The sequence below is a fragment of the Rhododendron vialii genome, chromosome 11a (assembly GCF_030253575.1).
Source record: "Rhododendron vialii isolate Sample 1 chromosome 11a, ASM3025357v1".
NCBI lineage: Eukaryota > Viridiplantae > Streptophyta > Magnoliopsida > Ericales > Ericaceae > Rhododendron > Rhododendron vialii.
Genome location: NC_080567.1, coordinates 28,698,747 through 28,751,878, shown reverse-complemented (window position 1 = coordinate 28,751,878; position 53,132 = coordinate 28,698,747). Strand labels below are relative to the sequence as shown.

The 53,132-nt window shown below is 36.6% G+C and overlaps 4 protein-coding genes across 16 annotated transcripts; all 4 read right to left on the bottom strand.

Annotated features, from left to right (window-relative positions):
• Positions 1 to 2,606: 2,606 nt before the first annotated feature.
• Positions 2,607 to 49,479, bottom strand: LOC131306321 (glutathione S-transferase 2-like). 10 transcript variants are annotated; one of them, XR_009193831.1, is made up of 12 exons: positions 49,413 to 49,479; positions 9,145 to 9,185; positions 8,888 to 8,981; positions 8,706 to 8,762; positions 7,738 to 7,823; positions 7,563 to 7,634; positions 6,753 to 6,806; positions 6,544 to 6,619; positions 5,187 to 5,248; positions 4,586 to 4,645; positions 3,196 to 3,362; positions 2,607 to 2,803 (listed from the first exon to the last, which is right to left on the bottom strand). XR_009193831.1 is itself a non-coding variant. In XM_058332481.1 (12 exons), exons 2-11 carry the CDS (start codon positions 9,145 to 9,147, stop codon positions 3,264 to 3,266), a joined length of 663 nt encoding a protein of 220 aa, XP_058188464.1. In that variant the 5' UTR covers positions 9,148 to 9,185; positions 49,413 to 49,479; the 3' UTR covers positions 2,607 to 2,825; positions 3,251 to 3,263. The 10 variants fall into 10 exon arrangements, 6 of the variants coding, with proteins under 6 accessions (XP_058188464.1, XP_058188465.1, XP_058188467.1 ...); XM_058332481.1 differs by having other exon boundaries at positions 2,607 to 2,825; positions 3,251 to 3,362; XM_058332482.1 differs by having other exon boundaries at positions 3,251 to 3,362.
• On the bottom strand, positions 14,137 to 17,419 carry LOC131306322 (uncharacterized). Its single transcript, XM_058332487.1, has 3 exons — positions 17,315 to 17,419; positions 15,359 to 15,660; positions 14,137 to 14,922 (listed from the first exon to the last, which is right to left on the bottom strand). Exons 1-3 carry the CDS (start codon positions 17,368 to 17,370, stop codon positions 14,744 to 14,746), a joined length of 537 nt encoding a protein of 178 aa, XP_058188470.1. The 5' UTR covers positions 17,371 to 17,419; the 3' UTR covers positions 14,137 to 14,743.
• LOC131306318 (leucine-rich repeat receptor protein kinase HPCA1-like) lies at positions 26,285 to 37,798 on the bottom strand. Its single transcript, XM_058332471.1, has 19 exons — positions 37,307 to 37,798; positions 35,493 to 35,613; positions 35,326 to 35,397; positions 34,474 to 34,548; positions 34,323 to 34,394; positions 33,820 to 33,981; positions 33,662 to 33,736; positions 32,826 to 32,897; positions 32,653 to 32,724; positions 32,485 to 32,553; positions 32,256 to 32,330; positions 30,533 to 30,604; positions 30,273 to 30,407; positions 29,674 to 30,149; positions 29,363 to 29,515; positions 29,136 to 29,272; positions 28,540 to 28,759; positions 27,570 to 27,805; positions 26,285 to 26,838 (listed from the first exon to the last, which is right to left on the bottom strand). Exons 1-19 carry the CDS (start codon positions 37,386 to 37,388, stop codon positions 26,392 to 26,394), a joined length of 2,823 nt encoding a protein of 940 aa, XP_058188454.1. The 5' UTR covers positions 37,389 to 37,798; the 3' UTR covers positions 26,285 to 26,391.
• On the bottom strand, positions 43,177 to 49,496 carry LOC131306320 (glutathione S-transferase zeta class-like). 4 transcript variants are annotated; one of them, XR_009193830.1, is made up of 11 exons: positions 49,373 to 49,496; positions 49,104 to 49,197; positions 48,921 to 48,977; positions 48,067 to 48,152; positions 47,892 to 47,963; positions 47,083 to 47,136; positions 46,874 to 46,949; positions 45,269 to 45,330; positions 44,677 to 44,736; positions 43,830 to 43,996; positions 43,177 to 43,431 (listed from the first exon to the last, which is right to left on the bottom strand). XR_009193830.1 is itself a non-coding variant. In XM_058332477.1 (11 exons), the coding sequence occupies exons 1-10, from the start codon at positions 49,373 to 49,375 to the stop codon at positions 43,898 to 43,900; spliced, it is 663 nt and encodes a 220-aa protein (XP_058188460.1). In that variant the 5' UTR covers positions 49,376 to 49,496; the 3' UTR covers positions 43,177 to 43,453; positions 43,885 to 43,897. The 4 variants fall into 4 exon arrangements, 3 of the variants coding, with proteins under 3 accessions (XP_058188460.1, XP_058188461.1, XP_058188462.1); XM_058332477.1 differs by having other exon boundaries at positions 43,177 to 43,453; positions 43,885 to 43,996; XM_058332478.1 differs by having other exon boundaries at positions 43,885 to 43,996.
• Positions 49,497 to 53,132: the final 3,636 nt, after the last annotated feature.

Here is a 53,132-nt window from a genome sequence, read left to right as displayed (position 1 = left end):
GGGGGAAGTATATCTCAGGTTCCTAACTACATTGTCTCCCACTGTAGCTTAGTTTTGGGAAAGAATGAGTGCACATTCCTCAACAAGAGAGAATTCCTCAACGAGAGGGAGAGAGAGCGCGCCCCTGGGAAGAGTCCCACAAGTATGTATGAAAAGTTAATTCCATATATCATGAAACGCGGCTAACTACTATGTTAACGTGAGATTAATTTTTTAAGCCACGTGGTTAAGTTAAGAATTAAGCAGGTCATCAGCTGGCGTGGATCGTGACAGGTGGTATTAGAGCTTTCACCAACCGGAAGTGTGGGATGGGTGCTTGACGATTTCCTAGTCCTAAATTAATGGGTTGCCCCAAGCGAAGGGCGGAGACCGACGTAGCACAATATCCGGTAAGACCAGAGTCGAATCCACAAAGGCGGTGATGTGTGCTGACTAAAAATTCGGATTGTTATAATTTAAATGGGCTCTTAGGTAGCCACCCCTTGTAGTTTGATGCTGAGATTAACTAAAATCTAGAAATTGATTGTATTTTTCAAATAATTAAAAGAGGTACGGTCGTATGGTTCATAGCACTTGTAACTAGTCCGGATTAACCTGCTCTGTTTGGAGTTCCTAAAAACGTTTAATTTTAGATTGAAATAGATACCCCGCAAGATGCGAGACCCTATGGTCGCCGTATACCCATGCGCAGCGAAGAATGAGTTTTGGACCCCCATTCTCCCGTTCACATGGGCTTCGACGATGCACATGTTCGTCCGCGAGAAGTATTTTCCAACATAAAATCGTTTTTCTATTGTTTGATAAAAGAAGCAGTGCCCGAACTAGTCACGGTGTGCTAATCACCCCGCGATCCTACTTGTACGACTACTCACTCATAATTAAGAAAGAAAGAAAAGAAACCCTAGATTGCATCATGCTTCTATTGCTTGGAATGAAAAATAAACAAGAAATATTAACTAATCAAAAACTAGTGAATAACTTTTATAAAGGACAAGAATTAAAAACGAGTTACCGGAGTACGAATAATTGAACAAAGCTTCAAATAAAAGTTGAAAGGAAAAAGGAAATCGGAACAGAAGTCACGGCTGTGACAGCCCCGTTCTTCGTTTCTGAGCAGTCTTCGTCTGTAACTTCCTTCTTTTCTGTGGGAATTAATTCCCTTTTTTCCAAGCTGCCGCAGTCAAAAGCTTTTTCAAAAGCTGCTCTCCCAGGCAAAAAGTCATGCCTCTGTTTCTATCAAACCTATTGAAAAATAAAACTCCCCTGCAGCCCCCGTTCTCCGTCCTTTTATATGTCTTTCGGGAGCCAGAAAGATACTAACCCTCGGGCCGTGGCTTAGGCCTAATCCCTTTTTCTATTGTCCCATATTTCAGTCAAAACAAGTGATAATAAAAGGTAGCCTTCTGAGGCCCACCGAGATATGCAACGGTAGGAGCAAAATATGGACCGATCTATGCTTTAATCGGCTTTAACTTAATAGGCTTTCAAATACCTACAATACAAAAATTAAATATTAAAACACCAAAATAATAAAATAAATAGACTTAACAATGATAAATTAAAGGGCGCGTATGTGAATATTTACGCGCCTATCAGTGGGTCCTGCGAGGAGATGTGCTCGAGTGGACCCGACAAGTGAGGAGCTTGAGGTACTTGTCGTGTTTAGGTGGGACTTGTCACACATCGCTTGGTGGGTGGAAGTGATGGACCTTGGGGCACAACAGGGACGTTGCGGTCCAAGTGGGGAAGATTGTGAGAATCCACTCTAATGCTTAGTCCCACATCGGCTATTGAGTGGAGGTGGGAGTGGTTTATAAGGGACCACGAGCAGCTAATGTATAACTTGAAATTAATCTTTTGAGCCACGTAATTAAACGAATGGTTAGCTGACATGGGTTGAGGGAGAGAGAGGGAGAAAGCCAGGTTTGGACATAGAACGCAAAGTGTACCGACCTAGTGAGTACATATGGTGAACACATGCACGGGTGAGGCTCACTCCAGGATCCCACACAAATGATTCGATCCCTTAGTGAATTTTAAATTATTTTTTAAATGGTCCCATAAAAAACCAGCTCAATTGCATGTGTATAAGCACTTGATCCAAATTTTCAACTTTTCTCAATTGCATGTGTATAAGCACTTGATCCAAATTTTCAACTTTTCATTCAGAAATATCATTTGTGTAGAACCACGAAGTGGGCCCCACACGACGTATGTACACGGTATGTACTCACCAGGTCAGTACCAATAGTTGAGTTATGTACTTTGTAATTTTATGCCCGGTCTATTACAAGTTCACAAACAGAACCATTTTAAGTAGTTTACAATATGATGACATAATCTCAACCAATATTCTAAAGATTGATAGACGCTAGTCCAGCAGAAAAAAGGGTGCCTAGGAACTGACTAGTCGGTGCCTAATCTAGGAGTTGGATCACCTGGCCTAACACCTAGGCAGCCAGCTTTTAGAACCCTAATCTCTAGTCTTACATTTTTTTTTTCCCTGACAAAAATCAGCAAACATAATCGCTCAACCCCGAAGAGGAGAATACAGAAGGGCAAGACTTGATTATAGCAGCACATAAAGATTTAAACATCTTAACTTCTAACCAGAATACTAAACGTCTTTATTTCACTGAAACAACGAGCAAGCTGAACTTCAGGGAACAATATAAGATGTTCTAATACAATAAACACAACTTTAGTTTATTCTGTCATAATTCTCAAATAGACGAAGCTTGGTGGAAGAAAGTCTGCTAGCATCGTAACAGCTCTGCCCGAAATCTTGCTTCACGGGCTTCACCTTGAAAATTCTATCCATTTTGCTGGCAAAAAAAGAAACAAGAGAAAGTAGGAAGATTCAGTACAAAAACTCAACAAAGCCATCTAAATATTGACGGACATCAAAGCCTCAAAACCACCACTGGACTTACAGGCCAAGTGGTACCTGCTCCTATGCCAACATTGGTGTTAGGGCCTTGTTACCAAGTCCCCTTGTGTCTTGCAAAATGCGAACACCAAGCATAGCAAAACACTAGAACCCCAATGCTTAGGCTGTGTTTGGATCGTGTGCGGGGATCTAATGAGGGAAAGCAAAATGATAGGGGCCAAAACAATCGTGGTTAGCTTTTTCACTACATTAGCCCCTTCATAATTTCCTCTACCTCTCCATCCCCACAAAATCCATGATCCTACCACAGGCTTAGTGGTCAAGCATACAATGACAAGTACTTTCATATTCCTCAGTTACCTCAACTCAACACCTAAACTGGTGTATCCGGCTGGTTTTCTGGCGCAGAATCTACAAAGGCAGGTAGCTGATTGTATGCCTCATTCAACCTAGACAGAAGTGGATACGGAGTCTGCAAAAAGACCAACAAGAAATTTGAAACAGTAGCATATGAAGATAAAGAATGATAAGAAAGCATCAATGTTATGTAACAAGCAGCTAGGGAACAAGCAGTAATTTCATGCACAGTGAGGTGCACATATGAATGAGAGAGAGAGAGAGAGAGAGAGAGAGAGAGAGAGAGAGAGAGAGAGAGAGAGAGTCATTGAACAAAGATCAAATCCTAAGGAGATAAAGCACCATTTGAAATCAACGGTGTTCCAAGTTCATCAGAGGAAAAACTTAGAAGCTGAAATTTAGAATAAGCTTTGCACATGAATGTATAGATCTTAGTTACATGAAGCGGGAGCGGGGACGGGAGCGGGAGCGGGAGCGGGAGCGGGGGAGCGGATGATCACAGAAGTGTGGGAACGCCATTGGGAGCGGTCAGGAAAAATTATTAAAATTATAAATATATTTTGGAATTTTATATTGTTAAATGTCAATATAAAAATATTATTCTACCACATAAAATATTACTATTAAAATTATAAGTTTCTAGTTATATTTCAACATTTTTATTGTAGCACATGATTACACAATAGAGTTCTTGCGCATATTAAGTAGGCGTAAAAGTTAAGGGCATTAATATGACTCTAGAAAGTTAATATCAGATGTGCTCACTAACAATGTCAAAACAACTTTAAAGGTACCAATTGCAACTTGAATCGTAAGTCTCTCAACCGTTTTTTGGGTGTAAGTTCCCGTCTAGGTAAGGAACGAGTTCCCGTCGTCATTGGGACGGGTTTCTTGGAGTTTCCTTCGACGGGAACGTGGAAACGCGTTTCCGTCGAAGAAACATGGGCATGGTTGAAGGTTCCTGCAACTAAGGTATAGATGTGATCCTTTCTATAATACTGTCACAATCAGGAATGTCAACCATATATTAGACATTTAAGTGTTTGCAGTGTCTTATTAAACATTTGATGGGGAAGATAAAAATAGCTTTAAACAATCCATTGTACAGAACGGGGATCACCATAAACTACAATTCCTATACACCAGCGTCAAGCATCAGATCCACAAAAGAAAAGAAGAGAGCAGGGATAGTTCACAGCCCACCAATATGGACTGCTCCCTTTCTTCCCCACCTTTCTTGGGGAAATAAGGACGCTAGAACTTCTACATGCACATTATAACGTTGAAACATAAGTCACAACAAATTAACTTGATCATGAGATAAAGGATTGGTGTTACCATATCAAGACTGAACCAATTGATTGCTATATAAAGCTGAGGTGCTATAAAGCAATCTGCCTGCAAGCAATAGCCAAATTATATTACGTAGCATGTGAAACAACAAAATTTCACTGTGGGTTAATAAATCATTAAAAACTTCAAAGACATAGGCAATGCCCCCTTGAGCATTAATAATCTAATAAGTACTCGCTCTAAAGCAATGCAACTAAAGTTTTTGAATCAGGTGTCGTTCCACGCAAAAAATTGCTACAGTATGAAAAGTAACATTGTCATGTTAAATCCTAGTATCTGGACCGATATTTGGTACAATTCCTGCTTAGGGACTACTGACCCATGGGTCTAGTTCATAATTGTGTTTAGACTGGGTTTAGACTGTGGTTCAAATAACATTCTGAGTTCATATTTAGAAATCTAGTTTGCCACTAGAAAGGGTTTTGATTGGTTTAAAGAGTCGATCCATTTCCAGAGCCGTTGTACTGAGAAACAATCTGGATCCTAACAGAAAAGAATTGAGAAAGAGTTATATGTGCCCATGTACACTTTGCGGTTATGAACATCCTTTCCTGTGTTGAACACAGATAGCAGGGAAGAAACAAACCAGATAGACTTCATCTCCAGTGGCATATTTCCCAGCATAGTCATGTAATAACTTCTCAAGTGCTGCAACATGTGTACATTGAAATAAGTTGAAATTCAACAAAATCTTCTAAGTAACCCTATTCATATCACAGCAACTCAAAACTTATAAGCAGTCAGTGTTTGCCCAGAAATTCAAACAGGCAAATGATTTGCCCCCAACTCAAAAGTCAAAATGGCGTTGTATTTGGTCAAGGATTAACAAGAAGATAAAAGTATTATTGACGATGCAGAATACAAATTGATACTTACAAAAACATAATAAGCCTAAATAACACAAATAGACAGCGTATTTTTTACAGGGCCTAACAGTAGATCAATCTCTCACATACCAATCTATGGGGAGGAGAAGACATGCAAATGGTGCACTTCCAACACTCCACTCCTCCCATCCAGAGATAATACTTAATGAATTAACTAATACTAGCTTTGACAGTTCAGTAAGATTGATTGATGCAGTCTCGCTGAGTGTGTTGATACAATCATTTTAAAACACCAGAACTTATTTGTCCGTGTCAAAAAAGCCGTTTGTACATCCTCACGGCATAAATAAAGCTGCTTACATTAACTAGGGCATACGTTGTAGGGCCAAAAAACATAAAGTGCAGGACATGATATCCATAGTACTGGAGCTGCAGGAACATGTGTGAGATCAACCGAGATCAATTGCAGTCAACTTTCACCTTTTCATCCTGAGATGCCACTTAAAGTAGGTTTACAAACAGTGTGTGAACAGTAAGGGCTTCTGGTCAAGGAGAACATGGACATTTAAGGAGATAACAAGGTAACATCTACCATTTCAAGTTCTCTGTATTACTGACAGGTGATGATGCTAATGACTAGTTTCAGCACTGAAAATTTTCACATGTCAAGAGACACTATTTTGCAGCTTACACTAAATGTGTTCATAACTTCATCTCAGTACCAAAACGGTAGATGCAATCATTTCGTAGCTTCTAAATCTGTTTATAAATAGGCCAGACTGTAGAAAGGCAGTTCTGGACTTAGACTAAATTTTAAACCATTACCAGATTTATCCAATAGAGATCCAAGCATATTTTCGTAATAGTGGTTTAATAAAATGTCCTGACACTGAAGGGAGTTAAAGAAGAACAGTATGCACAAAGAAATGCACTTGTAGAATCGAAGCAAATGGTAACACCTAACAATGAAACATATATCGCATGAAGCTAATACCAATGGAAAAACATTCATTGGCATAAGAAAACATTAAAAAATAAAAACTTCATCCAAAAAGGTATGACAGATTTATCTAATTGGGAAAAACTCCCCAAATTTCATCTACAGGAAATGCTTACCTGCAAAACCTTTCCCAATATGATTCCTAGCCCAAACATACTGCTCATCTGGATTAACTTTCTCCGCAATATACTTCTGCAGATTGAAAGGCAGGAGGGAAAGAAAGGCACTTATTGTACTACCCTTAAAAACAATGTGATGAAAGCATTATACAGATTTCAGCAATGAAACACTAATCTCAGAACACTGACCCAGCTCCATTACTCACCAGCACACATATGTTCTGAAAAGGCTGTATACTTGAAGAAACAATATTTGCAGCCTATAGCTCAAATTAATAATTCACTGAGGGTTAGTCCAAGGAAGTAAAAATAGGATGAAATGATGACGTAGTAAAAACAACTGATATAGTTCAGAAACCAAAAATGGTACTTCAACTTGAACAGTAGTTCAAAAGAAGAGGGAAAATTTACAGGGGATGTGTGGTAGAAATCAGTCAACTCATAACAGTGGAGAAATGCAATAAATTTACAATACAATTTGGGATTTGAATACGTGGTTTTAAAAAAAGAGAACAATCACATAATCCCTGGCCCCTGGCCTCCAAAATGGAAAGGAGTTACACTTTCTCGTACTATTTTTTTTTTTAATCCATTTTGTGTTTCATTTTGTCTTGCTTGGTCTAGGCAAAACAAAAGTGGATCACGTCTGAGTGAGAAACCAAGAACGGAAGTACCAGTAGGACCAGAACATCTGTTTTCTGTTGAATGGAGTTCAAAAGATTTCTATGTTCTTACTTCGTGTTTTGTGATTGGATTGAAAAAGTCAATGGACTTCATTGTACTCCTCAGTCCTCACAAGAACAAAATCAGGTGGTCTGACATTTCATTTGACAGTACCACTGTTCAAAAGAACACAGGGAACTTCCGAGAAATATCCTTGTGGAAACTAACTCCATCACTGGTAACTAATTTGGCCAGTATCGTCTCAATTTGTCTCTGGAGGTATCCATACCCCACTTGTGACGGGCTGGTGAATACAGCTCAAAAAAACTGATAATAAGCTAAATGACCTGTACCTGGTAGTTGATTGCTCTTCTCTGAAGATCACGAGGCAACAGCGGATGTTGAGGATATTTCTCTTCCAGATACTGCAAATCATAAAGAACGTGTTGAAAAGTTCGAAGATGGTATTACAACCATTTGCAATGCCACTGACATGAGGTGAAGAGGATAAATGCCCAAGCCACTCACCAACAAGATTGCAAAAGAGTCGGAAACTACAATGTCCTCATCCACCAACACCGGCACATAACCAATTGGATTGAGCTTTGTAAACTCTACAACCAGTAACAGACAAAAATCAATCAATAAAGCATACAAGAATAGTCAAAGCAATATTGGGCACCGATAACATTTGGGTCACAGGCCTGCAGTTGCAAAATATGAATCCATGCGGCGGGATTTGAATTATGTAAACCCAACCTTAACATTATGAAAGTAACTGTTTTCCTTTTCAAACCCAACCTTAACATTATGAAAGTAACTGTTTTGCTTTTCAAACCCAACCTTAACATTATGAAAGTAACTGTTTTCCTTTTCAAACCCAACCTTAACATATGAGAGAGAACACTTGGTTCTAACAGTAAAGACAGAGAAATCCAGTAGAGAGTGCGAAAACCAAAAATTGAAACTAAAGGGTTTCTCATAGACATTTTGAAGTAGAGAGAGAGAGAGAGAGAGAGAGAGAGAGAGAGAGAGGCTTTTTTTATTTTTACCAGACATGTTTGACAAGACAAGACCTACATAGTTTTGGCAGATATTTATAGAAAGATTATAAAATTTCAACCATAATGAAAAAGTAAATACAATCTTCATTTTGAGCACGCCAAATCATGATGAATTATGTGTACTAATGATATAGAAAGCCATCGGACGATATGATAGAAACAATATTTCAGTATTTGTTTTTGGTAATTAAACCATTTTATTAGAAAACATTTCAAGATCAATTCTTTAACTCATCAAAATTGTTCCATACAAACTTGAATGAGTGGATTTCATCTTTGCAAAATCATCCAACCAAAATTTCTCTCATAGTTCGGCCCCTTTGATTCCTCGCTCCGCCACTGCCCAAAGCACACTTCTTCTTTTTTTCCCGGTAAACAACCCAAAGCACACTTTAAATGTAGTTAAGAACCCAGTAAGTAAGAACTACTCACCAGGACTGAAGTGCTCCCCTTTCAGCAAATTAACTGCTTTGTATTCATACTCCAGGCCTGTACCAAACCGCAACAGTAAAAATAATTCAATCATCAGCAGAACAATGGTCAGGGTTTTGAGAAGAAATCGAAAATTCGCAAAAACAACAGATTGATCAAACCAGAAATTGATAAGAGAGAACCTTTCAATTTGAGAACAATCCGAACTCGGTGAGAGCAAGTACTCCGGAAGTAAGAATATAGCTTGAGCTTCTTTTGCTCCTCCACGCTACCCGCCTGATTGTGAATCGCAATTGTTAGACGATTGGTGACTCATTTCAGTTGGTTCCAACAGAAAGAGCAAGAAATACGGTGACGAAGATTGTATTATCCATGAATATACATATTGCGTATACGGAGAGAGAGAGAGAGAGAGAGAGAGAGAGAGAGAGAGATTCACCATTGTTTCAGCGAACTTCGATTTGGGACTGCAAATTGGCTTTGGAACTCGTGGGGGGAAAAAACAAAAGAAGATTTTCTTACCCAAAAAATGAAGAGGATAACGTAAGGGTCCGTTTGGTTTTTTCTTTCTAAACCAAAAAAGGGAAGAGAAAAAACAATAATAATTGGAACTTGTAAAAAGAAAGAGAAAAAGAAGAGAAAACGATTAAGAAGGAAAATGTGGTGAAAGTTGATAGCAATTTTTTACTATTCTGTTCTTCTTTACTTTTTTCATGTTTCTTCTCTTTTTCCACAATCAACCAAGCAAGGGAGGGGAGATTTTTAAATTTTCTATTTTTTCTTCTTCTTCCAAAAGTTCCAAACACAGAAAGAAAAGGGAAAGAAAAAAGAAGTTTTTTTTTGTTTCTTAAATTAAGATGACAAATGAAATTTTAAATAATAAAAGTTAAAATTGTTCTTCTCTTTTTTTACATTTTCTATAAAACCAAACAAATGAAACAAATTTACCTTTTTGATAGTAATTTGGTGATGACCCATATTTATTTAGTGCCATAAAAATAATCAATTTCAAAAATTCAACCATTTGGGGATGTAAATTGCTTTTCCCACCCCCCCTGACACCACACCCCTCCCGGTCCTACATCTTTTTTCCGTTTTTACCCTCCCTCAGCCCTTTTAATTACCTCTCTCCGCCATTTTAATTTTAATTGGTCCTGGGCTCTGCTAGCCCCTAAAACGGTAACGTTTGGGTTGAAAAAAATTCTCACCATCAATTTGCAATCCTATGGAGCAGAAACGTAATTATGAGAGCCTTAGAGACAAAATTTGATTATGTCTCTTTAGAATAATATGATCAAAATAAAAAGATCTTCACACCCGTTCAAACGCATTAAATATTGAAGTACTTAATTTTTTAACCATATTTTTTAATATATAAACGGTATAAAAAAACATTAAGTGCTCAAATTTTCGCTTCGTTTGAATCGGTGCAAAGATCTTGTTATTCTGATTATATTGACAAGATCTTTGCACCGATTCAAACGGAGTGAAAATTTAAGCACTTAATTTTTTTAGACCGTTTATATATATTAAAAAATATGGTTAAAAGATTAAGTGCTTCAATTTTTAATGCGTTTGAACGGGTGTGAAATTTTTTTTATTCTGATCATATTATTTTAATTTATTTCTTTATTTAATTACTCATATCTTTTTAAGGTCTTTCAACAAAACACCTTAAGACTTATTTTTTAGTTCTAAGACTCTCTTAGGCCATCCACAGTGGCATAATCAAAAATGAATAATTAAAAGTTGACACATCAGCTTTTGATTATCCATTTAAGAGGTTGCTAAGCTTAACAATATTGAGGTCCACAATGGTCACTTCTAGTCCATAACTAAAATAAGGGATATACTACAATTCCACTCTCTCCTCTTGTGTTTTCCACTATTGATCACTTCTCTCCATTACACTTTTTTTTTGGCAAAAATATATCGATTTTCTCCTTTAATTTTGGAAAAAAAATTGGTGACTTCCTTCCCTAATATTATGAATTTGGAAAAAAAATGTACTCAAAAAAAAAAAACAACAGATGTGTTCTTGAATTTATAAAAAAATGTAAGGTTTTTTATGTATTCAACCACAGGGGAGAAGAACGAAAAAAGAATAAAAAAAAACGTGAAATACCTTAATGCGGCGACAATGAGTTGAATTGTAAATAATTGAAAAATATGAACTTCACTTTTGGAGGAAAAGAAAAAGAAAGAGTTTGTGGCGGAAGAAAATGAGATATAAAGAAGGCGAAGAAAATAAGAAGAAAATACCATTTGAAACACGCGTGTACATAAATTTTAGAACCAGTTAACTTATGTGGTGCGAGATCCACAAATTTTGATTATTGAAAAATGTTGCTAGTTTTGGTTATCCAAAACCCAAAATTTGATTATTTCTAAAAATGTTGTTAAGTTTGATTATACCATTGTGAGCCATCTTTTATCTCAATATTGTTAACTTTAAAAATAATTTGCTTTTGATTATGACCATTTAAGATGTCCTTAGGATGTCCATTGAAAGGCCTTGGAACCAAAAATTTATTACGACCATTTAAGATGAAATGATCAGAAAAATAACAACTTTGCACCGATTCAAACGGATTGAAAATTGGAACACTTATTTTTGTAACTATATTTTTTAATCTATAAAGGAGAAAAAAATAGTCGGATAAACATGATCAATTGAAACACTTTTTTTCTCTCTCTCAATTACTTTAAAAAATCTAGAATTAGACTTGAACCTATTGTGTAAGAAAGAAAGAACAAATTTTTTAAATGTAAGAAATAATAGTTTGATTAGTAACATGGATTGAAAATTGAAATACTTATTTTTTACACCGTTTATATATTAAAACATAGTTAAAAAATATGTGTATTAAAAAATTTACTACGACCATTTAGGATGAAATATTTGGAAATTGAAACACTTATTTTCGTAACTATATTTTTTAATCTATAAAGGACAAAAAAAGAAAAATAAAACAGTCGTATAAACATGATCAATTGAAACACTTTTTTTTTTCATAATTATTTTACAAAACCTAGAATTAGACTTGAACCTATTATTAAAGAGAAAAAAAATTCAAACTAAAAAGAAAGAAAATGAAAAAAAATGAAAAAAAAAAATCAAACCGGAATGGAAAGAAAAGGAAAAAAAAGAAAGAAGGAAAGAAACTGTAAAGAAAGAAAAAAAGAAAAGGAAGAGAGAGAGAGAGAGGCGGGGGTAATTTCGGAAAAAGGGAGGTGGGGCCGGGGGGTGTGTGTGTCAGGGGAGGGGGGAATAGCAGCTCTCTTTGGGGATAATAACGGAAGTTACCCCGCGGGATCAGCTCACCCCATAACTTATCCATCAAACCCCTCCAAAGTCAATATTTGGGCCCCTTTATGGACTCACAAAACTCTGATCCTGCCAAGAACAACATATATGTAAAAAAATACTCCTCAGTCATCATTAATAAATATTACTTTTTTTTTTTTGCTCGGTACCATTAATAAATATTACTTATGTCCCAAAATGTTTATCCGGTCCGCAAAATGAGAACGTAAAAATAATTCAAGTTTTGCAAGAAAAATTTAAATTTTTTTCAACAATTTACTAGATCTTGACGAGTTCTTTTAATTTATGAAAAATAAATGAATTTTTTTTAAAAGAAATGCATTAGTTTTTAGTCCTTGTTTTGCGGACCGGACAAATATTTTGGGACATATGTAGTATTATCCAACCAGAAAGGGGTAAGTGTCACAAACTTAATTAATACTGTACATGTGAACTGTGATAGGAGTATGTGAACTGTGTATTTCAGTGTGTATTAGAGCTATGTGAATTGTGTGGTGGGTTATGTAGGAGGGAGGGGGGCTGCTGTCCCCAAAGGGCAGCGTGCTGCTGCACCCCATTTTGGGGCCCACCCCGGTCTCGCTCCGATGATCTAAATCGTTCACTTTGTAGAGCTCATTGAGTAGAACAACTATGCAAAAAATTAGCTTAATTGGATATCATTAAGTACCTGATCGGAACCTTTTTATCTTAAAAAGAATGGATCAGAAACATTGGATCAAATCCACTGTAACCCATGGACTGAGAGTTATATGGGCTCCGATCAGGTACTTAATGATATCCAATTAAGCTGATTTTTCGCATAGTTGTTCTACTTGACGAGCTCTACAAAGTGAACGATTCAGATCATCAGAGCGAGACCGGGGTGGGGCCCAAAATTGGGACAGCAGCCCCCCGCGTCCGGTTATGTAAAGTGTGTGCGGTAAGACTATGTGAATTGTATTTTAGTATGTGTTGAGGTTATGTGACTTGCATATGTGAATTGTACGTGTCATGAGCTATGTGAAGTATGTGTGGTGAGACTATGTGAACTGTGTATTTTCGATTATGTGAATTGTGTGATGGGCTATGTGAACTGTGTGTATTAGTGTGTGGTGAGGTTATGTGAACTCTGTATTTTTCAGTTCTCATAGCCAGTTCACGTAGACAATTCTAATAGACAGTTCTTATAGATACAGTTCTCATAGACACAGTTTTGACAAAGGCAGTTCTCATAGTCAATGGTATTTTTATTCGAATTAATATGGATCAGGTCTATTTTAAAAAGATTTGGTAGAAATAATATGTAAAGGACTATTTTAAAACCAAAGCTAAAAAAAGGGTTGGGATCTAAAAAACCCCAAACTTAAAACACAAAGGCTCCCAATTCTTAAACACCCTAAAATTTGTAGGTGACCTGATCCTCTCTCTCTCTCTCTCTCTCTCTCTCTCTCTCTCTCTCTCTCTGTTTATGATTTCTTCATCTTATGCGGTTACGATCGGATTACTTGAACCTGCCCTGCCCAATTCACTGAGAAGAAATCCGCCTCAGAAGCCATGAGTTAGCATAATCATGGCTAACCTAACCATTTCGCTAACTGTCTTTGATTCCTCTTTCGTTGTCTTGTTTGGTTTAATTTTGGTGTAGTACTAGATGAAAAGGTCAACATGTTACATTGATGTCTTCTTTATGTTTGTTGCCTTCACATATATAGTATACTGTGTAGTACACAAATCGTATTGAAAATCTGAAGTTATGGATTATGGGAGACCATATCCAGACCATAAATACAAATTTTAATCTTCAATTTGAGGGTGAAAGCTCAAGCGCAATAATAAAGAAGGCAATTTTGGTTTGAATTGCAGGTCGACAGAATCGAAACTATAGTGTTCCGTGAACTCAAAGAAATAAGTCCTTCCTTGACTTAACTCATCAACGCATGCAGAGAATTCCAAGGAGTTCTTTCTCTTCATGGACTGCTTATTAGAAGCAGAACCTGAGTTTTGAAAGTACAACTCCTTCTCCTTGGTGCAGGATAGTAGATTGAATTGCATTTGGGTCTCCCTTATTTTCTCAGGTAGATTACATTGGAGGAGACACATGTGGTGACTGGCTTGGCACATTATTGTTCATAATGCAAGAAACGGTACTTAAAATTGTAAAAGGTTGCAATTAACGCATATATAAGGCCAATGAGTTTACAATAAGCCTCTATTCTCATCGCTTTCGATTACATTAATTTGGAGAAGACACGCATGGTGAGTGTGATAGTGTTCGTAATGCAAGATACGGTATTTAAAATTGTAAAAGGTTGCAATTAGCATATATATAAGGCCAATGAATTTACAACAAGCCTCTATTCTCATCACTTCAAATTTCATTTGGAGGAGACATACATGGTGACTGGTGTGACAGTGTTTGTAATGCAAGAAACAGTATTTAAAATGGTAAAAAGTTGCAATTAGCATATAAGGCCAACATAAGTTTACAACAAGACCTCTATTCTCATCACTTTTAAGGGTTCTACATTATGATGCTTCACACATGATATGATTAAAAAGGGAATTCATAAATTTATTTAAGCTATAGACCTAGTATTCGACCATAATACAGCTTTTACTAATATTTTATCTTGGTTCATCCCATATATAGCACGGATATTTTTGCTACTACATATGTATGTATAAGGATTAGAGACAGTGGAAATGGGACAAATGTGATAAAGATGGAGAACTACACCATGCTGGGCCTCGATTCACCATGGCCGGATTTGGTTCTTTTGAAAATGGGTAGAAAAAGGAAATGCCAACCCACGACTAGAGCAGAGATGGAACTAGCACATGAGACAAACACAATCCAACCAAGCCCATCTGGGATGAAGACGGACACAAGGCAGGACATGGTAACAACACCTGAAATCAGGGATGAAAAAGAAAACCATCAAACCAAACAGATAGCATCAATCAAACCCAAGCAAACAATTTTGAAGATCAGTTTTTAAATTAGTTTTGGCGCATTTGGTTTTTGAAATACTAAACATGTCAAATTTCGGTTCAATTTTGGGTTTAAAATTAAGATTTGCACACCAATTAATTAAAACCGAACCATTGCTTCTTAATTTTTTCAACCATGTAAAATATTGTATTTGTACAATTTGAAAACTACTGCATTTTGAGGCCTAAACCGATAGCTTCAAACTACTTCAACGCACAACGGATTGATTCGGTTATTGCAATTGATGGTCAGTTCTGATTCACAGAATTGCAAAACCGATATAATTGATATGATGTGAAAATTATATCTTAAAAACCGACAAAACCGAAGGGGTTTAATTACATGCATGGATACCTGAGATCAGGACAAGCATGTTGAGGATTCGATGGCAGTAGAGAAAATGCCCAGTGGTTTGTTCCTCCTCCTCCTCCTCCACTCTCACTGCTTTGGATTTGAGTAGAGCTGCTGCTGCGAAGCCAGAAATGCATACTGCTGCGACGGAAATGGCCTTGGTGGCGGGGCGAGTTTGAAATGGAGATTCTTTTCGATTCTGATACATTATCTGGATGAGGTCAACAAGCAACCCGAGTTTGGCGAAGACCATAGCATGCCATTCTGCTAATGAAATCCTTTCCGTTGCCTTTCCAGTTACAGCGCTATTACAATTACCCGCAATGGCAAAAGGGTGAGCTGAAAGAAAGAAATGGAGGACAATAGACTTTAACCATTTTAAAAATATATTAAGTCCCGTTCCAGAACACTTTTTTAAAAAATAAGTACTTATTTCACATTTTTAAACTTAAAAATAATATAAATGAAAAATAATTTTTCAATTTTTTTTGCACCGTATTAAAGATCTTAATGAGATTTATCAAACAAGATCCATATTGATACGAAAATAATTTGCATAAACACATTATTTTTGAGCTTGAAATTGCCTTCTTAAAAAATAAGGACTTATTTTCCTTTCGGGGAGCACTATTGCACTTAATTTTACTTTTTTTTAACGGCACTATTGCACTTATCTTAACGTAGTACATTCTGTACTTGAATTGATCGAATTATTAAAGGCAAATTTTCGTAGTCATCCCTGTAGTTTTACGGTTGTCTCACTTTCGTCCTTCTAGTTTCAAAGTGCTCTAATTTCGTCCATGTAGTTTGTTTTACGTTCTAAATTGGTAAAATCGTTAACACTGTTAACGAAACTAACGGAAAAAAAATAAATAAATAAGTATTCCAATTTTCAATCCGTTTGAACCGGTGTAAATATCTTATTTTTCTGATCATTTTATCTTAAATGGTCATAATAAATTTTTGGTTCTAAGGCCTTTCAATGAGCACCCTAAGAGAGCTCTGAAACTAAATAAGGAGTCTTCGGGTGCTCGTTGAAAGGCCTTAGAGCCAAAAATTCATTACGATCATCTAAGATAAAATGATCAAAAAAATAAGATTTTGGCACCAGTTCAAACAGATTGAAAATTGGAACACTTTTTTTTTCCCGTTAGTTTCATTAACGGTGTTAACGATTTTACCAATTTGAAATGTAAAACAAACTACAGGGACGAAATTAGAGCACTTTGAAACTAGATGGACGAAAGTGAGACAACCATAAAACTACAAGGACAAGTACGAAAATTTGCCCAATTATTAATGGACATCCCTTCCTGAGTAGTTTAACGGGAGAAAATGTCAAGCACGTATTTATGAGTAAATTCTATGGGGCTAGTTCAAGAGACAAAATATTTGAGACAAAATTAATCGGAGCCCCACGCGAATAATCGTAGTCGTTTAATTCGTTTAAAACATGTTTTTAAGAGGTTCCGTAAAAAATCAACTCATTCGGATATTGATAAGAACTTAATCGGCTCATTCAATTTTATCTTGTCAAATTTGACAGAAATCAGCTGAATGATCCGATCAAGCCCTTATCTTTATTTGAAGGTGTTGGATTTTTACAGGAGCTCTTGGAAACATGTTGTAAATAAATTCAACAGCTCTGATCACTTGTGTGAAGGTCCCACGCGCAAGAGAGAGAGAGAGAGAGAGGTCCCGTTTCGGAACGCGAAATAAGTACTTATTTTTTAAGAAGACAATTTCAAGCTAAAATATGATGGGTTTATTGAAATATAAAAATATGCATTATGGATCTTGTTTGAAAGATCTCATTAAGATCTTTAATACGGTGCAAAAAAAATTAAAAAATTATTTTTATTTACATTATTTTTAAATTTGAAAATATAAAATAAGTACTTATTTTTTAAGAAAGTATTCTGAAACGGGCTCTAAAGGGTTTTGGGGTTGCAAAGAGACCTTGATAATGAACTTGGTTGGGTCATTGTCTTCGTTGTCATAGACATCATCGTCATCGTCGTAACCTCTGCTGGGTTGGGTTTTTCTGTGGGTGTGGTGGGAGGCGGGGGGCTGCTGCTCCGGATTTTCAGGCCCATTCCGGTCTCGTTCCAATGATCGAAAACGCTCATTTTGTAGAGCTCGTCGAGTGGAATAACTATGCAAAAAATCAGCTTAATTGGATATCATTAAGTATCTGATCGGAACCTTTTTATCTTAAAAAGAATGGATCCGAAACACTGGATCAAATCCACTATAACCCATGGACCGAGAGTTATATGGGCTCCGATCAGGCATTTAATGATATTCAATTAAGCTGATTTTTGCATAGTTATTCTACTCGACGAGCTCTATAAAGTGAACGCTTCCGATCATCGAAGCGAGACCGGAGTGAGCCTGAAAATCCGGGGCAGCAGCCCCCCGCCTCCGGGTGTGGGGAGAGAGAGAGAGAGAGAGAGAGAGAGAGAGAAAAGGAGGGAAAAGTAGTGCGTTTGTGTGCTGGGTGTTTTTACTTTTTTCCTTGGGTTTTTTCCCCTGTGTGCGTGTGTTGTTGTATGGGATGGGTGGGGGAAGGGGCAAAAATGGAAATTTATATTATAATCCAATCATATCCCATGTGAAACAAACACGATATTAATAATCTCATCCCAAACAAACATACTCATTATCAATCCATTCTCATTAACAATTCCTTCTCATTACCAATCTCAATCATTATCTCATCTCCTTACGAACCATCTACCACCGTTATCAAACGAGGCCTTAAGACCTTGTTCCCGTCGGATCAAGGGGTTTGTGGTGACCCAAGTCACCACAGGGGTGTAGTGACCCAAAACGGTGTAGTTTTGGGGTTGCTAAGGGTTTCAAAAAAGGGGCTGAAAGACCCTCTTTGGTGGAAAGTTGAGAAAAAAATTAAGTGGTCTAATGTTCAATCCGTTTGAACCAGTGCAAAAATCTTATTTCTCTGATCATTTTATCCTAAAGAGTCATAATTAATTTTTTTGCTTTAGGGCTCTCTTTAGTTAGCCCTAAGAGATATTTGGTTCTACTACTTTCTTAGGACTAATTAACAAGAGCTCTAAAGTCAAAAATTAATTATGACCCTTTAAGATAAATTATCATAGAAATAAGATCTTTACACCGATTTAAACGGATTAAAAATTGGAGCACTTAATTTTTCAACTATCTTTAGGTAGTTTATATATTAAAAAATATGATTAAAAAAATTAAGTGCTCCAATTTTCAATCCGTTTGAATCGTTGCCTTCAAGCCCCCAAAATTAATCGTGGTGGGCGCAAACTGACTTGAACATCTGATTATAAAAAAAACAGTGCCCAACATTCTTTAACATCATACATTTTGTGGGATTTAAGCCCCGTTCTGCTTTCTCAACTTTCTCAAAAAAGTACTTACTGTAAAAAATATGGACCTATTTTCAAATTTAAAAATAATAGACTTACAAAATAATTATTTAATTTTGTTTGCAGGGTTTGATAGATCTCATCAAAATCTATCAAATAAGATTTCATATTGCATATTTTTTTATTTCAATAAACCTACTATTTTTAAGTTTAAAAATTACAAATAAATACTTATTTTTTAAGGATCTAATCCAAAACGGGGCCTAGCATTGTTGAAGAGTGTTGTGGCAAAATTTGGCGGTGCCCTCGAACCACCGAATAATTAATTAATTTTCTATTGAAATAGTGACATAATACTTGAGGGGATATTTGTACGTAATACTTACATGCCAGCACCATCCCATCCGTTGAATTATCTATTTTAACGTCGTGTCCACTCCACATTAAAACATCTACAAGTAAGTTGGAGCCAAACGTATTCATAGAACGCTCAAGTCGTGAACGGGTAAAGGCCTCTCTCTCTCTCTCCCTCTATATATATATATCTTCTAACGAGGGATTCCTTATATAGCTAAAATGCGGGCTTTTATTTTTGGGTCATATTTCGATAATTTAAACCGTTCAATTTATTGATAACATGTATTTAAGGATACTAATAGAAATCAGCTCAAAATATGACTGAAAAATGATCGATCCAAATAGTTTTTTATATTATTTGATTGGAACTATATTATGGACCTCATGTTTAGATCAAGCACTTTCTGTTTATATTTTGAAGTTGATTTCAAGCAAATATCTTTAAAAATATATTTTAAACAAGTTGAACAGTTTGGATCATTAAAATATGACCCAAAATGCTCCAAACTATAAGATCCGCATTTAAGGTCCTTATTTTGAGATTATTATTATTAGAAACTCACTGTTTTCTATATATACACATGGGTGCCCAGCCTAAAGGCCTAAGCGGATAAACCAATCGTGATTCCTCAGATCCTGACATTACAATCGAAGAACTGCGTAGAAAAAAGAGAACTAAAGACCACAAAAACGTTCACACAAGCACATACATACATAGAAGCTCATAATCTGCATGCGTGTGTATGTGTGAATGTGTTCGTACTTGTAGCAAAATTGCCGAAAAAAATAATGAACAGTTGAAATAGAATAGAGAGAGAGATGGACAGATCGAGGATCCAAATCACTGCATACAAGTATATGTATACTGGAACATATATAGTATATGCAGTCCAAGTGACCAACAAAAATGTTACCGTTGATCATCGCCACGAGGACGACCACCGCGTATCGTCATGTCCCCCTCCGGTCTTCCTCCTCTAGATTGTTGTAATTCCTCTCTACGTACATGTATTTAAAAAAGCAAGTTACCGAAATAATGTAGAGATCCACAATTGCGTAATATAACCAAAATTAGTCACATCAATTTTTAAATTACAAATACTACAATTTTGGAAACAGAAGAAAAGTTTCAGGAAACAGTTTCAAACTGATAAAAATTGATTATTAGAAATAGAAAACAGTTTTTCCAAAACACTTTCTAAAAAACATTTTTCCGAAGACTGTTATTTCTAAAACAGCTTTCATTTTTGAAGAAAAATAATTTGAAACTGTTTTTTTAAAATAACTTTGTGGAAATATTGTTGAGAAAGGGGAGAAGGTTAAGTAATAGTATTAACCTGATAATGATGATGACGGAGGCATCATGCCGCCCACGACGACGGTTAAACTGTCGACCAGCCTGCGGTGCTCTCATCACCGGTTCTTCGTGGCCTCGGAGATCTACAACTTAGCTAGTAGTTTCCTCTTACTACTTCAGTTAGATACTCTTATCGCATGAGAGCCTGCTGCACGTATATGGATCCTGTGGGTAACGTTGTAAAAGGATGGAGTATTTATAGAAGGGCAAATTTCACTTAGCTCCCCTGATATTTCTAACATATGTATGAACCATTATTGAGATTCTGACAATTGCAATAATCCCTCTTGTTTTTGCAAACTGTTGTCTACATTCTCTCCAACTCCGTTATTAATTAATTGATATACCCTAGAATATTAGAAAACCAAGTCTTTTTGTTCTATTTTTCTTTTGATTGGAGTTTTTAATGTCAAAGTCAGGTTAACTAGTACATGCATAATTACTAGTACATCTTGAATTTCACTAATTTTTAGTATTTTTTACAAACTCGGTACTTTTGTGCTTTATATATAAATACATTGAACGATTCAGATCATCAAAATTCGATCGGAAAAGGGAGGTCTACACTTAAGCGAAGTGCACTTGTGTATTTTTAACTCATCATATTCCGAATAAAAAAAAGTCAACATATCCTATCATTCAATTATTTTTATTCTTTATCTGTAATTATGCTTTGTTTGATTTGCTATTTAATGTTGAAACAAAAACTTGAGTTAAACATACTTTGGTCGAACTTCTATAATCACTTATGCATTTTGTTTGTTTGATAATCGTGGGTTTTTTTTCCTTCTCTCCTGCGTGTATTTTGCAAAATGAAAGGCACCTGGAAATGCCTAATCCACCATACGGGGAATCTAGACAATAATTTATAAATTAAGGAAGACTAATGCAATTGTTAGAACTTAGGGCAGACTACTGCAATTGTTAGAACTTAGGGGAGTTTCATGCATTTGTTAGAAAATAGAAGGTTAATTTCCTCAGCATAGCCACCGCGAGACGGTGAGTTCATACAACTTGGCCCACCACTGCTGTCACATTCGCGGCACTACAAATCCCTTTCATTGGGACATATAAAAAACGGGAATGAGTTTACACCATAATTTAGTAATTTATTCTAATATGATCGAATGAGTCAAAAATATTACACGTATTAGCATGTTTTAGACTAGTTAATGTGAAGCCTATTAAGGAAGATCAAGTGGACTGATCGACGGTTAATATTCAATTTCGGAACACGTTTCAGAGCATGAGCCTCATACATATCGTGGACAAGACAATCAATGCAGGCAGTTGAAGCAATTACAACATTGGGAACGTGTGAGATCATGGAGAAGTAACCGCCTCGTGCAGATAGTGGAGCAAGATAAGGAAGTATGTAAGTAACTACTCAATTCAAATCAAAGGAGGGAATTCCATCATATTTGAATTTCAAGTCGAAGACAGCCTATAAATACAAGAATAGAAGATATTTAGAACCCCCCAATCAATCGCCCAAAGGCTTCTACTTTTATCTGTACTTTACATTTCTTGCTCTAGAAGTAGCTTGCAACGTAACTGTCTGTTCGATTGTATTCTCATCGTCGATCGACTTCTACCTCGAAGAATAATAAAGTTCATTTTGCTATTCTTTTTTCATCTCCATTCACTTCATTAAATTTGCTTCCAGAGAAGTCCTGAAATACGGCAAGGAACCAAACTCCACCACCACAAAACACCCGCATTCCAGCACACGCACACGCAACAACTCTTAGTCGATTCGTCGACTGCAAGTGAAAAATAGACAAACAGAATGACTTCGGTGTCCCCGGTCATTTTGGGGACACCGTAACTTTTAGCATAACAAAACAATTATGAGTATAACCAAAATCCATTACAAGCATAACAGAACCATAGTAAGACATAACTTATTTGTTTTGCCTTGGTTGCGTTTAGTTACGCCTTGGTTGGTTTTTTGGATATTCCTTGGTTATATCTTGTTTGGGTTCTGTTATGCTTGTAATTGATTTTAGTTATGCTTCGAATGGTAAAGTTATGCCAAAAATTACGGTGTCTCCAAAATAACCGGGGACACCATAGCATCATCATCCTCATACAGAACAGAAGAAAAAAATGGAAACTAATCATTTCTTAAGGCCCCGTATTGCTAAAGATTTTTATGTTATGGTAAGTATTTATTTTTTATTTTATAAGATAAGACAAGTCATTCTCGGCATACCTAACGTGAGAGGGAAGAAAAAGTCACCAAAATAAAATATGTCGACTTGCCCTGCCACTGCTGTCATATTCACAGTGTTTAAGGGCCAGTTCTACAACCGAAATTCCAATGTAGAAATAGAAAATTGGGACCAGCCCAGTATTTTCTAGCACTCTTCTTTCATATCGGGAAATTCTATGTACCCCGAAAGAGTACCCAGAAATGACACCGAATTTGAAAATCAATGGTCCTGATTGACTTTAAGTGAATCTGAACCATCGATTTTCAAATTCGAGATTATTTCTGTGTATTCTTTCAGGGTACCTAGCACTCCTCAAATCCCCTTGATTGTGAGACATATAAAGGTCAGATTATTGCAACTCCCATCCTCATACAGAATAGAAGAAAAAAAATGGAAACTAATAAATTTCTTATGGTCCCGTCTAAGATTTTTATGTTACAGTAAAAATGTATTTTTTGTTTTACGAGATAAGTCATTCTCTTATAATTAATCACCTTCAATTCAAAAAATAAACATTTATTATTTTAGTTAATGGAGGTGGGGTCTAAATTTAAAAATAAATAAAGCGAAAATCTTGAATCACAGAGATTTAACCAATGGTTGAGATTTAAAAATGGAGATCCAACAAAAATGGGGATATGAATGCCTCCAAACCGGACCGGCGCATCATAGCCGGATCCAAAGGATTGTGCACCGGCAATCTCTAAAATTGGGATGTCCCACAGACAAGTTCATGTTTTCCAATACAATTCGACTAACTGCACAGCAATTGTGCACAAATTATAGTATGGGGCCTACTCCGAGTCTCATGCAAACGATCCAAGTCATTTGTTAAATGTAAAACTTTTTTTTGAGAGTTCTTACAATAAATCAGCTCAATCTGATATCTATAGGTGCTTATTCCAATCATTTAACTTTCCATTCAGATTTTATGACTCTGAAAAATTAAATAATTGGATCGAGTACTTATATGTATTAGATTGAGCTGAATTTTTGTAGGGGTACTTGAAAAAATATTTTATATTTAATGAATAGCTTGAATCATTTGTGTGAGAGCCAGAATGAGCCTCATATCATAATCTATGCACAATTATTGTGCAGTTAGACTTTTTTTGTGCACAATTGCTGTGCAATTAGACTTCTTTTTTTTCAATATTCTTTTTAGAGGATAATGATTCTTCCAAGTCCACTTCAAGTCTCCGGTTTGCAGAGCTGAAATTATACAATAGTCCGGGAGTACCACCACGATGGTACTCCGGATCACTTTACGATTACACATTTTTGTGGGGTTTGCCACTAAGTATATGGACTCCATAGAAATGTATGGTTGTGAAATGGTTCAAAATACCACGGAGCGGTACTCCTGAACTATTCCCTCCGTCACAATTTGTTTGTCCAATTGTCGAAATACGTGTCTTTCAAAAATATACTTATATCTTACATGTTATAATTTTTTTTATGATTTTGAAGATTTTGTATAATAAAACTAATTGAGATCTATCAAATAAGATCCATATTGCATATTAAAAACATTACAAATTGAAAATTATAGCCAATTCTTTGAGAGGTTAAATACTCTCAAAAAATCAAAAAGAGGACAAACAAACCGGGACGGAGGGAGTATTAAATAATTACTCATTTATGAGAGTGAGATGTCCCACAACTCAGTTGCATGTTTTCAATTTGAGAAAAACTTCTTTACTGAACTTTTCATAAAGAAAATTTACAGAGCTCAATTTCGGCCTTCCAAAAGTGTATTGAATGGTCTATATTGAAAATAATTTATCACCATTAATAAATTATCTATTAGCGGTAATAGATTGTTTTTAATCTGGATCGTCCACGCGTCCGTAAAGAGATGCTCTTTCAATTTTCTTTGTGATTCTTCCTAGTCACCAGCTATATCCGGCTTTCGCAATTTATGAGAGTAACATCTCCAAGAAAGTTCATATTTTAATCTACTTTTGGAGAAATAAATCTACCTTTGTGTTATTCTTGGAACCTACCCCCTAAATTGTTGATCAGTACTAGCTCTGTGTAATTGTTTAGTTGATAACTGATAACTGAGGATTGGTATAGCTAATAAGTCACTTGGCTTATTTTTGTTTTTATTCAAAAAATAATTCGCATTTGTTAGATTCGAGTCAATTATTTTGAATTATTTTTTAGTCTCGATCAAAATTGATCAATTTTTTTAAATAAAGATAAAAACAAGCCAAAAGGATCTGATTTATTAGCCAAAACCAGCCCTTAATTATTGTTGTATTTTTCCTGGATTGGTTTGCTGTTTTCTTCCGAGGGTATGCCTCTATGTAGCTGGTAAGTTGTAGTAAGGTTTTCTCTTTTGTTATAAGTAGTGATCGAATTGACTCCGCGTGAGACGCGCAATCTAGGTACGTTAAATTAACTTTAAAAAAAATACATTTTCGAAGCATGAAGAGAGTTCTATTGCTACTGGTTGAAGTTCTACAATTTTAGTGTGAATTCCACCAGCAAATTAATTGAGAACGGATATGAGAATTTCTAGAAGAACTGTGATCAAACCAAAGGATAAAAAAACTAATCGGGAAAGGCTTAATTTGAGATACATGGATAAAAAAACGTCTAAAAAAACCTCCAAATCTTAATCTCATAGTTTCCGATCAAACTTTGATTATCCAAATTGCTCAATGTGTTCAGAACGTGATTTTAAGAGTGCCTGCAAGAAATTCGCAAAAAATTAACCGGAAAAGGCTTAATTTGAGCAGTTTTTTATTGAACTGTTTAATAAAATTCAATAAAAAAAATTATTCGGATGAAGCTTTTTCCGGTCATTTTTTTTGCTGATTTCTTGCGGATATCCTTAAAATCACGTTCTGATTACATTGAGTGGCTCGGATTATCAAAATCCGATCATGAACTTTGGGAGGTTTTTTTAAGGGTCTCAGAACCGCCCATATATATATATATATATATATATATATATATATATATATATATATATATGTGTGTGTGTGTGTGTGTGTGTGTGTATGTATGTATGCGATCAAGACAATACGAGGATTTTGTCATATGGGGTGTCAAATTTTTTGGAGTTAAGCATGATGGAATGGAAGTATTCAAAGACAAATATTTTACAGGAAGTATAAACAGTTTATCCCGCAATTTTTGCGATGTAGATTTATGTGTGTATATACTCTATTATACATAAACGACGGAATAATTGTGCTTAATGCATATAGCTCGACAATTTATAAAAGCAAAACTGGGTGATTTTTCAAGGAAATTTTATTTTCAATATAGAAAACTTAGGAGTCACAAATCACAAATTTTCACTGATATTTACTATTTGACCTTTGTTTATGCAGAGTATATTTATGGGTGTTTCATAGCGGATTAAATAAATTGAACAGTACATAAGTCTCTGTGATAAGGAAAAAAAAATGCTTGAGACACACGTTCGGAAACAGATCTGAACACACATGTAATCGGAGCCGAGATCTGAACACACAAGTAATCGGAACCGCCCGACGCTTTTGGGTCTCATGTACATATCGTAGACATCACATGTGTTGGACCTCTCTGGATACATTTGCATCTGGATTCCCACGGTACAACTTGTGAGAAAAAAACTTCTTAAAGCCAGATAAAAAAAAATAGCTAAGGGATAAAATGTGTCGAAAATATCTTATTAATCAGGAAGAGCCCCATCTGCCCATGGTTTGATTACATCTAGCACTTGCAATTAGCATAAAACCAAAAAGAAACTCAATGACCATCCACACGAAAAGGAACAAAGCTGACACTAGAATCAAAGCTGTCTGTTTTCTCCTCAAAACTTGAGAGATTAAATGACACAAATTTAGAGTTGAGGTTTGAACCAGCCTCCTGAATGATGTTCTCAATCTCTCTCACCACTTCACCCATTTTAGGCCGGCTGCGACTTGTCTCACTGACACAACTCATTGCCAGGTCCAGAAACTTCTCTAAACATAACAATGACGTCCCCCAACCCATTGCGGGGTCGAGAATCTCAAGAAGCTCGGATGGGTCACTTGCATTGTCCATTGCCTCCTTGACCTCCCACATAATGTTCTTTCCGCGCTCTATTGGTTTTCTTCCGGTTATCAGCTCCAAAAGTACAATGCCAAAGCTATAAACATCGCTCTTCTGGGTTAGTTGTTGGGTCATGTAATATTCAGGATCTACGTACCCCTGGATTAGAATGTTATTAGTTCAATACATTTCATCCTAAGCCAAGAGGGTAACATTTTAAACGAACCAAAAAACTCAAGTTCACAATTGCTCATTAAATAAAAAGGTTTTGCCCTGTGTATCTTAAAGGCATTCAAAGTGCTACACTTTCATAAGGATAAATCCTGGGGCCAAGCGTTTCTAAACCTGCTACGCGAGATTGTGTGCAGGTGAATGAAGCCAGCATATGGGCTAGAACTTGCAAAATGAGTGCATAATGAAAAGGAGCAAAGGCAGTGCTGCTGTGCACTTCGTGCATCACATCTTGACATTAACTTAATTTTGCTTAACTACACTCCAAAGTCAGACTTTGAAAATTTTGCCATTTGTACCAACTCAAAAAAAAAAAAAAAATTACAGGAAATGGTTAAGGAAAAGTTCCCAGAATATCACATGAACCATAATCGCTTTAGAAAAAAATTGTTCTTAATTTTGTTTTCCTTTTCCCTACAGAAAAAGAAAAATTTCCCTCTCCCCTAGACCTTACCACAAGTGGGAGCATTAGGCATTGGATATGCCTTTACCTTCTTGTAGAGACAGAAATTAGTAGAGGCCCCAGAGGGACAAGTATGTAGAACTCTAACAACTACAGTCATTCTACATCCCTCGTCTTCCCAAATACACTTCACCCTGGCCAAGAATAATTAGTGTTATCCTGGATAGCATAAAGGATTTGAAGGTTTTGTACTTACCATTGTTCCCTTGACTTCCGTGGTAATATAAATTTTTCCAGTATCACTGATAGGCTTGGATATACCAAAATCGGCAACTTTTGCACTTAAGTTATCATCTAGGAGGATATTTGAGGGTTTGACATCCCTGTGTATTATGGGAGGGTTTGCAAGCTCGTGCAAATATGCTAGACCTCTGGCTGCATCAAGGGCTACTCTAAGTCTCCTCATCCAATCCATACGGATTCCTGATTTTCCTGCACGGGATGCAGATTACCAATAGAGCAGTTAATTATAGATTTTTATTTCATGTTCAAGGGATATTGGCTTTGTTAAGGAAGTCAATCTGTACGGAAAAAAAGCATATCACTTACACAAAATCCATAGTCTTTATACTGTTCATTGGGTTGAAAATGTACATCAGAGCATTATGGATGAGCAGCTCGCAGGTTGAAGGGCTGGAGGGTATAAAAGTTTCTACAAATATTCCATTTGATGCAGCGGAAACCATTTCTGCCAGATAATTTTATTTATTTTTTGGTGTTGGTGCAACAGAAAGCAGAAGTTAACAGAACATGCCTCTCGTGGTCAATGCAAAACAAGTTGATTTTCGCGGAAAAATGTTTGACCGTTTCTAAGGGTGGAAACGTTTTCGCAACCAGAAGTACAATTACACAAAGTCAACGGAAAAAGATCCATGGAAATGGGAAATGAGTCGACTTTCACAAGTTTCTACTTCTCAAATGTGGAAAACCTTTCCCAGATCAGCACTAACCACCACCGATATTTGATGCTTCTTTATTACTGTCTTCATTACTAGATATCAATTTAATTCACGAAAACCTAAATTGATTCTCCTTTATGTTGTCTTGATTATAACATAACCAGTTAGCTCACTGCTTTCTTTATCCCTTACAAGTCTGCTATAGCAGCACCAATAGATAGGAGCATTAAGGTTCAGCAGAGAAAGAAAAGAGAAGAGTGGAAGTACCTGAAAGGCTGTCAATGAGAGTACCGTTGGGAATATACTCATAGATCAGCATTTGTTCCTCTTTACTGTAACAGAAGCCCACAAGGTCGACAACATTCTTGTGATGAATCCTTGATAGAAGCTCAATCTCAGTTTTGAACTCATTAGCACCTTGCAGAGATCCCGGCTGAGCTCTTTTGATGGCAACTAATTGGCCAGTGTCAAGGGTTCCTCTATAAACCTGTCAAAATGGGACAAATTTTGGAAACTAAACTTCAATGAACAATCTTACAATTTCACAACAAGTATTTGCCCAAAGTAAATTGGAATTGGGCTCAGGGTGATAATAGACAAGAAAAGCTACTTCAACATGTTACATAACAAAATTATGCCATTTCCTGTTACATATTTTTTAACAACTAACTTTTGACATTGCAATTAAGATTACAGGATGATTAAGACACACTTTTATATCTCTATTGTACGTTTTCCATTTTCAAAATCATTGTTTCTGTTTCTTTCCCTTTTGTTTCAAATTTCGTGCATCACATAGGTTTGTTCACTGTTGGTTCAGGCAAGAGTTCTTAAACCCCAGTAAAAATGCTAAATGACGATACCTTCCCATAGCCCCCGGAGCCAATGTGCTTGGATTCTGAAAAATTGTTGGTGCATTTCTTAAGCTCTTCAAATGAGAAGCATCTTGCTCCTTTTAAACGAGGAAAGCTGTCACTCCTCATTTCATGGTTCAAGGATGCTGCATTTGTAACACACAGGTCTAAGAACAGCCAGTCTAGAATTGTTTTGACACTTGTACAAACTGTTTTCAGTTATTTGCTGATCTCACCAGATGTATTGTGCGCAAGTGCCCTTGTTACTCTTCTCCTTTGTTGTAAAGCATAAACGCCCACACAGAGTAGTAATAAAACAAGCACAGAACTACTGACTGCTGCTCCAATGATAATGCCAGTCTTCGATGATGACTTCACTTCTGTAGATACTAGATGTTAGAGAAAGATAGATGAAGTGAATCCTAAAACATAAGAAGGGGTCACTGCATAATTTAAGATCCCCCTCCCCAGGCTGCAGCCTCTGATGTACAAAAAACGCATTAAAATATGCAAAGTTGTACCCATTTTAGCAGGAAACTATTATTACCTCCAAAGAGAGGATAACTTTCATCGGTAAAATAGAAGGGCCCAAAATAACTGATGACCTGTGGAGGTTGGCGGTTGAGAAGGGTCCCAATTGCAGAAATCCCTGTTCTATTGAAATAATCTTGGCCAGAAGGAAAGACGTTCATAGTGAATTGACGGAAAAAGTAAGTATCAAAGGTTGGATTACTAAGCAAAATTGAATCAACTGGAAGTAGATTCTCCTGAAAAGCAGCCATCAGAAACCCTGACAGATACGAAAAGTAACTTGAGTTGTAGTTTGAGAAGGAAAAATATATGAAGTGTAGGGCTCCTGTGTACGGAATTGCACATTTACACAGCGGGCTTAATATTTCATCCGATTGGCAGACCGTAGGTGTACAGTTGTTTGCTGAAGTTATGTATGAAGGGTTTGTCTTCTGTACTCCACAGTAGCTTTCTGTTCCTTGAATTCCATCACAAATTGGGTTACCCGCAAGTCTGCACAAGAGAAAACAAAATAACTTCCATATTTCATCAGTCTTCCACACAGGATAGAGATAGAATAAAAATGGCCAAAAGAGTTTAAACAAAAGCAGATGAAAATAAAACTATAATGCTTACTTCAACTCCGTATCATTTCCTGTGCCTAGTTCAAGGTTGGTGATGGAATTGTTTTGCAGATCAAGGAGTCCCAGTTGGTTGCTATTGCTGGCGCTCAAATTCAGGCTTCCATTAAGTTGGTTGTTACTCAGTAAACTGATACCATTTGTCAAAACATATACCCCATAACCTTCAGTTCTCTATAGCAGAACAGATACTGAGACACAACCGTTTTGAAATCTAAGAAAAATGGATATGGTGTTACTCAAGACTATACTCACACAGTCACCAAATTAGGAGAGTTGAACACATCGACTGGAATTCCTCCTTCGAGTTGTGTGCGTTCCATCAATCTGTCAGCACATGGTTGGAGAAACAATTACCTCAACAAACAAGTGTATTAAACCTCTTCTTATAAACAGGAATGAACTAAGTGCAGAAAGACAAGAAAAGACACCAATCCACCCTCACATAGCAACCCCTGCATGCATGCAAGGGAGAGGAGGGTGGTATGCAAGGTACAAGTCTAGGAAACTGTCTTTGAAATAGCCAGTTCCAAGCCAAAAGAAATATCAAGGCTTGGATGCAGACAATGACGCAACTACCATATCTTCTATTTATAGTATTAGTTTATGAGACCTATAAAAGAACAGTTTCCCGGTGTGTAGTGGGGTGGAGACTGGAGAAAAAGTAATAAAAAGAACTACCAAGACAATATATTGAAGCAAAGAAGTATTCACTGAAGTCTGTTTCCTAATACACAAGACCGAGGACTACAAGGAATGTAAGGTATTTAGTCGAGTCAGAGGTACAGTCACTGGGTTGGTACTATTCACTTATATTGCTTCAATCATCTCAGAGAGAATGCTATCTATAGATTGATCTTGTCACTGGCATCACCTACGAATAAGAGAGAAATAGCTCAAAAGTCTCCGATGCATGACGAACAAAAACCAATGGTAAATGGTGTGTCTCTAAGGCACCACAAGGACAAGATGAACCTAGTCATGGTATGAAAGAACAACAGAAACCATAATAGGAAGAAATCCTAGTAGGAGCTAAGAAACAGATATGCAACTCAGACACGGAGAGACCGCTCCCTTTATTTATGGCCCAGCCTCTCCCTTTACAAGATCGTTCAGATCTTAGTTTGGAAGCCATATCTTGACCCCGTGAAATTGCAGCGACATGGAGACAAATACAATATTTGGTTAATAAACACATACGATCATGAGTTGTTTATCTTTTCCCCCAATGTACAAATATCTCATCCAAACAACATGATAAGAAACCAAAATTTCACATTTTAGATATCAAGGGAAGTGTTAATACAAGCCATTCAGTACACAGAAATTCCAGAATCTCTCCCCTCTATAATTCCTTGCTTTCTTGTTCTGTTTTTCCCATTATTCTGCAGAAATGGAATTAACACTCCCTTGGTTCGATTGTTCTTCTTTTAGGCTCGGTATTCTATCTGTCCTTCGTTTGTGCGGACGCAGGAAGGAAATCATTTGATTGGGCTTTGTTTTATCCTCGGGTTAGATTCGCTGCAACCTGGTGCACACCAATTGGTGGGGGTGAATATTGTTTTCGGAAAGCAACAATGTAATCACTCAAAGCTGATTCCATCAAGGTGTTCAAGTTCAAGGAGGCTCCAGACTTTGCACCAACAATTTCAAGACTCAAGACCCACATATGATTCATGTTTCTTAAGTTTTAGCTGCACATGTCCCCCTAGTTTCTGAGAAGTGCTCAATTCTTAAAAGAGGAAAGGAAATAATATAGGTGCTTCAATGTGTCCACGATATGTCCAGCCTATTCAACGAGTCTATGACCAACACAGAAAAGGAACCTTCTTAGAAGTCCCTGTGCTTCTTATAGAGTTGGAGAGTTCCCATTGCTTTGGGTAAGCGTTTTAATTAAATTTTTCCTATTAGCAACTTAGCATGTTTTGAGAGAGAGAGAGAGAGAGAGAGAGAGAGAGAGAGAGAGAGAGAGAGGTACATTGTCATCAAAGCCGATATGGTTGTAAACCACGAAGGAATAACTGATGGGGCGAAACTGTTGTTGCTTAAATCCCTGCACATTGCCTTTTGGTCAGAGATAATAGACGATTAAACTACAAAACTAGAGAGTATATCCGCAAAAAGAAGTTATAGAAACAATGGAGAAGAGGCAAAAGAAATTGTTTATGAAAGAGAATAGAACAACTTTCGGAAGATAATGCTCTTACACATAGAAGAGGGAGTTCATGCCAGTTAGGTTAGGAACAGATCCAATCAGATTGTTGTTGGACAAGTACCTGAAAATGCATAAGAACATACCCTTTTCTTAATAAGATTAAAAAGCTGAGTACAGTTGCAAGAATTATAAAGGAAAATTTTCTCTTTTGTCGTCTTACAGCTGTTTGAGACTCGTTAGGTTGTTGAGGTTTGCAGGGACAGATCCATTCAAGAAATTTGAATCCAGACGTCTGTGTCAAAACAAGACATTCAACACTATAATTTCAAAAATATTCCTGGTCGGCAAGAAGTCCCAGTATTAATCTTCTGGAAAAGTGATATCGATACTCACACCACTAGTAAGGTCTGCACATATCCTAGCGTAGAAGGGATGCCGCCAGTAAGTTGGTTGTTGTCCAGAACACTGCCCAAGAATTATAATATTTCCATACTTGAGAACAGTCAATAATGTATCCAAGCTTCAGTTATTATTAGGACAACAAGGATCTTTCAAGATTTGGGATCAACTCTGGTTCCCTAGCCAAGACAACTAAATCTAATGTTTGTAGATAAAAAATAAAAATAAAAATTGATATCCTGCGTACTTCAGTTCTTAAAGAAAAGTAACGATTACGAACTTCTAGCTAATCATGATCAACTTAGATCTAGAAGCAGTAGAGTGACCTGAGCAAAGAGAAAATATCACCCGCAGAAATTGCCGAGAAGCTGAAGAAATTATCCAGCTATATTGGGAACTATTTCCAACATATCAGCAGTAAGAAATATAAGAAGAGGACTAGCCTCCCATTATCTCCCCTCTTCAAGATGCCAAAAAAGCTTCCTTGCAGGATTTCCTTCTATAGGAAGGTTAAGTGAGAGTTTTAGTTTCTCAAAGGAAATCCAATGCAAGCTACATTAGAATGCAGCCTCTTCTCATGAAAGCATTCCCTTTGACATGGACTATCCATAAGAAAAGAAGAAATGGATGCCCATACTGAAATAAAAAGTTAAATGTCCTGGTAGATACACATACTCAAACTCACTACGGAAGCCTGTAATCTCTTTTTACTCACACTTTACAGCAAGCAAAAAATGTCCACTAAAACAGATATCATCATGTGGAGACAACAAATGGCCATTCAGTAATAAACCACTGATTCTATTGAATAACCAGATCAACAGACTTACAGGTGTTTCATAGTCATACTTGAGCTGAAAAATTGAGGTGGAATGGGACCAGAGAGCTGATTTTTTCCCAAATGGCTGTGACAGAACTTTCCATGAATTCCATCAAATAATAGTCATTTGAAGTAAAGAATTTGGCATTTCAGAAAGAAAATACATACAAGTGCTGGGTATTAACTAGCATATCGAGACCAGATAAGCTCGCATTAGAAACAGGAATGGATCCACTAAGCTTGTTGTCATTTAGATCCAGCCGGTAGAGCTTAGATAGATTACCAATGGAATTGGGAATTGGCCCGTTGAATCTGTTGTCGTTTAAAGCTCTGCAAAGAGTGGCAACAGCAAAACTTTCAAAGATATAGAATGCACTAAAACATAAGACCAAATATTTGAGCTGGAACTTTCCAAGGTCAAGGATGAAGGAGGAAAAAATAAATGAGTTAGAGGGGAAGTTTCTAACGGAGATTTGAGAAATATGGAAAATATCATCATCTAATGCTTCATATCCAGCATGGGGAAGATTTTATTTTATCAGCACCATGGGTAAGATATCTTGTGGCATTACAAATCGTAATCCCAATTTTTGGGCTTCTAGAAGAAAATAATCTGTAATGAACAACCCTTCATTATATCAAGAGAGTTTCTCCAAAGTTGAAATCCTTACAGATAAACCAGGTTCTGTAGAGATCCTATAGATTCTGGAATTGGACCAAAGAAACTGCAACCGACCAGGATTCTGCAAGCAACAGAAAATGGTTATCAAACATTATCAAATTTTGGAAGGCTAATTTCCCAGAAACAAACATCTTCCTTACAATGTTGATAAATTTGTCAAACTCCCAATTGAAGATGGAAGAGTCCCGTTGAAACCCTTGTTGTTTGAGAGATCTCTGTATGAAGAAGCATGTAGAAATTACTGAAGTAAGGATGTGTTTATTGGCTGTAGAAGTAAGGAAACATTCTCCTGGACATTCATGCGGGATTGGTGAAAGAGAGGGAGTTGGAAAAGTGTGAATTGGGTGGTAGAAGATTCAGAATACCTCAGACAATATTGTCTAGTCCAACTAACAGTTCCATGCAAATACATAACGTTCCTATGAATCAAATCTCTAAGTTCTATTAATCAAATCTCTACTTCTTCTACAAAAAACAAAAACCATTCTGCGCTGAATATAGAGTTGCAAATTAAAATACTCTTTGGGCTTGTAACTTGTTCACTTGAAAATCTTGAGAATCGTTGCATCCAATGAATTAAAGCCTTTGAAGGTTTTAACGATGCAATTTTTGTTAAATAGCAATCGAAATAGCAGTTAAAAAACACATTGAAAACTACAGGATTGTTATATTTTCACGGAATTAGAGATTGAATTATGGACATTTTGTTTCTTTTTTTTCTGACCTGAGCATCTATACCCGACCTAAAGTGGATCAAACTATGAAAACATGACTGCAAATTATCACATTCGGAAGCTGTAATGAAAAGTCCAGCAAAGGTTGGTCAACAAGGTACTTGGCTCATTAATAACGAGATCATCCTATATTTGCTCACCATGATTGCTATTGAGAAGTACAATCAAGGCTATAAGCCAAAAGATACTAGATAATGCAGTCCACAAAACTTATATTGACATGATTAATCACAAGACAAAGTACAAGCAGAGAATTACATATACTGTAGCTCGGATAATGAAGGAATGTCTCCAAACTCGGTACCCATTACGTTCATTCCTTGCAAATTCCTGTCAATTGACAATTGCCAGGTTAACTCAGTCACTCAAGAATCAGAGAGCTAAAATAAGAACATTTTGTGGGTACTGATTAAGAACTGAATTACATAGTGGTCACACGTGAATTGGTGCAATTAATCCCATCCCAACCACTGCCGCAAGGATCTAACCCAATCCAGTTACGTGGCAGGTTCTGCCAGCTTGCTTTGATAGAAAAGAGGACTGCGACTGCATCAGAAAGCAAACATGATTTTCAAGTTTAAAAACAACAAAACCTCTTCCCGAAAATTCTACTAGTTCTTCCCAAGTAAACGGAAGATTTTAAAAGGTCAAGTTGAAGCATTTTATGCCAGACACAAGCATTAGAATTCAACAGTAGTATGTTGAATAAGAGAACAGCAACTCTTGCATGATTTCCTTGGGTAATTCGTGCAACAGAAAGAAATGGTGCACCTTCCTACAGTTCAATAGGCATTTTTTGCCGCAAAGAACTACCAAGTACCTTGTATTACAGTCAGAGGTTACTTAAGACTGCCTAATGAGTAATGAGCTGAAATCTTAAACGCTCATTCAAGTAAGCTTAAGCCAAGCGTCCTGTCAGATATTTTCCCAGCAGACTGAATGTATTAGTAACCATTAATTTAGCTCCATATTTTAGAATGTGTACAAATACAGTCAAGGACGTAATTGGGAGTTCACTCAAAAGAGCTAGCTAAGGAGATGTCCTTTGATTTCATTGGTCCTAGTTATATACCCAAGACTCCACTCGTGAACTTCTTATGTACATGCCCACGAGGGCTCAGTGTAGTTAGATAAGGGTCACAGGCATATTTGAAGGCAATGGCCAAAAATATTGAGCAGGACTAAGATTATACAGTTAAAACCGTTCTAGGTGAAGCTAACTGTTTAAGACTTGATTAGTACATGCCCTCTGCACGTATGGATTTGTAGGCATACTGGAGGAAACAAAAGGACCCACTGTCCATCACACGCCATTTGAATCACAAGCCCAACCTCGCATCAGCACTTCTGAGCAGGATAAAAAATTTGGAGCCTTGAATGCTAACCACGATCTTGCCCCGAAATGAATTCAACTATAAAACAACATAATGTCTTTGTCTTAAGACAATCAAAGGTAATTCTCTGTAAAGTTACAACAGATGAAACACAAGTAAAGCGGGTTATTCGTCCTAAGCCATTTGTGTGTCACATGATTGAATGGTTTGGTTCATAAAATCACTGAAATATTTTTCATGTCTACAACCGTATACTAATCAGCCATGTTTTCAAAAAAGACGAATGTAGTTTTATCCCTCATGAGGCAAACGTAGGCCTCAAGTTGTAAGTATTTGGGATTCTAATTTTAAGGTTGAAAAACATAAAATTATTATAAAAATATATTACAAAAAATAGAGAGTTTGACAACAATGCTAAGTTATAAAAGTTCCTCTAAACCTAGACATACAGTGCTATTATAGGTTTAGAAATGTTATACACAAAGGCTACAAAGCACAAACAAATAAGAGGTACTCTTTCACTTTAAGCAAAGACTGGTGAGAGTATGAAGATCTATTGGTCATCTTGTTCTGAGAAGAGTATGCCTCAAATGAAATGCTTAAAAATTACCAAAAGGCGCACTTTCTGCGAACATCCTTCAGGCAAGGCCTAGGATTGGAGTGTAAGGCACAAATTTGAACGACTCAGAGGCGTTTTTTCAATAGCCTAGCCTTGATGCGAAACTCAAGGCAAGCCTCAACTTGGCCTTTAAAAACATCAATAATCAATATGTATGTGACTACGACGAACTACAAACTGATCATGAATTCATCAAGAAACATTCATTATTACATCAAGAAAGATGTAGTTCTGATTGATAATATCAAAAAAAACTAGCGTACAGTCAATGACTAAAGCAACTTACCATCACCAGGATCTGTTTCTCCAGCTATAAACAAAATTTGAGCGATGATAACAAAGAGGAAGGCCTGAAATTGTTTACCCATTTCTCCACAAACAACAATATCTTCAAGTTCAAGTTATTCAACCCAATTAGTATTCCAACAGAAGGGTATCAAAACCCCCAGCTAAGCAGGAGTTTTGATCAATTAACATCAATTCTCAGCGAAAACCAATCAAATGTATACCAAGCTTTAACACCAAGTTGTTGGTGGTTTAAGACTGGGAGTTAAAAGGGTTTGCTCCTCCCTAAAGTCCCAGCCTCCAAACTTCTCTCTTGCAGACCAGTGTGTAGGAAGTCCCAGCCTCCAAACTTCTCTCTTGCAAGCCAGTGTGAATTCACACAGGACTCTACTTCAAATGGGGCTCAACAAGACCGAGGTGTGCGTAAGCTCAGCCAGACATTATAGGATATCGGGAGAAAAAAGGTTGAACACGATCACACTCCATCGACAAACCCTCCCAAGGCAAAGATATATATATATATATATATATATATATATATATATATATATATATATATGACATATGAAGAGTGATGATGGTATATGACAACATGAAATTATCTTGGTCAACTCTCCCCAGGCAAAGATATTTATTTCTATGACATGTGAAGAGTGATATGGTATATGACAACATGAAACTATCTTGGTCAACCCTCCCAGGCAAAGATATACATCTCTATGACATGTGAAGAGTGATGATGGTATATAACAACATGAAATTATCTTGGTCAACCCTCCCCAGGCAAAGATATATATCTTTATGACATGTGAAGAGTGATGATGGTATATGACAACATGAAATTATCTTGGTCAACTCTCCCCAAGCAAAGATATTTATCTCTATGACATGTGAAGAGTGATGATGGTATATGACAACATGAAATTATCTTGGTCAACCCTCCCCAGGCAAAGATATATATCTCTACGACATGTGAAGAGTGATGATGGTATCTAACAACATAAAATTATCTTGGTCAACCCTCCCCAGGCAAAGATATATATCTCTATGACATGTGAAGAGTGATGATGCATGGTATATGACAACATGAAATTATCTTGGTCAACCCAATGCTTAAGATTTCAATATAGCAATAATACCTTGTAATCTCCACAATCATATTCTTTATTCTTATCTGATAAGGACCCAGAAGCCGAATCTTTAGGCTGTTTTCGTAGATGTTAACAATTGTAAATCTTAGGTATATGAGTGAAAGTTATTGGGGGGGGGGGGGGGGGGGGTGGTGTGTGTGGGGTGGTTTGGGTGGTAAGTGAGCCGTCAATGATAGTGATAGAGATGATATCCTAGAGGGTAACTAGTGGTTTCATGATCTGCTTTTTTAGTTTGTTTTTCAAAATGTGAAGGTCAGCAGGGTCGAGGTTTGCTCTCAGATTCCCTTTCTTTCCGGGAAGCAAGTAATTCCATAACTAAGCAACCATAAACCATTCGTTTGCCCAAGAGGAGGAAACTTTCAAGACATAGCTTGTGCAAGCAGCATCCGCTTCAAATCCAACATTCTGTGTTCGGAAAAACTTGGTAACCTATTGGGGTCAAGTCGAAAGACAGAAACCTCTCGAGAATCCCCTTGTTCTATTGTTAATGGCCTCTCTTTAATCAGATTGGAAAGAAAAATAGTCAAAATACACGTAAGTTGGAAAAAAAATATGAAGACACTGCCAGAGCTTTGTAGTTTTAGAAATCCTCTCCTCACCTCTAAATTTTTTTAATAGTGGCATCGATTTTATAAGTTTCGAAGTGTTTTTTTATTTTCATAGATAGGAGACATCATACATAAAGTACTCAAGCATAAAGTACAAATTCGGAAGAAAAATCCATTTTAAGTAAAGAACACCTATACGCAAGTAAGAAGAATATACAAAAATCCTAGCCAACTGAACTAACCCGGTAATAAATAAAATAGAAAGCGGCAATCGGCCTAGCGGCCCGCTTGAGTGTGATCACATTTTTTTACCCATCATGAAATCATGGAATGTTCATGCACTAAAATTTTAAAACATATTTTTTACGTACTACGGAGTATGATTTTTATTTTTTCAAAATCAGTGTAAATAAAATATTACTCTTAAATTTGGGAGTAAGTAAATCATGTAAATTAACAAAATAAATAAAATTAGGCCCAATACATTTTTAATCGTACTACATTTCTTTATTTTACATAGTATTTTGTATACAAAATTTGTTCACATACTTTTGTCACCGGGGAGTTAAATTCTGCATCACCCTGTCCATATATAGCCCAACTAAGATGCGAGCTGCACAAGTGCCTTCTCGCACGGTTGCACCAAATCAGGTTCACGAGAACTACTATCGTAATCAAATTCGAACTCACAATTGCGTGGAGAGAGAGGGAGTTTTTACTCAGCCTCCTTGCCAACTCAGTTCCCACTCTTGGCGGTACATACTAAGGAGTATTTATCTACTGGAGTTTTCTCGATTTGTGTCTCAATTTGTTTCCTTTTTTTTTTTTCTGGCAATCGTACTACTTAGGTCAACTTAAAAAAAAAACTCTCAGCACGTAAAAGTTGATTTGATTCGGGCACTAATGCGTTTGAAAACGCCCGATGAATGTGAGTGTTGCATGAAAAATATGAAATTCTTATAAATCTCGAATGGTTTCGAACGCGTTTCATATAGGCTTCGTTTGTTTCGATGTAAAATATTTTTCCCGTAAAATGATTTTGCGTAAAGTGTTTGTTTTTATGTGTTTTTTCCATTGTTTGGTTGCAGTTGAAAATGTTGCGTTTTGGATTTTGACTAATCACAAGTGTAGAGAGAGAATTGTGTATTTGTAGAGACGAGAGATCGAGACACAGAATGTAGAGAGAGAGAGAGAGAGAGAGAGAGAGAGAGAGTTTCCTCCTGTTGGTGAACTATTGGGGGAAACTTGCAAAACTTCAGGTCGTAACAAAAGGTTTTGGGAAAATCCCGTCATTTCCAACGGAAGTTATTTTACGTCAAATGGTGGAAAATGTTCTATATTGAAAAATATTTTTCTCATTTTTAATCTAACCGAACACCGAAAAATAAATAAATTATTTTGAAAAATATTTTACGTTGAAACAAATAGAGCCATAATGTCTTGAATATTTTGATTCTCCCCTCTGTAAATTTTAAAAGTGAGCAGCAGTGCTGTATCCTTCAAATTTTAAAATAGTGCAGTTTTGTTATTTGACTTTTTTACTTTTTTGTTTCTTCTGACCTATTAATACTATTATTCTATTAGTAGTATAATGCCTGAAGGATCCCTTGGAGTGCCAAAAAAAATAGCAAACCACGTGTTCATATTACTTATTAAATTTTGAAGGACCTTCTACAGATGCTTTTATTATAAAGGATCTTCAACTATGCTTCGAATCTTCGGATCCAGAAAAAAGTCCTAGTTTTTACTAAACTTTTTTTTTTCAAAAGTTTTTTTTTTCACTAAATTAAAATATTCAACACGTTTTCTTCCATTAAACTAAAACACCTTACGCATTTTCGACAATTTTTAGTTTGGTGGTGGAAACCACTTGATTACGAATAGCTACGAGAAGTTGTCCAACTTACCAGAAATGCCACCTTAAGTATTCCACACCTACTACGTATTTTATTTTGACATTTCAAAATGAAAACTCCATTTTAAATGTTCTCTAGGTGGCGACTCCTCAAAATTTTAAAAAAAAAATTCACCACATATATTTAAACAATAAAGGATCTACTAATGGCAGCTCACCCGCTATGGAAGCCCTAGGCGAAATTGAGTTCAAGGCCTTTAAAAGTTCATGTTAAACATTTTTAATCCAATAAAACTCTAGGGTATACAATTCTAATATTTTATATTATGAGAGAGATTAATCTTATGGAATGATCAATCCTAATAAAACTCTTTTTTAGGAGGCTTTTTTTTAAAATCAATTTAAATAGTTATTGAAAAATCAAACCTCGTATTACATATATGCACATATATGAAAGTGAGGCCTCTTAAAATTGGAAGCCCTAGGCACTAGCTTTAATAATGGGCTAATGCTTGGGTCGCCCTCGGACTATAATATAGTACTTTTTAGAATGAGACCATAGTTGAATATATTTGGTAAATACTTGAAAAATAACAATTCTAATGTTGGAGGAAAAGTGAGAGATGATTGGACTTTGAAGTGAATTGGGTGCGCGACTTGAAAAATGTAATTGGAGAGAGAGAATTGTGATTGGAGTTCGAAGGAAGAGTCTTGCTAACCAGTAGCTACCCGCAAATAATACGCACATGATGCTTAACAAATTAGAATTTCAGTATACATATCGTGGATATCACTAGATATTTGCGGATATCATTACGTTTTTCTAAGTAATCGATGAACATTTTATACGTTATCCACCGAGTGGTGGGATTTGTTTAGCTTTTCCTTTGAAGGAAAAGGAGTCCTCTTTGAAGTAAAGAATGATATTTTGGTCGTTCAAAACAAAAAAAAAGAAGAGAGGCTATGGATGCTCTTAACATGCCAATTTTGTACCTTTCAGTACAAGCCGGCTGCACAGGTCATGAGGTTGATACGTGTTTTCCTTAAATATGATCTATTGCAACTATACGTGCAATTTTCGTATAAAAAACAAAATTACATGCATAATTTTAAAAATGCATTTGCGCCTGATTAAAGATCTCAATTAGTTCTTTATGTTGGTGCTGAATTTTTTTAAAATCCTTCTCAAAATTACTTTATTATTTTCATTAAAAATTACACATCTATTCCTATTGAACTGTTTTTTCGGGGTAGAGGAAGTATATCTCAGGTCCCTAACTCCATTGTCTCCCACTGTAGGCTGTAGCTGAGTTTTCGGAAAGAATAGTGCACATTCCTCAACAAGAGAGAATTCCTGAGAGAGAGAGAGAGAGAGAGAGTGTGTGTGTGTGTGTGTGAGTGAGAGAGAGTGAGTGAGTGAGGGAGTGAGTGCAGGGTTTCAAGGACAAAGTTTTGGACATAGTAAGCAAAAGCAGTGGCTATAAGACATCAACTGGATGTTTCCAAATCGGGTCCTTTGTAATGCTAAGGGCACCGACCTGGTGAGTGCATAAGGTGTACATACTCAGTGTGGGGTTCGCTTCGGAGTCCCACACAAGAAATCTGATCTATTAATGAATTTTAAGATATGTTTTTGAATGATTCCATAAAAAATCAACTTAATTGAATATTTGTAAGTACTTAATCTAAACTTTTAACTTTTCATTCAGAAGTATCATTTGTGTGAGACCCCGGGGTGGGCCTCACACGACGTATGTACTCACTAGGTTGGTACCAATAGTTGGGTTAGGTCCATTGTAATTTTATGAGACCGAAGTAAAGACTTATTAGACTCTCCTGATCGAAAAAATTCTCGGCATCGGGCGGGTAACACGTGGTGCCTGCTCGGTGCATTCGAGCAATCTATTGCATTTTTAGACTACTCAAATTTGGAGAGAAAAAAGGAGAGAGAAAGTGTTGGGGTGAGAGGAGAGAGGGTTTCAATCCGAGTCATCCAAAAGTGTATTGGACGGCCCAAAAGTGCCGAGCGGGTACCACATGAGATATACCCACCTATTACAAGTCCACTAACAGAACTACTTTTAGTATTTTACAATATGATGACGTAATCTCAACCAATGTTCTAAAGATCGCTAGCCGCTAGTCCGGCAGAAAAGGGGTGCCTAGGCACTGACTAGTCGGATGCCTAATCTAGGAGTAGGACCACCTGGCCTCGCGCCTAGGTGGCCGGCTTTTAAAACACTGATCTCTAGTCTACATTCTTTTTTCCTGACAAAAATCAGCAAACATACTAATCTCTCAACCCCAGAGAGGAGAATACAGAAGGGCAAGAATTGAATATAGCAGCACATAAATATTTAAACATCTTAACTTCGAACCAGAATACTAAAACCTCTTTATTTCACGGTACAACAAGCAAACTGAACTTCAGGGAACAATATAAAGATGTTCTAATACAATAAACACAACTTTAGTTTATTCTGTCATAATTCTCAAATAGACAAAGCCTCGTGGAAGAAAGTATGCTGGCATCTTAACAGCTCTGCCCGAAATCTTGCTTCACGGGCTTCACCTTGAAAATTCAATCCATTTTGCTGGCACAAAAAAAAAAGGGAACAAGAGAAAGTAGGAAGATTCAGTACAAAAACTCAACAAAGCTATCTAAATATTGACGGACATCAAAGCCTCGAAACCACCACTGGACTTACAGGCCAAGTGGTACCTGCTCCTATGCTGACATTGGTGTTAGGGCCTTATTACCAAGTCCCCTTGTGTCTTGCAAAATGAGAACACCAAGCATAGCAAAACACTAGAACCCCAATGCTTAGGCTGTGTTTGGATTGTGTACGGGGATCTAATAAGGGAAAGCAAAATGATAGGGGCCAAAACAATCGTGGTTAGCTTCTTCACTACATTAGCCCCTTCATAATTTCCTCTGCCTCTCCATCCCCACAAAATCCATGATCCTACCACAGGCTATGTGGTCAAGCATACAATGACAAGTACTTTCATATTCCTCAGTTACCTCAACTCAACGCCTAAACTGGTGTATCCGGCTGGTTTTCTGGCGCAGAATCTACAAAGGCAGGTAGTTGATTGTATGCCTCATTCAACCTAGACAGAAGAGGGTACGGAGTCTGCAAAAAGACCAACAAGAAATTTGAAGCGGTAGCATATGAAGATAAAGAATGATAAGAAAGCATCAATGTTACGAAACAAGCAGCTAGGGAACAAGAAGTAATTTCATGCACAGTGAGGTACACATATGAGAGAGAGAGAGAGAGAGAGAGAGAGAGAGAGAGAGAGAGAGAGAGAGAGAGAGAGAGAGAGAGTCATTGTACAAAGATCAAATCCTAAGGAGATAAAGCACCATTTGAAATCAACGGTGTTCCAAGTTCATCAGAGGAAAAACTTAGAAGCTGAAATTTAGAATAAGCGTTGCACAAGTATGTATAGATGTGATCCTTTCTATAATACTGTCATAATCAGGAACGTCGACTATATATTAGACATTTAAGTGTTTGCACTGTCTTATTAAACATTTGATGGGGAAGATAAAACTAGCTTTAAACAATCCATTGTACAGAATCTGGGATCGCCATAAACTAAAATTCCTATACACCAGCATCAAGCATCAGATCCACAAAAGAAAAGAAGAGAGCAGAGAGAGTTCACAGCCCACCAATATGGATTGCTCCCTTTCTTCCCCACCTTTCTCAGGGAAATAAGGACACTAGAACTTCTACATGCACATTATAACGTTGAAACATAAATCACAACAAATTAACTCGGTCATGAGATAAAGGATTGGCGTTACCATATCAAGACTGAACCTTTTGATTGCTCCATAAAGCTGAGGTGCTATAAAGCAATCTGCCTGTAAGTAATAGCCAAATTATATTACGGAGCATGTGAAACAACAAAATTTCACGGTGGGTTAATAAATCATTAAAAACTTCTGAGACATAGGCAATGCCCCCTTGAGCATTGATAATCCAATAAGTACTCACACTAAAGCAATACGCAACTAAAGTTTTTGAATCAGGTGTCGTTCCACGCAAAAAATTGCTACAGTATGAAAAGTAACATTGTCATGTTAAATCCTAGTATCTGGACCGATATTTGGTACAATTCCTGCTTTGGGACTACTGACCCATGGGTCTAGTTCATAATTGTGTTTAGACTGTGGTTCAAATAACATTCTGAGTTCATATTTACAAATCCAGTTTGCCACTAGAAAGGGCTTTGGTTGGTTTAAAGAGTCCATTCATTTCCAGAGCCGTTGTACTGAGACACAATCTGGATCCTAACAGAAAAGAATTGAGAAAGAGTTATATGTGCCCATTTACACAATGCGGTTCTGAACATCCTTTTCTGTGTTGAACACAGATAGCAGGGAAGAAACAAACCAGATAGACTTCATCTCCAGTGGCATACTTCCCAGCATAGTCATGCAACAACTTCTCAAGTGCTGCAACATGTGTACATGGAAATCAGTCGAAATTCAACAAAATTTTCTAAGTAACCCTATTCATATCACAGCAACTCAAGACTTATAGGCAGTCAGTGTTTGCCCAGAAATTCAAACAGGCAAATGATTTGCCCCCAACTCAAAAGTCAAAATGGCATTGTATTTGGTCAAGGATTAACAAGAAGATAAAAGTATTATTGACGATGCAGAATACAAATTGATACTTACAAAAACATAATAAGCCTAAATAACACAAATAGGCAGCTTATTTTTTACAGGGTCTACCAGTAGATCAATCTCTCACACATACCAATCAATGGGGAGTCGAAGATATGCAAATGGTGCACTTCCAACACTCCACTCCTCCCATCCAGAGATAATACATATCTTGTTTGTTTTGGGATTTTGGATTTGTAGGTAATGAGTGTAGAGAGAAATAGAGTAGTGATTAGAAATAGGGTAATGATTGGAGAGAGAAAGAGAGAAAAATGAGAGTAATGATTGGAGATAGGAGTAATGAGTGGAGAGAGAAATAGGATAATGATTAGAATCCAAAATCCAAAACCCTTAACCGAACAAGGTCTTAATGAATTAATGAATACTAGCTTTGACAGTTCAGTAAGATTGATTGATGAGGTCTCGCTGAGTGTGTCGATACAATCATTTTAAAACACCAGATTTGTCCGTGTCAAAAAAGCAGTTTGTACATCCCCACGGCATAAATAAAGTTGCTTACATTAACTAGGGCACACGTTGTAGGGCCAAAAAACATAAGTGCAGGACACAATATCCATAGTACTGGAGGTGCTGGATCATGTGTGAGATCAACCAAGATCAATTGCAGTCAACTTTCACCTTTTCATCCTGAGATGCTGCTTAAAGTAGGTTTACAAACAGTGTGAACAGTAAGGGCTTCTGGTCAAGGAGAACATGGACATTTAAGGCGATAACAAGGTCACATCTACCAGTTCAAGTTCTATTTAATGGGCATTTAAGGAGATAACAAGGTCACATGTACCATTTCAAGTTCTCTGTATTACTGACAGGTGATGATGCTAATGACTAATTTCAGCGCTGAAAATTTTCACGTCAAGAGATACTATTTTGCAGCTTACACTAAATGTGTTCAAGACTTCATCTCAGTACCAAAGCGGTAGAATGCAATCATTTCGTAGCTTCTAAATCTGTTTATAAATAGGCCAGACTGTAGAAAGGCAGTTCTGGACTTAAACTAAATTTTAAACCATTACCAGATTTATCCAAGAGAGATCCCAGCATATGTTCGTAATATTGGTTTAATAAAATGTCTTGACACTGAAGGGAGTTAAAGAAGAACAATATGCACAAAGAAATGCACTTCGTAGAATGGAAGAAAATGGTAACACCTAACACTGTACCATACATCACATGAAGCTAATACCAATGGAAAAACATTCATTGGCATGGGAAAACATTAAAAAAAAAAAAACTTCATCCAAACTGGTATGACAGATTTATCTAATTGGGAAAAACTCCCCAAATTTCATCAACAGGAAATGCTTACCTTCTAAACCTTTCCCAATATGATTCCTAGCCCAAACATACTGCTCATCTGGATTAACTTTCTCCGCAATATACTTCTGCATATTGAAAGGCGGGAAGGAAAGAAAGGCACTTATCGTACTATCCTTAAAAACAATGTGATGAAAGCATTATAAAGATTTCAGCAATGAAACACTAATCTAAGAACACTGACCCTGCTCCATTACTCACCAGCACAGATAGGTTCTGAAGAGGTTGTATACTTGAAGAAACAATATTTGCAGCCTATAGCTCAAATTAATAATTCATTGAGGGTTAGTCCAAGGAAGTAAAAATAGGATGAAATGATGACAAAGTAAAAACAACTGATATAGTTCAGAAACCTAAAATGGTACTTCAACTTGAACAGGAGTTCAAAAGAAGAGGGAAAAGTTACAAGGGATGTGTGGTAGAAATCAGTCAACTCATAACAGTGGAGAAATGCAATAAATTTCCAATACAATTTGGGATTTGAATACGTGGTTTTAAAGAAAGGGAACAATCACAAAACCCCTGGCCCCTGGCCTCCAAAATGGAAAGGAGTTACACTTTCTTGTTTTTTTTTTATCCATTTTGTGTTTCATTTTGTCTTGATTGGTCTAGGCAAAACAAAAGTGGATCACGTCTGAGTGAGAAACCAAGTACGGAAGTACTAGTAGGACCAGAACATCTGTTTTCTGGTGAATGGAGTTCAAAAGATTTCAATGTTCTTTACTTCGTGTTTCATGATTGAAAAGTCAATGGACTTCGTTTTACTCCTCAGTCCTTTCAAGAACAAAATCAAGTGGTCTGACATTTCATTTGACAGTACCATTGTTCAAAAGAACACAGGGAACTTCCGAGGAATATCCTTGTGGAAACTAACTCCACCACTGGTAACTAATTTGGCCAGTATCGTCTCAATTTGTCTCTGGAGGTATCCATACCCCACTTGTGACGGGCTAGTGAATACAACAATCTACGAGGTGCCCTCAAGAAAACAGCTCAGAAAAACTGAGTACCTGGTAGTTGATTGCTCTTCTCTGCAGATCACGAGGCAACAGCGGATGTTGAGGATATTTCTCTTCCAGATACTGCAAATCATAAAGAACGTGTTGAAAAGTTCGAAGATGGTATTACAACCGTTTGCAATACCACTGACATGAGGTGAAGAGGATAAATGCCCAAGCCACTCACCAACATGATTGCAAAAGAGTCAGAAACTACAAGGTCCTCATCCACCAACACCGGCACATAACCAATTGGATTGAGCTTTGTAAACTCTACAATCAAGAGGTAAAAATCGATCAATAAAGCATACAAGAATAGTCAAAGCAATATCGGGCACCGATAACATTTGTGTCACAGGCCTGCAGTTGCAAAATATGAATCCATGTGGTGGGATTTGAATATGGAAACCCAACCTTAACATTATGAAAGAAACTGTTTTCCTTTTCAAACCCAACCTTAACATTATGAGAGAGAACAATTGGTTCTAACAGTAAAGACAGAGAAATCCAGTAGAGAGTGCAAAAACCAAAAATTGAAACAAATGGGTTTCTAATAGACAATTTGAAGTAGACAGAGGCTTTTTTTTTTTTTTTACCAGACATGTTTGACAAGACAAGACCTACATACTTTTGGCAGATATAAAATTTCAACCATAATGAAAAAGTAAATACAATCTTCATTTTGAGCACGCCAAATCATGATGAATTATGTGTGCAATAATGATATAGAATGCCATCAGAACGATATGATAGAAAAAATATTTCAGTATTTGTTTCTGGTAATTAAACCATTTTATTAGAAAACATTTCAAGATCAATTCTTTAACTCATCAAAATTGTTCCATAAAAACTCAAATGAGTGGATTTCATCTGGCAAAATCATCCAACCAAAATTTCTCTCATAGTTCGGCCCCTTTGATTCCTGGCTCCGCCACTGCCCAAAGCACACTTTAAATGTAGTTAAGAACCCAGTAAGTAAGAACTACTCACCAGGACACACTTTAAATGTAGTTAAGAACCCAGTAAGTAAGAACTACTCACCAGGACTGAAGTGCTCCCCTTTCAGCAAATTAACTGCTTTGTATTCATACTCCAGGCCTGTACCAAACCGCAACAGTAAAAATAATTCAATCATCAGTAGAACAAGGGTTAGGGTTTTGAGAAGAAATCGAAAATTCGCAAAAACAAACGGATTGATCAGACCAGAAATTGATAAGAGAGAACCTTTCAATTTGAGAGCAATCCGAACTCGGTGAGAGCAAGAACTCCGGAAGTAAGAATATAGCTTCAGCTTCTTTTGCTGCTCCACGCTGCTCGCCTGATTGTGAATTGCAATTGTTAGACGATTGGTGAGTTATTTCAGTTGGTTCCAACAGAAAGAGCAAGAAATACGGTGACGAAGATTGTACTCCATGAATATACATATTGCTTATACGGAGAGAGAGAGAGAGAGAGAGAGAGAGAGAGAGAGAGAGAGAGAGAGAGAGATTCACCATTGTTTCAGCGAACTTCGATTGGGACTGCAAATTGGCTCGTTTTCAGTGACTGGAAATGCCGTAATGGCTTTTGGAACTCGTAGGGAAAAAAACAAAAGAAGATTTTCTTACCCAAAAAAATACTGCCACCATCTCATTTTGGTTGTTCATTCTAGTTTTTTGTGTTGTTTCTTTTGATATGAATTTTAAAAAATATGCAATATAAATCTTATTTGATAGCTCTCGATTAGATCGATAATATAAAGTTTTTAAAATTATGAAAAATATTTTAGATTGGGAAATATAAACGTTGAAATAACGGCATGAAAAATAAAAATGGACAACCAAAATGGGACGGAGGGAGTAAATGAAGAGGATAAAGTAAGGGTCCGTTTGGTTTTCTTATTTTGCTCTTGTTTTTTTCTTTCTAAACCAAAAAAGGGGAGAGAAAAAAATTTAATTGGAACTTGTAAAAAGAAAGAGAAAATGATTACGAAGGAAAATGTGGTGAAAGTTGATAGAAAATTTTGACCATTTGTTCTTCTTTACTTTTTCATGTTTCTTCACTTTTTCCACAATCAACCAAGCAAGAGAAGGGAGATTTTTAAATTTTATCTTTTTTCTTCTTCTTCCAAAAGTTCCAAACACAGAAAGAAAAGGGAAAGAAAAAAGAACTTTTTTTTGTTTCTTAAATTAAGTTGACAAATGAAATTTTAAATAATAGAAGTTAAAATTGTTCTTCCTTTTTTTACCTTTGCTATATAAAACCGAACAAATGAAACAAATTTACCTTTTTGATAATTTGGTGACGACCCATATTTTTTTATGTTAGAATTTAGAAAACAAAAGGTAAAAGTAAGAAAAGATGAGCTTTTGACTTCTCATTTTGGCTTTTTCATTTTAATTAAAATAAGAGACCCTAAAAATGTATTATGCACCTATTTTCTAAACGTTATGCCTGTTGCATAATGGATTCCACAATTATCCCAAAAAACATAAAACACAGAGGCTCCCAATTCCAAAGCGCCCTTGAAGTCTAAAGATAAGCCGATCCCCTCTCTCTCTCTCTCTCTCTCTCTCTCTCTCTCTTAGGTTTCTTCATCTTATGCAGTTGTGATCGGATTACTTGAACCTGCCTTGCCCGATTCTCGAAGAAAAAATCCGCCGCAAAGCCATGAGTTAGCATCACTTGGCTAACCATTTTGCTTACTGTCTTTGATTCCTCTTTCGTTGTCTTGTTTGGTTTTAATTTTGGTGTAATACTACTTGGGATGAAAATGTCTTCTTAATTTTTGTTTGTTTGTTGCCTTCACATATACAGTATGTCATAGTACGTAGGCCATATTGAAAATTCGAGGTTACGGATTATGGGAGACCATATCCGGACCATAAATAAAAACTTTAATCTTCAATTTGAATAAAAGTTTGAGTGAAAGCTCCAGTGCACTAATGGTGGGAAAAGCCAAATTTGGGTTGAATTTCAGAGCAACAATGGGAGTGCATCAGAGAAATCAATGAATGCAAAGGATTCCAAGGACTTCTTTCTATTCATGGACTGCTTATTGGAGTACTGCTAGAAGCAGAACCTGAGTTTTGAAAGTACAACTCCTTGGTGTTGCAACTCCTTGGGGCAGGCTAGTAGATTCAATTGTGCTATGGGTCTTCCTTATTTTCTTAGGTAGATTACATTTGGAGGAGACGCACAAGGCGACTGATGTGACAGTGTTCGTAATGCAAGATACGGTATTTAAAACTGTAAAAGGTTGCAATTAGCATACATACAAGACCAATAAGTTTACAATAAAACCTCTATATATTCTCATCACTTTTAAGCGATCTATATTGTGACGCTTCACACATGATCATATGATTAAAAAGGGAAGTCAAACACTTTATTTAAGCTATAGGCCTAGCATTCGACCCTAATACAACTCTTACTAGGTTCATATACATATAAGGATCAGGGATAGTAGAAATCTGACAAATGCTGCAAGATAGAGAATTACACCCTTCTGGGCCCCGATTCACCATGGCCGAATTTGTACGTTTCTTTCGAAAATGGGTAGAAACAAGAAACACCAAGCCATGAGTAGAGCAGATACGATACAAGCGCATGAGACAAACACAATCCAAACGACCCCATCTGCGACGAAGACGGATACAAGGCATGACAGGGTAACAACACTTAAAATCAGGAACGAAAAAGAAAACCATCAAACCAAACGGATAGCATCAATCAAATCCAAGTAGACAATTGTGATCGGTTTTTAAGTTAGTTTCGACATGCTCGATTTTGAAATACTAAACATCAAATTTCGGTTTACTTTTGGCCTTAAAATTAAGATTCGTACACCAATTAAAACAGAATCATTGTATTTGTACAATAGGATAACTACTGCATTTTGAGGCCTAAAACTAATAGCATCGAACTACTTCAAAGCACAATGGATTGATTCGGTTATTGCAATTGATGGTCAGTTCCAATTCATAGAATTGCAAAACCAATATAATAAGTACCATGTGAAATTATATCTTAAAAATCGACAAAACCGAAGGGGTTTAATCACATGGATACCTGAGATCAAGACATTCATGTCGCGGATTCGATGGCAGTAGAGAAAATGCCCATTGGCTTGTTGCTCCTCCTCCTTCTCCACTTTCACTGCTTTGGATTTGAGCAGAGCTACTAGTGCAAAGACAGAGATGCATAGTGTTGCGAGGGAAATGGCCATGGTGGCGGGGCGACTTTCAAATAGAAAATCTTTTTTGTTCTGATATATTTAGATGAGGCCCAGAAGCAACCCGAGATTGGCCGAGACCAAAGCATACCACTCTGCAGATGAAATCCTTTCTGTTGCCTTTCCAATAATAGCACTATTACAATTACCAGAATGACAAAAGCGCGAGGAGAAAGACATGGAGGACATCAGACTTTGCCACTAAAATAGCAAAAAGTCTTATGGTACAGATTTTAAATATGTACCGATGGGTACAGATCCATTTTTGGGCCCATTTTGGGTTCAAAAAAAATGATCGGAACTGCTCATTTTGTTTAAAATACTTTGCTTCCTTGCAAAAAATAAACTCAATTCGATATCGGTAAAAGCGTTTACGAAACATTCAAACTTTGCTCTAGAATTCAGGGACGAAGTTGAACGTTTTGTAGGTACCTTAACCGATATTGGATTGAGCTTATTTTTCATAGGAGTCATAAACAAAGTATTTTAAACAAAATGAGCGATTCCGATCATTTTTTTAAACTCAAAACAGGACAAAAAAGAGGTTTGCACACACTATCTGTACCAATAGCACCGTTGTTAAAATAGCCCCCAAATAGAGCACAATGGAAAAATAATACTCCCTCCTCCGTCCCAATTTACTTGTCTTAGTTCTATTCTAACTGGATTAAAAAATTAGTTACATCTTCAAAGTGGTAATGAATTTTATATCCAATATAGATCATATTTGATAGATCTTTATTTGTTTTATAATTCAATGTTTTCGAAATTATCTAAAACATTATAAATTACAATATATAATTAATTGAAAAGTGGCACGAACTCCCAAAAATGAAAAATAAATTGAGACGGAGGGAGTAAAATTCATGTAACCGAATCCAATTGATTAGGACATAAAATTCATTTAGTTTTGTTGGTTAGTACTGTGCATTTAAGTTAACGGGTAGTACATACGTACTCTATCAAACTCTTTCTGCCTCAAGTTGTTCATCCCTTTTTTTCCTTGTACTCAGTATTTTTCAGTGTCCCGAAAAAAAAAA

What these genes read in the sequence shown, in the direction of transcription:
- LOC131306321 (XM_058332481.1), bottom strand. An exon ending in GATTGTTCTCAAATTGAAAG is followed by an intron (nt 8,763 to 8,887) that starts GTTCTCTCTTAT and finishes GGTTTGGTACAG; the next exon opens with GCCTGGAGTATGAATACAAA. An exon ending in ACTCTTTTGCAATCTTGTTG is followed by an intron (nt 7,635 to 7,737) that starts GTGAGTGGCTTG and finishes TATGATTTGCAG; the next exon opens with TATCTGGAAGAGAAATATCC.
- LOC131306322 (XM_058332487.1), bottom strand. Translation starts at nt 17,370, where the DNA reads ATGACGATGATGTCTATGACAACGAAGACAATGACCCAACCAAGTTCA. An exon ending in CAACCAAGTTCATTATCAAG is followed by an intron (nt 15,661 to 17,314) that starts GTCTCTTTGCAA and finishes TAATTGTAATAG; the next exon opens with CGCTGTAACTGGAAAGGCAA. An exon ending in CATGCTTGTCCTGATCTCAG is followed by an intron (nt 14,923 to 15,358) that starts GTATCCATGCAT and finishes CCCTGATTTCAG; the next exon opens with GTGTTGTTACCATGTCCTGC.
- LOC131306320 (XM_058332477.1), bottom strand. An exon ending in TTCAGAACCTATCTGTGCTG is followed by an intron (nt 46,950 to 47,082) that starts GTGAGTAATGGA and finishes TTCAATATGCAG; the next exon opens with AAGTATATTGCGGAGAAAGT. An exon ending in CTGGAGATGAAGTCTATCTG is followed by an intron (nt 44,737 to 45,268) that starts GTTTGTTTCTTC and finishes TATTACTTACAG; the next exon opens with GCAGATTGCTTTATAGCACC.
- LOC131306318 (XM_058332471.1), bottom strand. Translation starts at nt 37,388, where the DNA reads ATGGGTAAACAATTTCAGGCCTTCCTCTTTGTTATCATCGCTCAAATT. An exon ending in CTACAGAACCTGGTTTATCT is followed by an intron (nt 33,982 to 34,322) that starts GTAAGGATTTCA and finishes CACTCTTTGCAG; the next exon opens with AGCTTTAAACGACAACAGAT. An exon ending in GTGCAGACCTTACTAGTGGT is followed by an intron (nt 32,725 to 32,825) that starts GTGAGTATCGAT and finishes GTTTTGACACAG; the next exon opens with ACGTCTGGATTCAAATTTCT.